The sequence below is a fragment of the Dryobates pubescens genome, chromosome 16 (assembly GCF_014839835.1).
Source record: "Dryobates pubescens isolate bDryPub1 chromosome 16, bDryPub1.pri, whole genome shotgun sequence".
Lineage (NCBI taxonomy): Eukaryota > Metazoa > Chordata > Aves > Piciformes > Picidae > Dryobates > Dryobates pubescens.
Window position 1 is genome coordinate 17,251,547 of NC_071627.1, and position 71,635 is coordinate 17,323,181.

The 71,635-nt window shown below is 41.7% G+C and overlaps 2 protein-coding genes across 3 annotated transcripts in view; both read left to right on the forward strand.

Annotated features, from left to right (window-relative positions):
• The first annotated feature begins 11,283 nt into the window (after positions 1-11,283).
• On the forward strand, positions 11,284-53,325 carry CPEB4 (cytoplasmic polyadenylation element binding protein 4). Of its 2 annotated transcripts, XM_009904637.2 has the most exons (9): positions 11,284-12,415; positions 23,187-23,268; positions 41,414-41,437; positions 43,449-43,622; positions 45,905-45,994; positions 46,593-46,711; positions 48,690-48,804; positions 49,015-49,196; positions 52,591-53,325. In XM_009904637.2, the coding sequence occupies exons 1-9, from the start codon at positions 11,294-11,296 to the stop codon at positions 52,816-52,818; spliced, it is 2,136 nt and encodes a 711-aa protein (XP_009902939.1). In that variant the 5' UTR covers positions 11,284-11,293; the 3' UTR covers positions 52,819-53,325. The 2 variants fall into 2 exon arrangements, with proteins under 2 accessions (XP_009902939.1, XP_054024435.1); XM_054168460.1 differs by lacking the exon at positions 41,414-41,437.
• A 12,868-nt stretch (positions 53,326-66,193) lies between these two features.
• C16H5orf47 (chromosome 16 C5orf47 homolog) overlaps positions 66,194-71,635 on the forward strand; it is an 8,278-nt gene continuing 2,836 nt past the window's right edge. The window contains exons 1-3 of the mRNA XM_054168269.1: positions 66,194-66,641; positions 68,819-68,907; positions 70,418-70,520. Of these exons, the coding sequence (XP_054024244.1) occupies positions 66,194-66,641; positions 68,819-68,907; positions 70,418-70,520 (640 nt within the window). The remainder of the gene's footprint in view (positions 66,642-68,818; positions 68,908-70,417; positions 70,521-71,635) is intronic.

A 71,635-nucleotide genomic window follows, 5' to 3' on the forward strand; every position in this document is an offset into this window, starting at 1 on the left:
ACTGAATCAAAGCACACTTGTGGGTCACGTTCTTATCTGGTGCACTGCCACCTCAATCAAATAACGCCAGAGCTGCGCTGTGGCAATTGCTGTTGAGATCAGAATCTGCATTTAGATATTCTGTCTCTCAAGCTCTAAAAGTAGCATTATGTTTCAAGTCAAAGAGAAAAGAGAGAACAAATAGCACAATTTATTGCTGCAGATTATTTTTATGCCTGTGTGCTCCATTTAAGAGAATAATCTGTAAATGACTTATTATCAAGAAAAGTTATTTGTTTGCACTAATCAAGCCTTAAACTTGCAGGCATAATATGGAACTAATTATTTTTAACTAACTAATCAACATGTTTCATTCATAAGTTGGGATTTATCAATACAGCACATGAAAGGAGAGAACATATTATTATTTCAATTTAGATAATATGCAAAAAGCACTGTGTTTGTAATGACCTGCTTTCACTGAATATAATCAAGCTCCAAAGCTCTATTACAGGCTGGAAATAGCAGCAGCTTACTTTAATGAGATTTCTGGCTCTGGGCCCCAGCTGTTCTACGCAAGGCTCTCCCTTTGCTCTATGACCTACCAATATGTGCTGTCACCAGTAATGAGACAGGACCTATTTCCTAACATGGGGAAAAATTGGATAGCATGAGTTCATTCTACTCTGTCAGTGGAAACACACCCTCTTTCCCCTGCAAGGCAGAAGGAGGGGAACACTGAATATGCAGCATCCCCCCACCTCCCATGCCAGTGGAAATATGACATGAAACCCATAAAGTAGAGAACTCAAAGGTAAGGCCGAAACCTCTTCTTCACTTGTCCCTTTGGCACATAGAAAACCAACATTCATTAGGCACATACAGAGTATGTCTCTCCCTGGTGAAGTACCCCAGCAGAGGACTTCACATTGTCTCCAAGGAAAGGAGAAGGGGGAACAGGAGCAGTCTTAGGCTCTGAATTTTATGGATTTTGTGGAATTATGCTCATCGCAGAGCTGTGTTGGGAATGTGCCAGGAGCCAAAGAGCCACACTTAATTTGCCTAAAACAGAGCAGATTACCACTGCTCTCCTTTTTAATAATGGAGATGCAGCCTGGAGACTATAGATTCCAGCAAGCAATGCTCCAAAATGGGCCAAGCAGCACAGGTGCTGTGCTGGAGACAGCATCACACTCTGGGACTCCTGAGGGCTTGGTCCTGAGATGCTGCAGTCAGCAGTACTGTGACTACTGGGTGGAAAAAAAGAGCAACCTCATTTTGGTCCCTCTGAACTGAACTCTTAACATTGTTCTCTTGGCTTTTTGTATTGTATCCCACACTTTTCTTGAAAATGTTTGCCTAGTTAATATTTGAGGGGTTTAATGCCATTTTTATCCTTGGATTCATAAACATTTTGCACGTGAATCTGGGTTGTTTTAGGACAAGAAGCCAGTGTTTTTTCCCCCTGAATAGCACTGTTAAGTATTTCAGGAATCTAAATTCCACAAACTATTTCTGTGCCCTGAATACAAACCTCTTTGGAAAAAGCCAATGAACGTTTTAGTCAGAAAATTGGAAGGTGTGTGCTTAATGCACTTTGAAATTAAATGATTTGGTGCTTTTCAATTTGTCTCTTTGCCCTTCCCAAATACCCAAAGGCACTAGCCCACTTTGTAAATGAATAGGCTATGAAATCTTATTTTGAGAAATGAAGGTGTCACTGAGTTACAGTAAAAATTATACTTAGCACCAATGCACTTTGTAAGCCCTGACTAATTGGCCCTTGCAACAGCCCTGATGCATTCCTCCTTTATTAATAGGAATTAAATAACCAGCTATTTTATTTTTGAAGTGGGGGAAAAGACCAAAACACCTCCAAACCTCAAGAGGTTAAGGAGCTAAGTCTCCATAGCATAAACATCTTCTTTCCCATTAACTGCACTGAATGACTACTGCCTTGCAATGTCTCTTGGACAATAGGTGGGTGCCCATGGACAGGCTATCTTGGCACTCCCCAGGCTGGCTCACCCACTGTGCTCAGGCTCAGCCTCTCAAAAGGGCACGCTGGCTGTGCCCGAGGCTGTGCTTACAGTCTAACTGCATTCATGGCAGACCAGCCTATCTTCAAAGGGTTTGGGGGCAACCCTTAGCATACAGACCACCACCAGAGAGGTATCTCCCTCTTGTTTCCCTCGCTGATGCAACGCTGTGATGCAGTTGTGATCAAATTTAGGAACATTCAGCTTCAGATATCCCACCTTAGCACAGGGGTACACGAGGCTCTCTGCTAAAGCCTGCAGTGGGCAGACATGCCCCTTGTGTCCTTTTTCTCCTCCTACCATTTAAAAGATAAAATGATAAAGTTAGCTTTCAAATTTGCATTTCAACGCTCCCTACCTGTGTGCAATTCTTATTTTTTGGTCCAGCCTGAGGAAGCATTATCCTTAAATGAACAAAAAAAAGAAAAGGAAAACACATATCCAAAGGCCACACCACCAGATTTTGAAGTATGAAGACCACTGCCTGCCCAGCACTACCTATTTCCTTTTCTAAATTATTTATATATTTATTGTATTTTGACATGAGCCGTGGAAGCTGGAGGCATTTCTGCACTGCCAGGTCATCCTAAAGTACATTCCATACGTAGAATTGGGCTGGAGAATACAGTTGCATGTGGTATTGTTCATTAATATTACATAATTACGGCACACAAAATAGTTCTCTGGGCAGTGATAAGGATTTTTTCATAAAGACCTAAGACTCCCAGGCAATGGATTCCATTAAGGGGTTGCTTAACTCATCAGTGTATCTCACTGTACTGTACCTTCATCCAGCTGCAGAAAAAAATGACAAAGCCAGCTTAGCCAAATGAAGCCATTAGCATGTGTAATGTGCTTTACACAAGAGTTAAATGCTTTTCGGTGTTATAAACTCATACTTTGCTATTGCAATGACCAAGCGGAGATAGGATCTAACAAACAGCACTTGCAGCTGCATCAGCACAAAAAGGAACTGTTGGATTTTCTCTGCAGCCTAGAGAATATTTTCTGCAGTCTTTGAAAATTGCTCTGAAATAAAAATAATAATAATACTAAAAAAATATCTCTACATGTAGGCTAGTATTACCTACTGACAGCTTGCCTAAAGTTTGTAGCTCAGCCTTCCTGGAGCAATTGTTCAGGATAAAATGTTGATGCAGCTTTTCAAGTCTGTTGGTTGCCTTTATTACCATTGAACACAAGCAAGCCCCGTGTCTGCTGTGATATATTGGACCTAAAGTAATGTGGAGGAACACCTGAATAACTAATAATCCCATACATAATCCCACTGAATTGTAGTATAGCCCAATGCACCTCTCCTGAAGTCCCTGTGCTGCAAGTGTAGTGTTAATATTCACTTTTCATTTTATTTACTAAATTGTGTTAATATGCTGCAGACTGTTGTATGGCCAAGACACAACAGCCATTATCAATATCATAGTATCATAATATCAGTCAGGGTTGGAAGGGACCACAAGGATCATCTAGTTCCAACCCCTGTACCATGGGCAGGGACACTTCACACTAGATCAGGCTGGCCAGAGCCTCATCCAGCCTGATCTTAAACACCTCCAGGGACGGTGCCCAAACCACCTCCCTGGACAACCCATTCCAGGGCTTCACCACTCTCATGGTGAAGAACTTCCTCATCACATCCAGCCTGAATCTCCCCGCCTCCAGCTTCATTCCAATATAAACCTGGAGGTCTGGAAATCCCAAGAGAGCTCTTGACATTTAAGAGAAATCAGGCCTTGTTGCAGTTTTTGATGCACAAGATACAGTTGATAATATTTTTCCTACCAAAAAAAAAAAAGTCTTATCCTCTTTCTGCTGCCTTTTTCCCCCTCTTTTTTTTAAGGCAGAAGATGACTTTAAATGTACAGCAGTGAGAGTTGAATCCTCAGTTTCCCTACCAACAGTGTGAGATAGGTGCATCGCTCTGATCTTTCTGTAATCAGCAGTGTGTGCAGTGTTACTGTTTGAAGGTTGTGTGTTGAGTCACCGAGGGTTCACCTTTCTTTCCAGATGACACTGTGACAGCTGCAATCAGCAGATGCATGGGAGCTGACAGTCCTTTGATTTTAAAAAAAGAGGGTTGCTGGCAAGGCATTTTCCATAAGGAGTTCCTTCTAAGCTTTCTAAGTCATTTCACTTCTTAGCTCAATAGGACCTTGATTTGATAACACTCAGGGTATATCACAAACCACACATCTGCTCTGTGGAGTCTCCCAGGATGAAGAGTGTGTCAGAGCTGGAGAGGCTGCTTCTTGGAGATTCCATTTTCTTTTCAGCATTAGTTTATCCGTGAACCAGTTCTACTGAAGTATCATTAATGATTCCACATCTTGTGGGTCATATGACCTTACCAAGGCTATGCAGTTCACACATCTGACAATATTGTTTTGTTCCGCCCTGAAGGCTTTCCACTATGCTGTGTTGCACTGGGTAAGGCTGAATGAGTGCTGCACCAGACACAAGCAAAACACAGATCTCAAGACTATTTCTGATTGAGTAAAACTGAGCAAACTGATTTTTCTACACCAGTTCAGCCATCCTCAATTTGTCCTGTGACCTGAGTCACTGTCAAGCACTTATTGGGTGATGTGTTGTGGTGAGACTGTTAGAATAAATGCAGGCTAAGAATTCTAATCCTCAGAGGAGAGCAGTATGTTCCCACTTGTGATTTAGTCTCATGGTGAAGAGGTTGTCAAGGGGTTTGTGATCCAGGAGATTGATTCTGGAAGGAGCCTGCTTAGTGCACAGTGCCATTGGCAGTCATCAGCTAAAGCTGCCTAATGATGTCAGCTGGAGTGGCCGGGGAATCCTCTGCTCTAAGGTAGGCAGAAGAGTTAAATTGCTTCCAGAAATGAATCCCTTAGATGCTGATAGTGATTAGTGGAAGGTACCATAATGACTAAAAGTACTTCAAGTGTCATTCAGTCTGAAACCCCTTTCAGCTGAAATATGTTAGATACATCACGACTAAGCTGCAGCTACCAGTTCAGCGGATGTGGCAGCAAATCTGGGCACTGAATCTCACATCGCTGCATGGGAGCAACTGCCACTGACCACACTCTCCCCTTTTCTTCCCATTGCAAACACTCTTAGATATTTATTGTTGAGGTAAAAGGAAAATTAGGATTCCATTTCTAAATTAATTAGATTCACATTATTTTGTTACCCAAGGGTTTGATTCTTTTTTTCATTATTGTTTGGATCTTTGTTTCAAGATTTGTCCAAAAGTTAGGATCATGGCATAAGCTACAGGAAGCATCATTGTGTCACTTGCTGCATGACAAAGGGTTAATTACACTGTACAGAGACTTCAGCTTATGGCTTGAGTGATTTAAAAAAAATCCTCCTTGTACCATTAGTGATCTGTTGAATTGGTGCAATAAGAAAGGCTTCAGGAATGCTTGCCACTGCTTTAGTGTGTCATAATGAAAAGCAACATCTTAATCACTCCATGGAAACTAGCTTGGGTTTGCAGTGTTAAACAGCTGGGAAAGGAAGAGTCTCTTTTGTAAAAGAAAGTGGCAAATGAAATTCTATTGCTATTAAAAGCAGTCACATTTAAAATGTAGTAGATTTGATTCGTTTCTGCAAAAAATATGTGGATAATAATAATAATAATAATAATCCTACTGTCTTTCAAGCATTCCAAATAAAGCTCACATGCATTATTTGATGCTTCCTTTATGTTATCCAGCCATAAAAATGGCAGCTTCCTCATAGGTTGTTAAATGCACTTATTTATAGACACTATTAACTTTCCTCAGTGATTTATTTTTCTTTGCAACTGATGCAGTGACCACAATCCCTGTATATTATTCAGGCATTTTTTTTTTTTCCTCAAAGAGACTGAATAAAATGACACAAATCTTGCTGGGCAGCTGATACCATCAAAATGTCAGCCACTAAGAAACCTCCCATGATTTCAGTAAACTGTGTTTGTCAAGCAAAGTGATTAAAGTCAGATTTTGGAAGTTCTGATCATATCACTATAGTTGGTCTGCATCTACCCTAATGCATTGCAAGGGTGTGCCTGAAATTAAATTAAGGCCATCTACTCAGTCTTTCCCAAACTATTCATGTAATAGCAACCTAATGCTGCAGCCAGGATCATAGCTTCTTGACAGAAGTTCTTGTTAACCCTGAATCTGATGATGATAATAGTAACAGTATGACTAGAAAAATACAGGTGAAAATAATACTTAGTATCAGATGGCCTCACACAAGTTGCAAACAATAAACAAAAGAGGAAGTTATAACCCAGGAATTACATGATCACAAATGATGTTTTTGCCATAGAATCATCAAATCATAGAATCAATAAGGTTGGAAAAGACCTCAAAGATCAAGTCCAACCTATTACCCAGCACCTCATGACTACTAAACCATGGCTTCAAGTGCCACGTCCAATCCCTTTTTGAACACCTCCAGGGACAGTGACTCCACCACCTCCCTGGGCAGCACATTCCAATGGCCAACAACTCTTTCTGTGAAGAACTTTCTCCTCACCTCAAGCCTAAACTTCCTGTGGTGCAGTTTGAGACTGTGTCCTCTTGTTCTGGTGCTGGTTGCTTGGGAGAAGAGACCAACCCCCTCCTGGCTACAACCTCCCTTCAGGTAGTTGTAGACAGCAATAAGGTCTCCCTTGAGCCTTCTCTTCTCCAGGCTAAATGATCCCAGCTCCCTCAGCCTCTCCTCATAGGGCTTGTGCTCAAGGCCTCTCACCATGTGTTAATAAGTCCATTTTCACACATGGAAACAAGGTATATACAGCTGTGAAGAAAAAAAGAAAGTTTATTTAATATTATAATTGAGAAATACTAGATTTGGTAGAAGTATCTCTATCACCCAAACTTAGAGTCAGGTGACTGAGTAGGCTGGAAAGAGTCTTGGAAGAAGTTGTGGACACTGCACTACTAAAGGAAAATTATTCAGGAAATGTTTCCTTTTCCACTTGATTTTTCTACTGGTGCATCTACAAATAGTAGCTATTGTAATGTCATTATTTTATACGACTTAATTTTGAACCATATTTTTCTTTGCACATTTTAATGTGTAGATGTACATCTACACCTAGATCCCAGAAGTGAACTGTTTGATGAAATGGAACTGTAGAAGACTAAGTTATTGACGCTTGGCCTTGAATAATCAACGTGCTTGGCCAGAATAAACTTTAAAGCATGTATCAATTGTGGACCTATGGCTATGCCTGTAACTGCATATACAAAAAAAAAAAGCCCCAATGAGATGTGCAATATATGGTGTTATCCATCTGGTAAGTGCTGTTGAAGTAAAACTGGAATTTCACTTTGTATGGCTGGCAGCATACAACCAAGCCCACTGCTTTTATACAGATTTTCTATGTGTGATGAAGTGATACTCACTAAACAAATAAAAGCTATATAGAGCACATGCTGGATTAATATTGTATGTTGCACTACTTGCTGTACTATGCATTCACTTTCAAGCCAAAATTCCCTAAAATATATTAGAAACTAGGGCTTTTGTATTGGTTACTGGGACAGAATTTCTCCCTGGAGCAATCCTGGCCTAAGGTACCACACACTCAAGCCAGTTTTACACCAGGCTGAGGTGAAGATACGGTGCTCCAGGAAGCATTACATAAGCCACAAGAAAGTTCAAGGTATTAGAGTAATGTTACAAAGGTCCTCTCTTCCCATCGCCACTCCAGCTCTGAGAGAAGTGCTTCAGTGCAAACGCATCTCTGTAATCCCCCTCCCCATAAACACCTCTATTTATAGTGCTTAAAATGCTGTAATGACTTCATCCATCATCCTGAAATATGAGACTTGCTGGTTGTCACAGCTCAAACCTCCTGTCTTTTCAGGACAAATAGGGCTGAAAATGGGAAAAAAATCCCTCTTCAGCCCATATGATAGGTAGCAATCCCTCTTGCACTGGATGTGGAGGACCTGGCTGGCACGGTGTAAGCCTTGCAGCAGAAACCGTCCCTGAACTGATTTACTACCGATGTAAAATCATAGAATCATGTGGGTTAGAAAAGACCTTCAAGATCACCAAATCCAACCATTATCTAACTGCCAAGTCTGCTGCTGAACCACATCCCTCAGCACCAGCTCTCGTAATCTTTTAAACACCTCCAGGGTTGGGGATTCAACCATTTCCCTGAGAAGCCTATTCCAGCATTTGGTACCCCATTTAGTGAAGAATTTTTTTCTAATATCCACCCTAAACCTCCCCTGATGCCAGATGAGGCCATTTCCTTCTGTCCTGTTACTTGTTACTAGGGAGACTGACCCCAGCCTCATTCCATCCTCCTTTCAGGTAGTTGTAGAGAGAGCTACCTCAGCCTCCTTTTCTGCAGACTAAACCACCCCATTTCCCTCAGCCACTCTTCATTAAGATTTGTTATCCAGACCCTTCACCAGCTTTGTTGCCCTTCTCTGGACCTGCTCCAGCCCCTCAATGTCTTTCTGGTAGTGAGTGACCCCCAAACCAAACATAGTACTCAAGGTGTGACTTCAACAGTGCTGAGTATTTATTTGCCTCTTTCTATCTTTCACTTAATTACTTTTTTGCCCTTTTTTTTTTTTTTTTCCCCTCTAAACCAACAAGCTGTTTAGGAAAGTCTTTAAAATACCCAAGTAGTTGGGGACTTTCAGAATGAGAGTCTTGGAGAACTCCCCACATCATTCACATACTTTTAACGTGACCTTCTGCCATTGTATTGTGGTTCCCATGTTTTAAGCGCTAAAAGTCAAACAGCTCAGGTGTTGTGGTATTCTCTCCACATAAGCTGCCCTCAGAACGTTTTGTTGCGTTATTTTGATGATTTTCAGTTCCAGGGGTAAGACAGTGTGAATGTGGTGGCCCAGACCTAGGGCATTTAGGGAGGCTATGTTTCACGTACAGGGAGCTTCAGCCCTTGGGTGCCGAGAGGTGTTTCACACAGGCATCGTTTCGGGCAGGGTTCGATATTTAGATACTAGCCATAAAATTACAGCAGGGAATGTCTGTCAAGGGACACCGGCTTTAAGTACTCTCAGCCAGCTCCGCGCAGACGAGGGCGACCTGCCCTCCACAAAGATGGCTGCCAGCAAAAGGAACGGCGCTCTTCAGTCCAAGATGGTCGCTCCGCCACCATCCGTCTGACCTTTTGCCCGTACTTAAGATGCCTACCAAGCTGCGGGCTACGTGCCCAAAACAAAGGTGGCCACTCCAGCCGGGGTGTTCCCTGCCCCTACCAAACATGGCGGCGAAAAGCGGCAGCCTGCGGGCGGGACGGGGAGGGGCCTCCGCCCGGGGAGCCGGGGCCGGGGGCGGGGAGGGGGCGCGCCCGACGCCGAACCGGAAGTGCCGCGCTGCCTCCTCCAGCTGGTTGTCATTTCGTGCGGCAGCTCGGTCCTGAGGAGACGGGGCTCGGCAGCGGCCGGGTGGGGAGGAGGGAGGCACCGGCTGCGGCACCGAGGCAGGAAGCGGCGGCCGCTGGGGGGGGTGGGGGGAGGGGAAGAAAGCAGGAAAAAAAGAGGAAAAAAAAGCAAAACAAGGCGGCAGCGGAGGCTTCGCGCTGAGGACACGTCGCGGCCAGGCTCGCCGGCTACCGAAGCGCCTCCCGACTCCCCGGAGCCGGTGTCGCGGCAGCCCTCCCCCCTCGCTTTCGCCTGCGTAGCCTCCTCCCTCCTTCCACCTCCCGGCAGCAGCGTACCCCGCGGCGACCCTCCCGGTGCCCGGCCGGTTTACATGAGGGGGAAGGAAGCCTGCCTGGAGCCGAGAAGACGCGCAGCAGGGGAAGGACTGCTCCGAGGAGCCGCCACCGGACCCCGCGCCTCGGTTAGTCCGCCGGGCCCCCCCTGCCCTGCGCCCAGCGGCCGAGACCGTGTCCCGTAATCTCCGGGCGATTTGGGAGAACCGGTTAAACACCTTCCATGGGGGAGAGAGGAGCCCGGCCCCCCGCCGCCTGCACCTTCCCCTCCCTGCCGGAGTCTGCTCCTCTCCTGAGGTAAAAAAAAAACAACCCTCCTGCCTTCCCCGACACCAGGACTCTTGCGAGGGAGGGGGGACACCGCGGGGGGCACCCCTCAGAGCCGGGGCCTGGCGAGCCGAGCCTGCCCGCGCCGCCCGCCCCTGCCCCGCTGGATGCCGAGTCCCTGAGGAGGAAAAACACAGACACGCATATCCACCCGGCCTTCAGCCAGGGGCTCGCTCGTCTGCAGGGAACCCACGGATCTCGGTGGAAGGAGGCGAGCCCGGCACCAGAAACCACCCTCCCAGCAGCAGTGAGAGCAAGAAAACCTCCTTCCCCTTCCTCCTGCACAACTCGCAGTCCCCTCCCTTCCCATTTCCCGAACGCTGAATGCTGATTTCTGAGATGAAAATCTTCTTTGGACAGCCAGGACTCGTATGAAGGACACGCAAATATCGGATCATAAATAAGAAGCGAGTCTGGCGAGCTCAGAAACCCAGCCCAAAAGAAGCAGCATCAAGAATCCACCCTTCTCCCGCACAACTCACTCCCCACCCAACACACAGAGAATACTAATTTCCTGAGATAAGATCTTACCCCTTTAAACAACCGCACACACGCACACACACATACACACAGAGTGTACACTATTACTAAATATAATAGGCTAAACCCAGCAGCACGGGAAAAAGCCTCTTCTGCAACTCACTGCCCCCTTTCACCCTTCTGAATGCTGAGATCCTGAGCTAAATTTTTCCCTTACCCACAGCAAAGACTCTTTTTGAACAGGACACAAATATATATTAGATTATAGAGATGTATTAAATTATTCCAGATTTAAATCTATTTTTTGCTGCCAAGGGGTCAGGGGGACCAGACGTCATTCTATTTTATGTTTTTTCCTTCCCTCTTAACTCATTTATGGGCGAGTCGAGGCTGCTGAGGAGGAAAAAAACAGGATAGTTAGAATCTCTTTATTTCCCCAGAAGCTTTTTCTCTCACTGCTGTGCATTTCCTTTAGGAAAAAAAAAAGGAAACCTCTTATTTTGTGAACCAAAGATTTATTTTTCCCTTCCTCCTGGGCCAAAGGAAGGAAATGGACGCGAATTGACACATTTGAAAAGTTGAAGAGATCTATCTTTTGCAGAAACAAAAACCAGGCATCTTTATCCAAATCTGAAAGAAATAGTGTGGAGGGAGAAACTGGAATATCTAGCTAAAGCCAGGATACTTATCAATCCTGCCTCAGAAGAGGACAAGTTAAACACTAAACATCAACTTGTTCTTACAGGGAGGATTCAAACCTTAAATATAATAAATGGGGGATTACGGGTTTGGAGTGTTAGTGCAAAACAACACTGGAAATAAGTCAGCTTTTCCAGTCAGATTTCATCCACATCTGCAGCCTCCACACCATCATCAGAATGCAACCCCCAGCCCTGCTGCTTTTATAAATAATAACACAGCTGCCAATGGCAGTAGTGCTGGGTCAGCTTGGCTCTTTCCTGCTCCAGCTGCCCATAATATTCAGGATGAGATTCTGGGGTCAGAAAAATCTAAAACTCAGCAACAGGAAAAGCAAGAGTCTCTAGAAAAACAGCAGCTTTCCCCTGGTCAAAGTCAGGAAGCAGGCATGCTCTCTGAACCTGAGAAAACGAAAACTGAAGAGAATCAGGGCGATAATTCTTCAGAGAACGGCAATGGCAAGGAGAAAATAAGAATAGAATCGCCGGTGTTAACAGGATTTGATTATCAAGAGGCTTCGGGGCTAGGTACTTCGGCACAGCCCTTGACATCCACTGCGTCTTCTCTGACTGGTTTTAGTAACTGGTCTGCAGCTATAGCTCCTTCTTCTTCTACAATAATCAACGAAGATGCAAGTTTTTTTCACCAGGGAGGGGTCCCCACTGCCTCAGCTAATAATGGTGCTCTGCTGTTTCAGAATTTTCCACATCACGTCAGCCCTGGCTTTGGTGGTAGCTTTTCCCCCCAAATTGGACCCCTCTCTCAACACCACCCTCATCACCCTCATTTTCAGCATCATCACAATCAGCATCAACAACAGAGGAGGTCACCTGCAAGCCCTCATCCACCTCCATTCACACATAGAAATGCTGCTTTTAATCAGTTGCCTCATTTGGCTAATAATCTTAACAAGCCACCTTCTCCATGGAGCAGCTACCAAAGTCCATCGCCTACACCATCTTCATGGAGCCCTGGTGGCGGTGGATATGGTGGGTGGGGTGGGTCCCAAGGTCGCGACCACCGCAGGGGACTGAACGGAGGGATCACACCCTTGAATTCCATCTCGCCCTTAAAGAAGAATTTTGCAAGTAATCATATCCAGTTGCAGAAATATGCTCGACCCAGCTCAGCCTTTGCTCCAAAATCGTGGATGGAAGACAGTTTGAATAGAGCTGACAACATTTTTCCTTTTCAGGTGAGCATTCCCTGTTGTATCCATAACTAAACTAACACCTAAGAGCTTTAAAATGCCCTAGGAAGGGTTGGGTCTTTGAGCAGTACGGCGTGATTGTATGGCTTCTGTGCATGTAACTAATTAAAATACATGGCTAATTTGGATTGTCATCGTGTGTATTATGCTCTGAGCTGTGAATCATGTGGTGGTGGTGGTTTTTTCCTAATGGTGGCTATGTAGATTCTGGTTGCCCACCAGACAGCTGTATTGGTCATTTTTCTTCAGCTCAATACTTAGATTCAGAAACAGCTGAGGAGCAAATTCAATCACAAGTGGCAAGCCTGTCTACAAAAAGGAGTAAGGGAAAAAGTGCTGCCTGATGAAGTTTGAAAGACCTGAGGCCTTCTGAAGTATGTGAGCATGTACCACATCTGAGAAAGAGTAATAAAGGGATCTTGTTTTGGTTTAAGGATATCATATGGGCTTGTAGTGCAACATTGTTTTTGTAGCATGTTTGGAACCTTTGTTTTTTTTCTTTTTCACATGGTGCTAATCAGTGCAGTGTGCTTTGTGCAGTAATGGCAGCAAATTTTGGTTACAGGCCATTAAATCATCACCAAAAATAGATCTGGATGAGCGTCAGCTGGTGGTCTCCTGTGTTTTAATATGGCCTTATCCTGGCAGGAGCAGGTTGTCTGGTAGTTCAATCTCTTCTTCTGGGCTGACTTCTTATGAATTTGAAAGGAACTTCAGAGTGCTGAACCTAATTTGCAGTGAGAATTAAAACAGAGGGTACTCTTCACCTGACCACTAGTTAAATCCAACTTTTATGTGTGTCTCTTTTGTAAACTCCTTTAAGGTGAATCCAAACACCCAAGAGCTCTTTTACTTTCAAAGGATTGTTTTTCAAGCTCTTCAAAAGAGGGCAAAAGTAAAGATTGCAAAATGATTGCACTACTAGCCATGCTGTAAGAAGGGGGGTGACCTACTTTAAAATCATTTGAAAGATCTGTAGATAAAAAGACATGCAGTATGTTTCATAAACCACCCTAAAGAAACAGAAATATTGTTAATAATGGCATGAGATGGTTAATAATGGCATTGTGGATTCAGACACAGAACAGCTCAGTTCTCCTTTGTGAACAGTTTCTGTTTGGTTCGCAGGGCCTGCCTATGCAGCCTTCTGACAGCAGAGCAGCTGCTGGCAACAACTTTCCATTAGAGACCTTTTTTTTTCCCTGCTGCAGAGCTGCTAGCTGGTTCAGTATCAGGTAGAGCCCTTGTGAATTTAGAATGCATAGTAATAATTGATTTTAACGCCATGATTTGTAATTAATATAATGAACCTGTGTCCAGCATACCAAATGTATACAGCAAAACCATCACACGAAGGGACACAGCTGGAGTCGGTCTTTTTTCAGCTTCACTGCAGAGAGGCTTGGCTCACAGTTTAATTTGTTCTGTATCCTGACACATAACTGATGTTCATATTGACAGAATGAGATCAAGTACGTCCTTGCTGCTGTGTATAAGGCCCAGATATGTATGTAGCAATTGAAATGTGCTTGGTTTGACATCAAGGGCATTTCAGGAAATGGGCAAATTCATCCCTGACTTCTGGGTCGTGTTCCAAAAGTAAACTATCAGGCACATGTATTTTGAGCACAGTAAAGAAATAAATTTTGTGTAGCATGTTGTACCTGTTTACATAAATGCTAGGATGAAGCCCTACATGTCAAGACCAAGTCTGACACTGCTTCATGCCAAGAAAAGGGAAGCGTTGGAGTGCTTTCCAGTTTGTTACTATCACTTCTGTGAAGAAAAGGGCAGGGCAGCAAAACAGGACTTCAGCACTGCAGACCTGGAAGGATGGTGATTAATTTTGAAGCCATCTTGGCAACAGCTTTTTATAACTCTGTTTTGTGTAAAATCTTTAGCTTGTTTGATCACTGGTGTGTAGAAAGCAGACTGGATTTTTGAATTGCTGGAAAGAAAGGATGTAAAATTTGACCTTTGTCTTTTTTCTTCTTGGTTATGCTGGCTGTGTGCCTGGTGCAGAGCAGAAAGAGTTTTGCTTATCCTATATTTGTGTTTGTGCACATATATGTAGGAAGTATCCTTGATGCAATTGGACTGGACAAGGCTATTTTGTTACTGGAATCTTCTTGGATTCCTATTAATGAAATAATTGAAAGTTGTCTTTGCTGCAGCAACATAATGGAGTCATTTGATACAGCTATCCCTTTCATGTAATATTTATGTTTTGCTGCTTAAATCATTAACAAGTGTTTCTGCAATCCAGTGAAAATTAGGTTCTTTAGAAGGCAAGATGTAAACCAGCAATTGGAAATATTTGGGGATCACTTTCTTTTTGTTTTTTTTCCTCAAAGGTTGTCTCTACTCCAAAGCTTGGTGAAACACAGAGATGGAAATCTTAGGGGTAACCAAGCACAAGCACTTGTTTCCTCTTTGGAGGGGACAACATTGCATAATGTCCCCATAAGCCACTAATGGGAAGTGCTGCTCAATTCAAATACTTCTGCCCATGGCCCTTAGATGATTGTGAGGAAGTGGGCATTCCAAAGAGCACAGAAGGAAAATACTGTGGTGATCTGTTTGATAATCTTGCAATTGGACGATTACATGCTTGGTATTGAGAGCAGCACGCAAAACATTGTGCTTTTTGTTCTGCTTGAGATTCTGACTCACAACATTTCAGAAGTAGCATGTCTGCAGGAACTTCTTGTTGCACAGATGGAACTGGAAGCAAGGTCAGAGAAGACTGCTGCCAGATCTGTTAATGAAATTAAGTTCTGATATTGTGCTTTAGCCACTGGGCAGGCTTCCTCCTTCAAAGTTCTTTAGAGAAGAGAAAAGCCATTGTTCTTTGTGCATTCCTTTGAAAAGGAAATGGTCTCCAAATGAAGAAATTGTCCCTGAACTGAAAAAGAATTAAAATAAACCCCAGTCTTTTTGATACAACAGCCTTCCCTCAGAACTAGCAAGTGAAAATGCTCTGACTGCGACTATTGCACAAAGTTGCTGATTTTTGTCAGGAATTCCTTCTGCTTCTCTCCCAGCAGCCCTGAGAAACTGGGTGCTCAGTAATTGCATTTTACTGCAGCACTGCCCTCAAGATTGTTTTGGCTTTCCTTTTGCTGTGTACTTGCACTTCCTCGTGAGAGTGGAACATCCTGCCTGTTATGCAATACATAAATCTTGCTTTGATAGGCATTTCCAGGTTTCCAGATCTCGTCTTCAAATGGCGTGGTGATGTTGTTAAAATAGGTCTGTGAGGGGACAAGCCAGTTAACCAGCAGTGTCCAGTTAACCAGCAGTGTCCAGCTTTCTGTAACAATGCTTAAAAATAGTTCTGTGTTTCTTCCTGGAACCAGGCTTGATAATAACTGCCCAACTCAAAAGAATTTTCTACATGAGAGCAGTTCATTATGTCCACTTGTTCAAAAATGTTTTTTCCTTTCTTCTACAGTGGCTAGTTTCCAGGTATACCACCCCTTCCAAATCTATTGAGGGTTTGTGCCAGACAGACTTTCTCTTCCCCAGGCAGATATGGAATGTTTGAGAAAACACAAGCGTGATTACAGAAAGTGTTTTAATTCCCAGCTATACGTCATGATTTGTTTGCCCAGAGAAATGGGTTGATTTAATAAGTGCATTAAACACACTGACAGGGAGCTGGCATTAAAAAATAACCTCCTGAAAGGGTTTGCCAACCTCTCCTCCTGAAGGAATTTTTGCAAGTAAATTTCTTTACCATGCCTCCTCATTTCAGTGTTCTTTGTTTTTGAGGAACCTTTTCATAAATCACCATGGCTGGTGGCCTTACAATGAGGCAAATTGTTCTGCAGAAAGTTTGGGAGAATTGAATTTTTCTTCTAGCAATAGCAATTATTCCAAGGAATGTCAAGCTGCCATATTTTAAAGTAGAATAAATACTTGGAATTGGATTTTTTAGATGTCTGTTCACCCGTGTTTCTATAACTACATCAGCTGTGTGGTAATTAGTGTTTTGTATGCTGTTCCCCACAGCTACTGATCTGTGGAATTAGAAGTACTCTAATGTGGTGTGACATGCACAAGTTAAGTACTGTGGAAGTTAACACTGTTCTTGTTTTATAAACTCTACCACTGACGTTAATGCTTCGGCTTTGGCCCTCCTGTGTGTTTCTGACCTCGGGGTTTCTTTTTAAAGAGAGCTTTTGTTAGAAGCTATTTGAATTATGTTTGTATTTTCCTAAGATTAAAAGGAGTACTCTTATTAAGCGTTTTGCTTTGAAAAGGGCATGCTCTGCAGCTCAGCATAAAGACTGGGAGCACCAAGACGTTGTGGAAAACAATTTCTAGAAGATGCATTTAAAAAACACAAACCACCTTAATACGTGGCTAAAATAAAATCAGGCACGTTACTGGAAATTTTTATGAAGGCCTGTCATGCCAAACACTCAAACCTGAACTTTTTTTTTTCTGTTTTTGACTAAACCAGAAGTGCTCCCTCCCAAAAAAAAAAAAGAACTCCGAAGTTATGCGTCACTTAACTTTTTCTTATTGTTCCCTGGTGAAGCTGTAAAAGATGATCAGGACAGCACACAGCAACATCCTTTCAGGAAAAACCTGTTTATTCAAAGCCTTTAATTCACTGGATGCTGGACTAGGAGCTGGAATACAGCTTTTGCAGAGTGGTAGGAAGGAGGAGAAACTCACCCAGAAGCATAATCAAGTCCAAATTTGCTTCCCAATTGAAAGAAAAATGTGGAACTTGTTTTTTTTTTTTTGTACTTGCAATATTACCTCTGCCTACACACTTCACTTTGCTTGAGACACAAAGCTTTTGAAGTGGGGGGAATATGTACAAGGTTTCAGAAAGTTGAGGACAGATCGAAGGAGTTGGGGCTGTTCAGTCTGAAGAAGAGAAGGCTCCAAGGTGACCTTATTGTGGCCTTCCAGTATCTGAAGGGGGCCTACAAGAAGGCTGGGGAGGGACTCCTCAGGATATCAGGTAGTGATAGGACTAGGGGGAATGGAATGAAGCTGGAGGTGGGGAGATTCAGGCTGGATGTGAGGAGGAAGTTCTTGACCATGAGAGTGGTGAAGCCCTGGAATAGGTTGTCCAGGGAGGTGGCTGGGGCCCTGTCCCTAGAGTTGTTTAAGACCAGGCTGGATGAGGCTCTGGCCAGCCTGATCTAGTGTGAGGTGTCCTTGCCCATGGCAGGGGGGTTGGAACTAGATGATCCTTGTGGTCCCTTCCAACCCTGACTGGTACTATGTTACTAAATTGCAGTCTTCCCATGCTACATAAACAGGGTAGCAAATGGTAACTGTGAGATTTCTAATTTCCCCAAGTATTCTTGCTTGACAAGGATTTAAATGCCTACAATAAGCCCCAGTTTTACAACTACATCTGCTCCATAAATAGCCATTTATTGACAGTGATTAAGCACTTAATGCAATGGCATACATTGCATTATTATTGAAGCCTCAGAAAAGTCAGATTTTATAAGATTAGGCATGGCTTTAGCTACCAACAAGTGGTCATAACCTGCCAGGCTTCACTCTTCGCACAGTTTGTGGTTTTAGCTTTGGGAGGCCCATCATGGAAAGCACTTAGAAGAAACTCTGACATTGTGGAACCTTAATTGTTCAGGTGATGATAATGCTGCGGGTGCAAATTGAGTATAATGAATAATTAAGTTAGGTGTACATTTTTGTGCTGTGCAGGAGGATTTGGTTGTGAGATTTTGAAGTGCAAAGTATAATCTTCCTGTGCATGAAAAATTCATGTTTCATTCCTTTTTTTTTTTGTATGAGGCTATCCCAGTATACATCATCCATGCTTTGTGTCAAGTGACTTTGTTTTTGGAGTGAAATATCTTTGGACCTTAAAAAAAAATTAGTTTTTAATAGGAGCTAGAATTTAGCCATTTCCTATTTACAAGTGATTCCTTTTTTTTTTTTTTTGCAAGTCTACTGAATATAAAAGCATTTGTCTGGGTGCTAGTAGGGAAGTCACTGTAGTCACAGAGGTGAAGTGGTTTCCTTATGCTGCGTGAATCCGCTGACGAAGTTGTGACATGAAGTCCCGAGTTCTGCCATCTCTGATTTAACAATGTGATAGGATTATTATGAACACTGTACATACTTAATAAATAATTTCTAGGTAGAGAATCAGAATATTTTTTTCCTGTAGAAACAGCTGGCCATTGTGTAGTTCCAAACCATTGTATTTCCTGTTGTAGAATATTTACAGTCTCAATGGCTCTTAACCAGATCTGCTAGCTGTCACCTTTTATATATTATTGTGAAAACAATACTGCTTGTTCAAAATCATATTTAATGAATGTCTTCTGAAATCTTGGCTGACATTTGAAAAATAGTGATATATTAAGACTGCAGGTTGATTTCTTTCTATTTGGTGGGAGTTTTTTTCTGACCTTATGTTCAGCCTGATATCTTTCTGCCTCGGTTCTGTTTCCCCAAGGATAAATGTGTGTGCTCTTTGAGCCTTCTGATAAAGCAAAGTTTTAGATGTCCTAAACAGACTCATATAAAGCCAATTTCTTGTGTTTAATCTGGGGAAGTAATGTCAGGCTGCAGTTAGCTTCTTTTGTTACTGAAGTATACATACTCTGCTTTATTTTAGGGTAGTCATCACCCTTACATATTATCTTCATAAATAAAGTATACAGTAAGCAATTCAGCTCCATGGAAAACACTGTAACTGTGAATTGGGCCATTAACAACATCACCAGATTGTTATTAATTCTCTCAGCATGAAGTCTTTTGAAGAAAACATCTTTTTTTCTTTTTTTTTTCTTTCCTAAGTATGGTGTGGTTTATGTTCTTTATAACTCATAACTAACATGCATCTGAGAATAGCTCATCTTTAGTGACCGCTTAATGATTAGTTTCTTGGCTGTTACAGCTTTTGTTTTGGTGTTGTGGAATATTAAATGTATAGTTGCACATTTCTTCAGCAGTGTGGGCACTACCACTGAGCTATCATCAGTCTTTGTTAGGTATATTATATATATATATTTCAGATACATGTTTCTGACAAAACATGCTGCCGTCTCTGAAGTTAAGACAGACAGAATGTGTGCTCCCATTTTCAAGGCAGTCTCACCGTAAAGGGCCTTTAAATGGTGTTAGAATTCTCACCAACTGCCAACCATGACTTTTTTTAGTAGTGGGATTCTTTCAGGATCAGGGCAAGTGACTTAGTGGAGCTCTGTTACAGTAGGCACTGGGCAAACCTCTGAACCATCTGGGCATAGCATTTTGGCTGGTCTCTATTTAGGGCATACACGACTGACATATTTTCATTGCCTGGATGTATACCAAGCTCTTGGATTTCTCTGCATTTCCAGAGAGGTGGACTGATGCATTAATTTCAGGAATATATTATTACTCTTACATTGAATTTGTGTCTCTCAGTGCTGTGTTTAATGTGGTTTGCTGTCTTCTAACTGCTAAGCAGGGACATGGAGGAGCAAACTGTTTCAAACGACCCAGGAATAAGACTGATCTTAATGGTGTGGAAGTTCAGGCAATTCAGCACTGTGAATTGCTGATGATTAGACATATGCAAGGGATGGTAGGGGATCAGCATTTTGAGGCTGCTCTAGCAATCTTCCCTGTTGTTATGACAAGTTACTGGAACTACTGGAGAGCATGAGTACAAATATGGTTCACGTTTTAGGTAGTCTTCCTTTTTATATGAATGCTTCTAGCTTCAGGTAGGAGTAAGACCAACTGATGTTTTGTATTGGTGTGCAGGGTTATGTTTCAAAACCTTTGCTCTATTGTTAAACTCCTGTGGACCTCATACTGCAAAACTGTCAGGTAGCTGGTTTACTCAGAGGGGAAAAGCATAAACTCCTCACCACAGAGAGAGTCCTCAGGAGAATGTGGTGTTCCTAATGAGTTCAGCTGATGAGTTAACTTCCTTTCTTCTTCCCCCCACCTCCTTTCCTCAAATGTTTAAACTCTCAGTGCTCAATATTAAAAACCTACCATTGCAGCAAACCCCTCAGTTACTATAGCTCAACCCAGTATAACACAGATATGAGTCTGTGACAAGAGGCTATCTTCAGCCTTGTGTACTCCAGGGCATGTGCAGCACAATAAATTACTCGGCTCAAGTTGTCTTCCTTTGTGTCTTTCAGACAACTGAAATGTTAAGTACCACAAATTGAACAAAGACTTGGAACTACTGAGGTTCTGCACTTTGTGAAATAAGACTTTTATAGCTGACCATGGTTGGGTTTGAGGTTCATTCCACACAAGAGAAACACAATACACTATGAAAGCCAAAATGGAAGGAGTAGCTCCTGAGGGCTGTTAGGTTTTTAGAAACCACCTATTTTAGGCTATTTCTGTCATGCTGTGAGGACTTGTCTTCTAGCATCCATTCCCAAGTTACACAGATGTTGGATCCTGACGGGTCCAGGATGCAGACCCAAGGACTTTTGCTCAAACCTGCAAAGGTATTTTAGTGCAGCTAGAGTGTGAAATGGTTACGATCTGGTAATGTATAAACCAAAACAATAAATAGTACTAGGAAAGGAAGAAACCAGTAGGAAAGGAGTACAAGTAAACACCAGATTTAAGAGTTCAAATGCTTGTAACAATTTCTTCAAGGTACCTCAATTGCCTTGTAATATAAATGACCAAGGAAATAAATACTGAAGAGACAGAGCAGCAATGTTGTTTTTATAGCAAATTTGATAGTGGGCTAGACTGATAAAGCAAATGGTTACAAATTCTGCTCTTTCTAATGGTGCTTGAAATGCTGCATGTCCCACTAGGAATCACCTGTTCTGTGTCAGTAAGAACTTGTTCTGAAGAGAGGGAAAAAAAATCAGAAAATGTGGTTGAAAAGTATTTCTTTGTAGCAGTCAGAATGTAACTAATGGACTTGGAAATGGATCAGGACTCTAGCAGCTAGTGGATTCCTGCTCTTAAAATAGCATTAAGTGTTTAAAGTCCAGGATGATGGATCACTGATATAAAGAATGCTTCTTGGAACACTGCAATCAATACTGCTTTAGCACTTCAGCCCTGGAAGTAAAGGACATTATGACTTGATACACAACAGTCTCTGGGCAGTATTGTTTTCCACTTCACCACTGGTTTTAAAAATGATCAAAGCTGCATCTGTGTGCTTTGGAGAAATTTCAGCTTCACAGTTAGAGTTAAGGACAAAAAAATATATTCACTGCTGTAACAACAATAGTTGTAGGGAAGCAGTTTAGAGTAAACGTGTCTCTTGAATTGCTCACGTTTTGCTTGCTTGTTTGAACAGATGCTTCCCATACTTGATCTCAGCTCAGAGGTGAATCTTCTAGAAGGTGAATGAAATCAAGTATTTAGAACTGATGTTAGAGGTTTTTCTTGGACATGGGAAAATTGAATTCAAGGTGGATCAACATCATTGTATAAAATGTCCAAAGGTGTAAACAGCTGGGTAATTTGGATAGGTGAATAGTTTGGGGAAGTTTATCTATAATCTCAGTTATTCTGAATTTGCCGATTAAAATAATGCAATGCCAGGATACTTTGTATTCTCTTCTGCTACTGTAGCATCAGATTGGTACAATATGAGATTAATTGTTGTTGTTGGTAAAGCCTGAATGATACATGTGTTAAATGATGGCTTTGGTTAAAATGAAGGAGAAGTATTTGGTAAGTAATGCTTCAAATGGCTTGAGATAATTAAGGTGAGGTACCTGAGACATCTTGCCTCCCATTTGTTGAGTCCTCCTTCAATTCTTACAATGCTTGGAATACCAAACTTGTGAAGTCAGGGAATTAAAAATCAGAGTTAAATTGTCACCTAGCAAACCAGACTACTCGCAACACTACTGCTTGTGTGGAGTACTTCATAATTATGCAGACTTTGAACTGACTGTGCAGGATTAGATGGAGTTACTGGGGTGGTGGTTTAGATGAAGGAAATTCTCTGTGGTTGTTGAATTCAGGTTTTCTTAAATTAGGGCTTATTTGATGACTTTACCTTGCAATTCTGTCTCCCAGGACAGGATCTTTACCTCCTAACCATGAAATTTTGTTTAACAAAGTGAAACTGTGTAGCAAGGAATAAAACTGAAATTGTAGAATCACAGAATGGCTTAAATTGGAAGAGACCTAAGAGATCATCTACTCCAACCTCCCCACCATGGGCAGGCACCACTTACAACTAGACTTGGCTGTTCAAGGCCTCATCTAATCTGCCCTTGAACACCCCCAGGAAGGAGGCATCCACAACCTCCCTGGGCAACCTGTCCCAGAGTCTCACTACCCTCATACTGAAGAACTTCTTCCTAAGATCCAGTCTAAACCTACTCTCCCTCAGCTTAAAACCATTCCACCTTGCCCTGTTTCTTGATGCCCTTATGAAAAGTCTCTCTCCAGCCTTCCTGTAGGATCCCTTCAGGTACTAGAAGGCAATTCTAAGGTCCCCCTGGAGTCTTCTCTATATTGAACAACTCCAGCTCCCTCAGCCTATCTTATAGCGTAGGTTCCCTGGGCTCACTCCAACAGCTCTGTGTCCTCCTTATGAAATGTTGAATTGGGTTCTTAAATGATTGGTTATGGTAAATATAGATCACATTCATATTTAAGAATGTTCTGATTTTTACTATTCCTACGTCAGACTGACTTTGCACATGTTTTTGCTTAATTCTGCTGTAGTAAAGTAGATCATACTGGAAGTTTTATGTTTCAGGTGTTCTAGGCTGTGTGTTGCTTAAACTGGCTTTGTATTTGTTTGCAGGATCGCACGAGGACTTTTGACATGCATTCACTGGAGAACTCCCTAATTGATATAATGAGAGCTGAAAATGATTCACTGAAAGGTAAATTTAGAAAGAGACTATTTCCTTCAGTAAATAATTGGGAAGATGTCCTTACTCAAAATAAGAAACTCGAGTTTTGGGTAGGAAAAGTAAAGTTCCATGGTACGCCTACTGCATGTTGGTCAGCTCGGGCAGGCCTTCTTTTGTTCAGCTGTCTCTAGATGAAGCTGTTGTAACTCATGAGCACTTGAGTGGTTTGTCTTTGTACAAAACAATGTGAAACACAAACATAAGCTGATCTTTTGTGTAAGTTGCCAGTGGTGTTTTCAATAGATACAGTGTGTGCAGCCTGTAAAAATGATTGACTTCAGGAGACCTGACTTCACTCCATAGTGTTTTCCTGCTGAAGTCGTCGTTCTTTCTGTCTTGGGGGAGAATGAGGTTTAACTGTGTCATTTTGAGAAGAACACTGAGCATTTCATCACAGTATGCTTTTAGTTCTTTACCTCTCTTTTTTTTGCTGCCTTGAATTGCAGAATTCTTTGTACCATTGGGAAAGGGAAAGTGAGCTAAGCCTGATGAAAATTAGGATTTTTATGTGGGTTTTTTTTTTGGCAAAGGTAATTTTTCCTTGACAATACTCCAACATACAAAGTATTTGAAGCATTGTCTACATTTGTTTTGGTTTTGTTCTTTTTTTCTAAACCTGTTTATGGCATACCATTCGAAAGTCTGGTTTCTCATTCTTGTTCTGTATGAGTGAACCATTTCAGTTTGGTGGTTGTATAAGTAGTCAAACTCTTACACCCATTATCTAAGCATTCAGTTTTATTACCAGTCATCAGACCACTGAAAAAAAAAACAAACCTGCATTTGTGGTTTCTGAAAGTAAATTTCTTTTGTTATCAAGACTTGTGGTGTTAATGAAATCTGACTTGTTTTAATAGTGATTCATGCTCAAAAGACCAACCTTTGATAAACTGGCAACAACTTGCATTTATTGCATTCATTGTGGTCTGAAATGTTGCTTGTGTTCCACATCCACAGTACTGTGCAGCAGTTCAGGGTGATGATTAACACCAAGAAAGACACTCTCCTATTGAAATGACAGTGAGAGCTTGATGCACACAAAAGTAATGCCAAATTAATTGAAAACACAAAACCAAAACAAAATACACTCCATCCTTGTATAGTGGGAGCCAGGCTTTTAGTAATGACAAATAGTAATAGCTTTCATTTGTTTTATATGCTGTCTGGAAACATCCTGTGCCCCCAGCGTTGTACACTAACCAAGAATCAGGTGCCCTTCCTTGACTGCAGCACCTGAGATTTGCTCTGACACCTTTTATACAGGCAGAGACAACCAAAGGTTTAAGTGCTGAAATTTGGCAAGGTGACAAGCCAGGGTGACATGACTGTAGAGGAAATGAAATTTCCCTTTAAATTTGAATTGAGCAGTGTCAGGTTCATTTAGCAGCTAAACAAGGGTAGTTTTGTACAGTAGTATGAATTTTAAATGCTTTGAAAAGATTCTTTGCAATTGGAATCTGTTTGAGTGCTTGCTGTGTTTTAAGAATGGTGGAGTAACTTTGTCAGCAAAGAGTAAGTGTAGTCCTGCTTGAGCTTGATAATTCCTTCTGCAGAGTCATCTATGGTTTGTCTAAAGTTTGTGTGCATTGTATCATTCTGATTGAAGCACAGTAGTATCAGTCAGGTATTGTTCTGGGGATTATTTCTTAAGCTCTTTATAGGTTGTTCTCTTTCATGGCTAATAGGTGGAAAAATATAAAGAAAAAAATCCTCAAAATGGAGATGAAAAATTTAAGTGATCCAATGTGAAATTCTTTGTTGTGAAATCTCATTTTTCAAGGATTTCTTCAGCAAAAAACATTAGGTTGGCTTATAGTGAAATAGGCAATATACTGAATTTGACTCCTGCTTATTTGGCACAGCACACAGTAACTTGGTTGCAGGATTAGACTTCAGAAAGGATCTTTGTTCAAATCAGCATCTACTGTATTGTGATGATGCTAGAGTGATCGCCTCTAAGTAGGGTGGTATTGTTAAGGAGAGGAAACACCTTTAGTTAAACCAATGGATGCAGCTGGGGGAAAAAAAAAATATGTGACTTGTTGGTACAAAACATATTTCAAATCAAGCCTGAAGACGGGATCAAGATCACGAGTCTTTTGTGGTTTTTCTTCCCCATCTGCATCAGTTAGTGTATGATAATGTCCTACACAGATTGTGTGTCTCCTGTTTTCACTTTTGTTGTCTTTTCCATCTTTATGTAAACTGATAGGAAGGAATCTTGCATCTAGAAATCTTAAAATATGACAGATTATGGTTGTCACTTCAAATCTTGCTCGCCATTTCAGACATCTGCAGTTAAATAAGCAGATCTGTAAGAAGGGTTTTTTTGTTTTACAGCTTAAATGCATTAATCAGTGCATAATCAGTTTTTACACTCAAAGTTGGATACTCTCAGAAAGGAAAAGCTTCTGTGTTTGAGACTTCAAAAATAGCCTGGCAAGACACTAAGAAAACGTACTGCAGAGAGCAATCTCACAATGGCGTGGAAATCATTTAGATGATCTGTCTAATAGGTCTCACTGCTATCTTGTGAGTCTTTGAAAGGCTTTAATATTGACTCAGCATGAGTTTAGTGTGGAACACTAACACCACATCAAGAGAAAGAGGTATTGTGTTAAGATACACCTTCAAAACAAAGAGTATGGACATGGTAACAGACACCAGTCAGAGTTTGGACCCACTGTGTCTTGCAGATAATTTCTGTCTTTAAATGGTACGTTCAGAGCAGCAGGTTTTGAATCCTGTAATAAAATTATAAGTAGGAATTGTTCAAAATTAGGCAAAATCCATTTGCAGTGTGTCCTTCTTGACTGAGGTGGTTAGGTTGTGCTAGCCTGGGATTTGTTTAGGACAATAATAATGACGTTCTTGGGTCCTCTTGCTGTGAGAAATAGTGTTTCCTGCTTGAGGTTCAAAGGTGAATTTTAAGTATCATTGCTTTGGTACATTCAGTATTACCTTATAATGCTTTTGATGGGCATTTCACCATTCCCCCTCCTCTTTTAAAGGTGTATTTTTATCCCTGCTCAAATCCCCTTCCTTTGCTGAGCAGCTGCCATTTCAATATGTTATTTTTATCCACACGAGTGAGTGTGCAGCTTGCTACATAGCCAATGACAGCCTGCAGAAGCCTTTCCCCGGAGACTAATTGCATCTTCTTTCTAATGTATTCGGCCTTCATGAGCTAAGCCTGGGATCCAGAGACTGATTTCTGAATCTGGGTCTTCCAGATGGCAATTTGAGCATTACTGTAATAGTAGTAGATTGACTAAATATTTCCTTGTTAGGTGACACTGAAACATCTTCAAATACTTTATAACTGCAGACGGTTTTATTACTGAACTATCCTGTGGTTCAGTTCAGAGTATAAGGTTATTGCTTGGAAACTATGCAAGGTGAAATGGATGAAAGCAGCAGGCCAGTACGTGTGCTTCTACAACTGCAAAGCACTCCTGTAAAATTTGGGTGTGAATAGCTCAGTTATCTGCATGAGTGCTCTGAGTATGAAATAGTCTCTGAAGTCTAAACACACTTAGACACAACTAGGAAGGTTTTAGAAGTAGCGTAAGGTCAGGGTGTGCACACAGATACTGGGAGGCAGTCAGATAGCTCCTCCAGATTTTGGAGCTGGAAAGCCAGAGTGGTGAGACCTGGCACCATTCAGGATTTCTCTGAGCAAGCAGATATACCTAAGTATTTTTAAAACAATCATCAGACTGTTACTATTGATCTGAAAAACAATTTCAGATGCAAAGAAAGTAAACCTTATAAAGTATTCTCTGATGAAAGGGATCAAAGCGGCTTCAATGGCATTTTCTGAATATCAAGTAAGAAACTGAAGTAGGTTTTCATTTTCTAGCTGTATGGATTATGCAACGTGTTTGTATTAATTGAATTGAAAGGGCCATTTGGTTTCCTATAGGATGCAGAAAATTAATGAGAATCAGGTCAGAATCAGTCCCAATTAGGTCTAAATAACAAAGGCTATGATTCTTTTTTAGGGAAGTAGGCCTGTCTGTATACACAGGACAAAATGTGAGCTGTTTCAAAATGTGAAAGAATAAATTTTGATTTCTTAAAGTTTAAAACTGTTTTCATAGCAATGAGGAATGCTTGGGGCCAGTGGCAAAGATCAGGCTTTTTCCCCCTCCTGTTGAACTATGCAAGTTCTTATTAGTTCTTGAGTTCTGAAAATCAAAGGCTTCTGGCAAACGTGTATGTCTGTACTGATGTACTGATCTGTGCTGATGCCGCAGTCATCTTCACGCCTCTACAGCTTCTTGTACGTGAGGGAGTTTTCCCAGGGGAGCTCTGGTGGCCATACCTCAGGCTTGTGGGAGCAGCGTCAGTGGTTGATCTCCTTTGTGTACTTTGTCTTGGAACTCGTTTGCAGCTTTTCAGTGTACCCAGTTTAGGGTAGAATGCACAAAAACTTCTGCTGCACCAGGCTGGAGACAATTTTTTTTGCAGACAATAAAGGTTTACCGTAATTGTCTTTGGCAACTGTTGATGAATTTCTGTGTTGAATTTTACCTCCTGTGCGGTAACCAGGAAAGGCTAATGGGATTTGCAGACTCGAGTGCAGATTAATTAAGAGGAAAACCAGTTGTTTAACGATCTTAAAATATTGCTGAACTGGTCTAATAGCAATAAACTACAACCCATGCTGACGGAGCTGTGGCAGGGGAAATGCAGTTTAGTGTGAAAGGTATTTGAAATCTGCAGATCCCATCCCCTTTGTCAATTCACTGTTTTCACTTGGGTTGAAGTAGAAACATTGTAACTGCTACTAACAAGTAAGGACATGTGTTTGCTTGCCAAATGCAGCTAATGGTAAACATTTGGGGGCAATATTCAATGTTTTGATTCTTCAGTCTTTTGGTCAGCTGTTCCTGTCTTGACAATTGGAGTGTTTGTTGATTTAGCTCAGCCTTTCTAATATTTGGGGTTTACCAGAGCTTTTGTTTAGAATCAGCAAACAACCTACGAAGAAAAGGAAATCACCTGGGCAGCAGGAAGGAACAGAAATCTCCTGTTAATAAACACTGAGAGCAGACCAGAGAATGGATTCTGGCCTTACATAGAAGTAATCCCAGCCACGCATACGTGTATGATTTTACATTTACTGGCTATTACAGAATCACTATGTTTGCCCGTAACTTTCCACCTTTCTCATTTAAATTGACATTCGGTTTTGTGGCTTGACCTAAATGCTTCTTTGTAAGAGATGCTCAATTTGGTGAGGCTTAGAAAGGCAAAACTTGGATTTGGAAGACAAAAATCACGCCTTAAACTTGCAAAAAGTCTGAGGGCGTAAACACGGCTGATACGCAGTGTGAAATCAAGATTAAACGTTCATCATAACCAGCTTTTCTGGTGGAGACCGGTCCTGCGGGGCTCCCAGCCGCGCTGCCCGGGCCGGGCCAGCAGCATCCCCTGGCACTACCAAGTGGTGCGGGCTGGAGGGGAGCGCCTGTGGCAGCGCACAGTGGGAGTGTGTCGAGAAAGCCTTTTGAAGTGTTAGCCCACCGAAACGTAGACGAAAACACTCCAGTTTCAAAGCCAGCCCCGTTTGCCCGGCCGCTGTCTGGCTTGGAGGGGGCCCTCAGAAGGCGGGCTGTAGAAACCCCCCTGCAGTTGTTCCTGCGTGGACTATACCGAGCACTGCCGTCCTCCCCGCCGCGGCCGCTCTGCGCCTGCCGCCGCCCGCAGCGCCGGACCCCGCGCAGCCAGCGCGGGATGTGAATGAGGATCTGCAGCCCAGGTACCTTCCCTCCTACTGGGACTGCTCTGTTAGGGCAGTGCTCAGCCATAGGCGGCCGCATGCATTGCCTCGGACTTGTAGCTGTGTTTTCGGGCTGGTGGAAGTTGACAAGACTTGTGGTGGAGTTGGGAGGGGGGCGAGGAGAGCCGTGCAGAGGCTCTCCTTCGGTAGCAGGTCCCAGTGGCTTTGGAGCGTGCTTTGAGCCTCGATTGAATGGTGACCGTTTGTGTTGTGTTTCCTGAAGGCATGCTGGAGCCTGCGTGCGCCTCTCAGTTTATGTAATACCGGTATTAAACAACAATGGAGACTTTTAATATGGCTGTATTCTTAAAGTCACAGGCAGGCTCTCTCTCGCCCCCCAGAACTCAGCTTTCTGATTCCTCACCTCCAAACCCCACAGGCCCACCAGCAGTGCGAATGGCCAGGGTGGGGATTGTTTGTGTAGCATGAAAAAGAATATTGTATGGATACAGAATATTTTTGACCGTTGAAGCCTCGAAACAAGACTGTTTGCTAGGTTATCAAATGATTGGCTTCTTGTTTTGTGGCACTAGCTGCTGTAAGAAAATGGGGCTCATTTAAATAAATAAAAAGGCTTTGTATTTTATCAGGCTGCAATTGGCAGCATTTAGGCAGGTGTTAATGAACGAAGAATTTGCCTTTTCTTTGCAAAACTTGTGGACTGGAACACAGGCTGCCCTGAGGCAGCAGGAGGCTGTTATTTAGGTTAAGACTTTCAAGACTTTTCTTGATTATTCTTGGGCTCTGACGATTTAATTTTCTGTTATCACCTGCGAAAAGCCAAGACCCATTTATACTATCTCAGAAAACATTGTGCATCACCTAATAAATAATTCAGGCCATTTGCAACCGCGTACACTGATGCATATGATTTGAAAACTAAAGCAGCAGTGGTTGCTGTTGTTCGTTTTACTGTTTGCTGCAAATTCTCCTACTGCAATGAAAACTACAAAAATCTCAGGATGGAAGCAACATTTTTGCAGTCATCTGGAATACTTGGGGAAATTCTAAGCACAATCCACATTACATGCCGAAATGTAGCAGTTTAGTTTGTTTTTAACGATGGAAGAGGTGAGTTAGTGTTTACATTAAATTCCCTTGAATTTACTGATATTCTTCATTTCTGGGAAAGTAGGTTGTAGGTTATGGCACTGCTCAGAGTTTGGGGGATTTTTCAGAATGTTGACGTGTGTAGCTTTGGAACTGCATTCAGAACTTGAGTTTGACTTAAGTTAAATGCAAGGAAATAAGGAAATATGCTGTGGATTACCTAAGCTGTTACCTCTTTGACACAACAATTGCTGAGTAGTTGAAACTTTCTGATAATACCACTGTTTTTATAGGAATACAGGTCTTGATAATGCAGATGGGAAGCAACTAGATCTTTGTAGTTCAGTACTGCAGGATTTTGACATATTCAGCTGAGGATGAGCAATACCTTGATTTATGCTATCTGTCTAAAACGGAGCCATTGAGCAATAAGCCAGAGGGTATTAATGTAACCAACATTTGAGGCCAGGAAATTCCTTCCCCTGCCACCACAGAGCAGTACAAATATTCCAGCGTTTTCTGATCCTGGTCCAGCTTTGAAATCAGTGTTAGGATTCCTGTTAACTTCATTCAAGTGCAGGACCTGCTTTTTTTGTTTGTGTGTCCAATCTTGAAATAGTTCTCACAGGGCCCTTGCCACGCTGTCCCATCTCCAGAGTCTATGGAAAATTAAATGCCTTTCATACTCCTCAGATAAGATATTTCTTAGGAATCTGTGTGCTGCAAATGATGTGGCAGAGGTTTTTAGAACACGAGAAAACATTGAAATACTGCTAATAGTTTTCATGCCTAAATCAATGATCTGATCTTCAAAAGTATTACAGAGAGCAAAACTGTGCTGGATTCCATGACAGCAGCCTTGGTAATCAGATTAAAACCTTTCTAAGATTTTATTGCCCTTTTTTTATATATATTTTTTTTCATCTTTGTTAAATTAATTCCATCCCTTATTTTAGAAGTGTGTTTAATCTTTTGCCTTGTTTAATATCGCTGTCCACCAAGTGGGGGTTTTCTCTTGTTTTGTTTTTCTTTTCTGAATTCTTGCTTTGATAATCTCTGACCGTTCTGGATCATCTTCAAAGCAGCCTTTAATTTGGAGCCACGTTCAGTGAGTAAGGTCTGGTGCTTGTTTTAGAAGACAGAGAGCTAGCTGCCTCCCCTCCCAAACTGCTGAAACTACCTGGGTTTTGTCTTTTTGTCACTTTGTTCACGCTTTTCCTTGATGTTGAACTATTAGCTCTTTAAGTCTTTTGTTAGCCATGTTTTGCATATTCTCTGCCATCGTGTTTATCAGGCTAGAAATGGCATGAAAAGAGTAGAAAGAAAAAGCCTGAGGTGCTTTTCTTAAACCTGGAGATAAAGAACAAATGGGAGGTATAAATGAGAATGGGGATGAGTTTTGAGAAAAAGATAAGCAGGTGATAGATAAAGTGTAGGTGTTCAAGGGAACAAGCTCCTAGGAAAGTCATACAGAAACACTTAAGTAGTGGGTAGTCTTTGCATATGCCAAAGAGTGGCTGTGCAGCAGCCTGAATTCGATTTTTGCTAATGGCTTAAGGTATTTTGAGAAAGAATTGTGATGCTTGCAGAATTTGTATATTCAATATCTACTTACTTTAACTCAGTGTTAGGTAGAATGATGAGAACTATGTGAAAATACATCTTTCAAGTACCTTTATCCATACTTGGCTTACTGTTTGTTGTGGTGCAGATTGGTTAGCCGTGCTACTAGTTTTTTGGTGATGGGTGGTTGTTGACAGTTGGACTTCCAGGTGAGTGGAACAGTCACATGTGTGTCAAGTGTGTTTAGAGGTGTGGGCAGTGATCTTCTTTCAGCTTTGCATAGAAATCCTATTAACAAGAATCCCAGATCAGCAGTGAGACTGGCTAGGTGTGACAACAGGGCAGGTTTTGTGTTCAAAACGTGGGGGATCCTTGTGACAGATCGGATCAAATATATGAAGCAATTTATAATACATTAATAAATACCCTGTCATTCACAGTGGTGTTACATGCAAATCTTCATAATGTCATTAGTGTTAGTGCACAAATGATGAGGGAGGTGGGGATAACTTTCTGAAGGCATTCTGCAGGGCGTCTTAATTGCTCATGTGTCATTTAAAATTGCTGTAATCAGTAGTGCTGCTATCTGGTCCTATATACTGTTTTGAATCTAGGCAGAGGAAATGAAGTGGTGATTCCTGTAAACTTTTCTGTTTCTCTTCCCGTTTGGTTTGGGTGTGCAGAAGTGTGTAGTGCAGTTTTTTCACATGTGTTACTGGAAAAATTTGCCTCTTACGCTGTTTACTATAAAAATGAAGAATGGGGCAAAGCTCTGCTGTGGAGACTTAGAGTGTTTGATATTTACTTGCTTCTGTTCCTATTTCCTTATTGTTTGGGGTTGAAGCAAGAGGATGCTTTAAAAAGAAACAAAGCCCTCATGTTGCATTCCAGGCTGTCTTGTGATCATTCTTTCCACAGACAAAAATAAGTTTCTTTGAACCTATTATTGTCCTTAAGGAACTCCGGTTTTAAATCTTGCGGCGTGGAAACATCTGCCGGCGTAAATCCAGCTCTTGCAAGTCACATGCAAGAGTTACATTTCAGGTTATTCATTAAAGCATGGGCAGAATTCGTGGTGTAAGTGTGATGGTACAGGCAGATACCAGCACCTCTTGAGGTGAAATGCTACCAATAAAGGGTCTGGGACCACAGTGCATATGAAGCATGAAGGCAGATGGGAGATATGTGAAATGTTGGCATCTTTTCCATGTGTTTTTATAAGTACATTCTATAGTAGGTTCAATAAATTACTCTTACAAACACAAAATAAATTCAGGGTGGTGATTTTCAGCATATGACATCCCATTCTTTCCTCCTGTCAGAAAACACATCTTTGGGCATGTGTTTTGGAATTCACCGCAATTACCAAATTTGAAGTAGGTTCTGTGGCTGAGAACCTGATTTGCTCTTTGTTGGCAAAGCTGCCTAATGCTTTTCCTTCTCCCAGTTTGAAACCCTGCTTTTAATTTATTCTTTTATTTTGAAAGTGAATATAGTACTAGTTTGAGTGTTCAAAAGATAAATGATGCCAATTATTCCATATCATAAAGTGGAAGATGTACCGAGTGGGAAGATTGGATGTTTTTATAACTTCTGTCTGCTCTCCAGAAGTCATACATTACTATAAAAGAAAGCTCAGTGCCACCAGCAGTGGGGTGCCTGGTTTTCTGAAATACATGTATAATTCCAGTTAGCATCCAGTCTCCAGCAGAGAGATGTGCTCCATGATGCTTTTTTTTTTTGCTTTTGGTTTCTTATCTCTGACCTTGTGGGGGTTCCTGGAGGAGAGGGAAGAGTTGTATTCAAATACATACGATGTTTTAGGGGTCCACTTAAATTGATTTGCAGTAACCCAGTGTAACATAATAGGAGCTACAAAAAATTGGATACCTCGGAGATAAAGCTGTAGCTATGTGTAGGATTTATAGCAGGTTTGTTTAGGAGAAAATTTCTCTTCATTCTTCTGTTTGATACTGAAGAAAACTTCAAAGTTAGCTTTGAAGCTTCTGTGTTTTTGAAAGGAGTGAGACTGGATTTGATTTGTCACCTTTCCATAAGTAGTTAAGTGGTTGTTGAAAGGTATGAAAGATCATCCCGAGGTTCAGTTCACGTGGCACTGTTAGTCTGGCAGATCATCAGCAGTAAGGGAATAGTAACATAATGTTGGTGGCTTTTAAAGCTTTCACACAGACCCAGCCATTTTCGTAGTTAACCCCACCCCAGCTCTTTCCTTCCCCTCCCCACCCCCTGTTTCAAACTGATGCTTGAATAACATGCTGGAAGCGTGTCTAGGACTTTGTGCCTCAGTTGCCCAGTCTGTGAGTTATCTTGAGCTTCTCCACCAAGGTGGATTTGTACCACTGCTGGGCCAGACTGGCTGGGCTGAGTTGGAAGCACATGAGCTGTTCTGTATCTCTGGGTACTGCTAACGCTGGGCTTGTGCACTGCATGGGAATGAGAGCCATTAGCAGTTGGGTTGTTTCCCCCCCAAGATTATTCTTCTCTGAATATAACTGCAAAGTCTCTTCACTGAGGCAGTTTGACTTTAGGCAGATTAAAGCCCTAAACTATGGAGCTCATTGCTCAAGCCTTGGAAACAATAGCTTTGACTTTCATTGTTCCTCAGTTCCTCCCCACTCTGCCCCCCTCCGCCTCCCCCCCCCCCCCCCAAGTAATTCAACGTATGAAGTTGTCAACAATCAAACTATTAAAGTTACTATTCTGATAATCAACTTTGTGCTGTACAGTCAGGTTCTACCTTTTTACTAGGTGAACCAAAGTAATTGAACATAATTGCAGGTAAAACAATGTTTCCATCAGAAGCAGCAGCACTAAAAGGCTGTTACAGGTAGATTCTCTTCAGGCTTCTAGAAGAGAATCTGTTTGCTTTTTTTTATGTCAGTTGTGCTTTGTGACAGTGACCTGGAATTTAAAATGAAAGATTGTGTTGTCAGACTTGAACTCAAATGCTATGTGATACCACAAACTTCATTTTGTTTGTGTTCTCGACAGAAGGAATGGGTAAACACTTGTCTTCAGGCACCTGGCTTTAATTGAAATAAAGCCTAATACTTACACCTTCAATAGCACTCTTGTTTTTCAACATTTGTTTGGACATTTTGGACATAAACTAGAGCTGTATTTCTCAGTACAGGCTTTTCCTTTTTTTTTCCCCATGTGGTTCTTTAAAAATAAATTAGGAGGAAACAAATGCAGGTTTTGGCACCTTTACCACTTGATTTTGCAGTATTGATATTTCCAAAGGTGTTAATGCTTGATTTTCTTGTGTAGCCCAATGAGTCTGCTTTTCTGGTTTCATGCTGACCTTGACATTGCCAGAAGTGTGACAAATACACACTGTCCAGGTGTTTAATTTTTGTAAGATTGCCATAGATTAAGGTAACACTGTTTGACTGGTTTTAATTCTTTGAAGCTTGGCATGTTTGAAAGGCACAAGACAGGGAATCTCTCGTACCTCTTTTTAGCAGTTTATTTTTGGAAAGACTTTTTAAAACAGGGATCCCATTTGGCAGTATCATAAAGATGGCTGTGACAGTAAGATGCAAAGTTCTGACGTGCAATAAGTTCACTGTCAGTGTAGATTCGTTGAAGTTTTTGATCAATTTATTCTGTATTGACAAAATTTATCCTGGATTAGGTTATCACGTGTCTCTGCCACTCTGCCGTGCATTGGCTCCTGTTCCACAGATCATGTGCTCAGGATAATTTGACAGAAATGAGATTTTGTGCTTGAACTGGGCATAGGCACATGTCTTAGGTTAACAGTCATGAAACTGGAACCTAATCTTTTTGTCCTTAATATTTTAGAACTGAAAATCAAGGAATGCATAAAAGCTGCCTGCTGTGCAGCACTTTGTAACACTATCTGCTTTCCTGTGGAAAACATCATCCAAGACTTAAGTTGTGAGGTTCTTTTAAAGTGAAAGAAATGCCTTGGTGTTTAATAGATATGATTTTTATGGGCTTAATGTGAGAAAGTATATATGCCTCTCTGAAAATACCCTCTTTGCTCTGTGAATTGCTCCTTCATATACAGAGATAACTTAGTCAAAAGTAGGTTAAATATAAGTGTTCTTTACAATTTTAGTTTTCCTGCTTTTGCCTTAGTTATACCTGGAGGGAGGTTGTAGACAGGCAGATGTTGGTCTCTTCTCCCAGGCAGCCAGCACCAGAACAAGAGGACACAGTCTCAAGCTGTGCCAGGGGAGGTTTAGATTGGATGTTAGGAAGAAGTTCTATGCAGAGAGAGTGATTGCCCATTGGAATGGGCTGCCTGGGGAGGTGGTGGAGTGGCCATCATTGGAGGTGTTCAGGCGGAGACTTGATGGGGTGCTTGGTGCCATGGGTTAGTTGTTTAGGTGGTGTTGGATTGGTTGATGGGTTGGACGCGATGATCTTGAAGGTCTCTTCCAACCTGCTTTATTCTATGTATTCTAAATTCTTCACTTGTGAAACAGAGCTTGAGATGACCTTACAGAATGTGGTACATGCATTACATATGAAATGCACTGTGAAACATGAAGTGATGATAAAATCAAACTTCTTGAGTTATAATCAACCCTACCTGCCCTCAGGGAGTAGTAGGGGGAAAGGCAATAAAATAGTGTAGTCTGTATTTTAGTGGCCTTGTGCATGGCATGGCCACTCTTGTGACAATTACAAAATACAGTTTAGTGTGGAATTACTTAGAAATAAGGCTTTGCTGTTAGAAGGGTAAAACCAGATTTGCACTTCAGTTCTTTTCCTATAATTTAAAAATAAAACTCATGAAAGCATGAGTGTTTTCTAGACTAGATTCAAGAACAACTACCTCTCGTTTAGAAATATTCCTGAGAAACTTTGATACTTCTCTGTCTTTAAAAGTTAAGTCCCAAGAGAAACAGAAAATAGAGCAGCACCAAATTACCTCTCTGTCTTCCACTGAGGGGAAGAAAATGACTAGCAGAGTAAACAGTTTCAGTGAAAGCTTCAAGCCCTGTGTTTGGGGAGTTACCGTATTTGCCTTCCAACATAAGAAACTGGCCACCTGTGACCATCTGCAGTTAAAAGGTTTTTAATAACATGAGAAGGTTTCAATATGGTCTTAGAGAAAACCTTATTATTCCCTTATAAAAAAAGAAATTCTGAACACTTATACTTGTCTCTGCATATCTAATGTTTAATAAACAGCTGAGGATGGTGTAGTGGCTTTGTTTTCCTTTCTTCACTGCTTTCATTTGCAAGAGCTGTGGCCTGTTTCCTCAGTACTGGCTTCTTTCTTTGTGCTGCAGCTTCTTGTTTGTCACTTTGTATCCCTAAAAATCAGCAGTTAAAATCACTGCTTCATTCTTGAAAGTTAATGGAATTGGGATCAGTTTGGCAAAATCTTGTTCAGCTTGAATGCTTTTCCTTGAACTTGTGTGATTGGTGTCAAGAGTATAAGCAAATTGGTAGAAGTTCCCTGCTTTCCTGGAGCTCTCTCAGGGGTAGAGATTGTGCCTGGTGGAAGGGCATGATTGGGTCTTGCTTGTTCTCACAATCAAGTTATGTAACAAAAAAATCAGTATGAATATTTGTCCTATTTAAATTTCAAGAATACTTCTCTTGTAATTTCAGTGGTTAGTGTGCATGGAAACTTGGAACTCACTAATGAAGCTAGTCTGGTTTGATCTTTGAGAGGGAAGAGGTGAGAGCAGCGTATCAGTGACTAAAGGATTGCAGCGTGTTACTATATTGGTCTCTGCCAAGGTAAAGAACAGTCTCTGCCTTCAGGAGCTGTTGGACTAGAGATAAGAATTTGGTACAGAACTTGACAGGTATTGCATCAACCTAGCCTTTGTATGCCTTAAAACAACTGCAGCAAGGTAGTGAGAATGAAGGTATGGCTGTAATTCAACTTCAAACATTCAGCTGCCCTGTTCATTGCAGGGTTTTACAATGTTTGTAATATTACCTACAGATGCTTGTGTAATTCTCCTAGTTGTACCATGGCCTTTAGAGTTGGTATGCCATGCAAGGCTGAGACAGATCTTGTTTCCTGGTACTTTTCCTTTAAACAGTCTGCTCTTGAGCTCACCTTTTAATGTAAATTTTCTGCAGTTAATGGCCCCAAATGCACCTGAAATTGCTACCATCCTGTAGACTGGGAGGCGGCAAGAAGCATTAAAGAGTGCCAGCTGCTCAGTTTGGACACACACTTATTGCAGGACAAGCTTATAGTAAGTTTGGCTGATTTAGGACTCCTGCATGCATTTTTTCATGCATCTTCAGCAGAATATCTTTGTCTCTGAGAACTGTGTACTTCAGACGAATTAACATCTGTGATTATGCACAACACACTGACAGTCTTTATAGTGCTTCCTATAGAGAGAAGAGAACTCAACACATTTAATTGGAGGTACATTAGGCACAAAAGGTATGATTTAAAAGAAAAAATCAAAAGGAAGACAGAGAGGGATATGGTCAGGAGCCATTAAGGGTCTCAAATGAAGAGAAGACACAAAATTGGAGTGGGTTGTATGCTCATTAATTCCTTGCAGCAGATTTTTGCAGAAGATCTTTGGCTTTCTGCATGGCTTTATTTCCTACCTAAAAAGGAGCGTGGCAGGGAATTGAAGCAGCTCCTAAGAGCGTTTTAAATGTCAAACCGATTTTATTGGGAAAATATTCTGCATAGGTTATTAGTTTGCCATTGAACTTGTTGCATAAACACTTTCTATTTTCTAGGTTTTGTAACATAACTCTTGCTTAAATATCTTGTGAGATTAGTCATGTCTCCTAGGCCCCTTAGGCAATTATCTGAAATATTGAAGAAATGGGGAAAGGAAAAAATAGGTTTGAGGAATCCAACCCAAAGGTTGCAGTTGTCTCATTTGTCAGCAGGGGTTAGGCAGGTATCCTGATGACCAGAAGTAAATCTTTTTCTCTGGTTGGTAACAGTTACATTAAAGCTTCATTTGCATTGCAGCTTAGTTTAGGCACAGGCATAGCAAAGATTTCTCTTCTTACGAAATTGTGGACGTCAGAGACAGAATTGGTAAATCACAGTTAGCTGTCCTCCTGGCCTGCCAAAAGAACATTCTTTAGTTTCAGTGTTGTGGGTTACATTGTGAGAGATTAATTGATTAGGTGGGTTGGATTGGTTGATAGGTTGGACGCGATGATCTTGAAGGTCTCTTCCAACCTGGTTTATTCTATTCTATTCTATTCTATTAGTGGCGTGTGATGAGCTCTGAATTCAGTGAGTGGAGAAAGTATGTATCTGTGCTGTACTGGGATGGTTTATAAACTGTGGCTCCTGAGAAATGTTTTGAAATGGCAGATGTTGGTATATTGTGGTTTAGGTGAAGGAAATGCAGAAAATAGTAAGCAAAGCAAGAAGAAGAAGAAGAAGAAAAGAATCTTAATATTTGGTTCTCAAAACCTTTTCAGTAGTACTTGGCACTGGAAATCATTTTCTAGCTGGTGGCTGAGTTTTTTGTTTTTTCTGTTTGTGTTCTCTGTACTGGTAAAGGAGAAAAATCCAATTGCCTTGAGTGACACAGGTGGCGAAGCAGTGAGGAGTCTGCTGACCTAAATTGTGGTCACACATCCATGGTGGGAATTGTATCTGTGCTGCGTGCTTTGTTGCCAAGAATGGGTGTAGCAAGTGAAGGGGTTTGTGTGGTTTTGTGAGCAATTTAGAAACCACAAGCAAGGGGTTTATAGCTTTATAGGCAGAGCTGGCTATGAAAGTGCTCAGCGTTTTCTAAACCAGGCAGGGGCTTCTGAGCTTTTGTCAGAAACGCAGTAAGATTGCTGATTGCTTCCCATGAAAGACAAATTCCATAAAACTCTCTTGCTCTGAGGACTACATGAGCATGCATCAAGAATAGTGTGGCCAGCCGGAGCAGGGAAGTCATTGTGCCCCTGTACTCTGCACTGGTTAGGCCAGACCTTGAGCACTGTGTCCAGTTCTGGGCCCCTCAGTTTAAGAAGGACATTGAGACTCTTGAATGTGTCCAGAGAAGGGCAACGAGGCTGGGGAGAGGCCTCGAGCACAAGCCCTACGAGGAGAGGCTGAAGGAGCTGGGATTGTTTAGCCTGGAGAAGAGGAGGCTCAGGGGAGACCTTACTGCTCTCTACAACTACCTGAAGGGTGGTTGTAGCCAGGAGGAGGTTGGTCTCTTCTCCCAGGCAACCAGCACCAGAACAAGAGGACACAGTCTCAAGCTGCACCAGGGGAAGTTTAGGCTGGAGGTGAGGGGAAAGTTCTTCACTGAGAGAGTCATTCACCATTGGAACGAGCTGCCCAGGGAGGTGGTGGAGTCGCCGTCCCTGGAGGTGTTCAAGAGGGGATTGGATGTGGCACTTGGTGCTATGGTTTAGTCATGAGGTCCGTGGTGACGGGTTGGACTTGATGATCTTTGAGGTCTCTTCCAACCTTGGTGATTCTGTGATCTTGGGTTTCTAAATGCAGAATTGCCATGGGAAAATGATACTTGTGAAGACCCTCAGCCTTTAACACCAGAGGTTAAGCTTCAAGCTGAAGAAGACTAGGGCTTTATTATTTTGTATTCCTGTTGTTGGTTTTGAGTACCTCTATCAGCAACAGATCAGAGAAGTAAAATGATGCTACAAATGTTACATAACCATGAGGTAAATTGGATTGATACAATTTTTATTTTGAAAGAGGAAATTGCTCCTGTTTTGTTGTGGCTTGCAAATATTTGACTACCTAAATGAATTGTCAGCCTCAATTTTGAATGAGGAAGCAAAATAAAATGCATGAAGTGCTCAGAGTTTCTCACAGGACTTGCCAGGAGAATCCAAGTTTTGAAAACAGTTGGCCTGCTTTCAGATACAGATTTTAATGAGATTAAAAGAGAAGGAATGTGCAAGTTTGATTAGGAAGTTTGGTCATATACTGGCAATGGGTCGTAGAAGCCAGCACAGAAAGGTGTATTTTTTTTTTAGTGGTAGAATTGATTTGTTTTGGAAATGAAAAGTAGGAAGCAGGGAGTAACTGTCAGATAATTACAGTGAAGTGTAACAAGTTAGTATGAGAGAATCTATATCCTGCAGTACACAGACTGCAGGAGGTCTGAAAGGCAATTTCAGTGGCCCAGACATTTTCTCCTTGACAAGAAGTATTTCAGCTGGTTATTTGCCAGGAACAATTTAACTAAGGATTTTGTGGCTTGTGCAAAGTTTTTATAGCAACCTAATTTCAAAACTGAAATTAACACAGTACTCCTCCACTTCCTGTTGTGCTAGGGCTTTCCCTGCATTTGGGATGAAGGTTGGTGTTAGATAATGCTTGGGCAGCGCAAGGTGGAGAGCATGGTGTGGTGCAGAATGTGTCAGGAGACCTGGTGCATAAGGAGACATCCATATACCTCCAGGCATACACCCAGCAAAGGATTAAGGAATGGATTTGAAAATGAATGTGCAAATTAAGAGCTAAAATTGTTTTCAAAAAGTCTGTTCTAGTATCCATGTGTACTTTGTCAGCAACGTGTCATCGAGAGATGACAGAGGTGGTGCAAGGAAGGCGTGGTGGTGGGGGTGGTGGGGGAGGTCAGCTTGTGAACACCATTTTAAATGACCTGCAGTACAAAAAAAAAAAAAGAAAGCCTTGAGAGTCACTGAGTTAGCATAAAGGCAATAAAAGAAGGTCTTTTGGTCCTTATAACAATGATTGAAAGGCTGTTTTCTTTCTCATTTAACATGCAGCAAGGACATATGGGAGAAGGCGAGGTAACAATATTCCTATTTAATTTTCTAATGTTGACAATGTCTCATGGGAGAAATAGCATTAAGTTGTTACTAGAGGGCAAACTCCAACAATTAAGATTATGAAGGATCAGTTTCACATAAGTTTACATAGTCTGCATGCCATAAATAAACATTTCAACAGAATTAGGTAGTACTCCACAGTAGTCCTGCTTGAGTCTGAAGTGATCACAATCCTTTCAGTGGCCATCATCTATATGATTTATTACACTGGAGGGCTGTCTCTGTTGCTGTGTTTGTGTGTATGTTATGAATGCCAATGCTGGATAAGTGTTTTGGTTTTTTATTTTTGTTCTTATGGGGGTGCTGATGGATTTCTTGACGCAGGATAGACTATAGTGAATATGTGTCCTGGCCTGCTAGGTTAAAGAACTAGATCCTGCAAGCATGCACGTTGAATTACCTTACAGCAGTGGGAATGCTGAGGAGCCTGAAAAAGGTTTTTAGATATGGAGAATTGTTCCATCCAACAACACCTGCAGGACTGGAGTCTTAAGTGGGGAAACAAATGACATCAGTTCCTTAGGGGAAAATAAAGTAACATTTAGGTCTATGCAACAATATTTTTTATCATAGTAGGAAGCAGGTTTGCCTAGCTATAAAAACAGGTCTGATTGCAGCTCACTTTAAAGGTGTACAAAGATTCTTGGGATTTCAGATCAAGCAAGCTGGCCACACCTTCCATTTTTATTCATATAAGTTCTATGGATTGTGGATTTTATTGTTGGGTTTTTTTCCCCTTCAACTTGCTAGCTGCTTGATTTTTGCATGGAAAATATCTGGATATTTGAACTGGTCAAACGTTCTGTTTTCAAGATGTTTGCTTGTTTAAAAATCAATTTCTTTCAAAGGAAGGAAGCATGAACAGGATAAATTAACCTTACCAGTGCATTACTGTGGTGGATCATAATGAATTCTAATAAAGCTGACACAGTATATCCCATCTCAGGCAAAAGGCAATGCATCTAAAACTTGTAGCACACTTCCTTTATTTGCTTACTTTCCCTATGTCTACTTATTTGTCCCTAAAATGGTCCTTAAATGAGTAGAAGTCTATGCTGTTTGTTGTCAAGATATCAAATACTATAACTAAAGGGTTAATTAATGGAAGAGATCAGCTTGTGTGCTCTATTTCTGAAATTATGCAGTTGCATTTATAAATCAAAATCTTATTTAAAAGTAATGAATATTATTAAGGAAATACATGATAAAGATTATCCTAAAAGAATATTGGGCTGTGAGGGGAAGCATGCTTACAACATTTTCTCTTGAAGCGAGTCCGTTAACGAAACTCTGTTGTAACATCTGACTAAACTTGCTCCTACCTAGAAGTGACACAGTATTGTCTAGTTTTCAAATTTCATTTGCAGTAAGATACAGTGGGTCTTCCTGTTTCTACCAGGGTATTTTTGTGGGTGCTCTGTGCTCTATCTTGATACCAGTTAATTTCCATGTGCAATATATTTAGCTGCTAGAGTTTTTGGTTTTCCTATCGGCACCGTGAAATTGTAGCTACTCTCTGTAGGAAGCTGTTCACTGGAAAGTGAAATATATATGGCATAGATCTTAGTGATGTCTGGCATTGGGGAAGTCCCGGGGGGGAAAAAAAAGGGAAAAAAGTTTATATTCTCTTCTGGGTTTGTGCCTTTTAAAAAGAAACCTAATTGGAAACACAAAATACTCTGGGAAATGGTCAACCTGAACATCCATTAGAAGCACTGTTTTGCTTCAGATTTTCATTAGCTGTAGTACAGTTACAGAGAAGCTGGCATAATATTCTCTGCATTTGAGTTACTGAGTGATATTGAAAACTGTAAGGGTCATATGAAATTGAGAATATAACTGCTCATTAGAAGGAAGATTGGAAACAGTTCTTCTGCCAGTGCAGCAATGAGGGCACGTTTTAATATTTAAACAGTGTATGCTTTGTTCTGTTAGTATGGCTTTTTCCCTTTCTTTTTTAACCCCTCCTCAGGTCAGTCTTCACTGTTTCCAATGGAGGACGGGTTCTTGGATGATGGACGTGGGGATCAGACGCTTCACAGTGGTTTAGGATCACCTCACTGCTTCTCTCACCAGAATGGAGAACGTGTGGAGCGGTATTCCCGTAAGGTCTTTGTCGGCGGACTGCCACCAGATATTGATGAAGGTACACCCCAAAAATGTTATCCAGAAAAACTCCTTCTGGCTTAGTGAGAAACCTGTGGTGGGAAACCTTTTGTCTGTTAGCTAATGAATGATTGGTTTCCATTCTCCAGGTAAAGGCGTTGATATGTAAATGACTCTTTGCATATTACTGCTCTGAGCCCATGGCAAACATGAGATAATTCCAGAGGCTGTAGCATTTTCTGCCATTGAGGAACAAAATCATGTGTCCACATATTTTACTGACTTCTACGGTACAAAAAGTATTTTAAAAGGACAGTGGTTCAAAAATAATCAAGAAAATATCACATATTGAGACTCATAAATACCCTACAATAGTTTCATAGGCACCAGAAGGCAGTAGCAGGAAAGGCATTGCTGGTAGTTTTATAAAGTTTGTATAATACAGTAAGTCAGCTGCCTGTGTGTAGTTCTCTGTAGCAGTCTTCAGCAGTGGGTATGTCCTCAGGCAGCTTCTAACCTGTGCATGGTGAAGACTCAGACAGTTGTGACTCTGTGCTGGTTGCATTCAGTGAGGAACCAGGAATTTGTGGTGGATCCATCATACAGAACGCTGCAGTTCCCTCAAGGCGGGGAAGTCATGCACAACTGTTTTAAAGCTTCACTTCACCAGAGCTTTTTATTCTGTATTTATGGGCATGCTGGGATAGGTGTTTGTAATGGGTTGGGGCAAACCCCCTCCCCACCACGCGCAGAAATAACGACTCAGACAAACTGATTGCAAAAGTAGTGGAGAGTTTAAATAGAGAACAGTGAGTGTGCACAAAAGGAAACATAGTGACAAGAAAGAAACCAAAGTAAACCCAGAAAAGACCCCAAACCCCACCTGAGGGTGCATCCAAAACCCCCAGGGCTCCTCCTTCCCCCCCCTACTATTAGGCTGGTCTCAGCTGGCCAGATATGAGACTGCCAATCCCCCAGTGGCCTTGGGCCCAATCAGGCCCATGGCCGGGAGGTTTCTCCCCCAGTTACCAAGTCTCGGAGAGGGAAGGAAAGAGGAGGTGCCAGGCCCCACCGCAAAATTTATAGTGGTGCAAGGGATTATGGTAGAAATACCTAATTTCCTGCGTCCACCCACTGGGCTGGACTTCTGGACACAGGAAACACCCCTGTAGCAGAGGGCACCCAGCCCAAACTACTACAGGGTTAGAAGAAGGGTTAGAAGAACTGCAGCAAAACTAAGTCTGAAAAGTACTTTTTTTTCCTTAATCACACTTTTTTTTGTGTGTCAGGAAGAGTGATTGTAATGCACTGCAGTGTGTACCACTGTGAAGTGACAACCTGATTTCCATGTCAAACATAAGAACTACTTTATCAGTAAAAGGTCAAATACACCATGGTGTTTACAAGCAGAAAAAGGATCTTCAACGTCTATTTCATTGTTGGGGGTTTTGTTTACTTTTTAACTTTGTTGACTTTGTGGGTTTAAAATAACATAAACAGAATGCCCCTGAGCAGTGTGTCAGTTGAGATGATGGTCCAGTGATGTGAAGTTCAGGTTTATTGTTTCATTTTTTTAGTGAAAAGCTCATATCCAGAGAGCTTTAACTAGCAATGGTTCAAGTGTGTTTGTAGAGAAGAAAAAGGAGTAATCACTCAACTTCAAGAACAGAATTGCAGCTGGAAGACTTCTGTGGGACTGACACATGCAAATTTATACCAGTAATTTGATGTAGAAAGCAGAATTGAAATGGATGCAAGAATTGCTTCTTGATCTAACAATATGTTCTTGCCATCTCTCCTATAAAATCGTGCAACTGTGCCCTGCAAGTTTACTCTGTTATTTTGAGGTCAAGCTCAGGAAGTGTTTGCACATGTGGCACTGGCATGTGATAGAAACAGGCATGGCTGGGTCTTTCATATTTTTTTTTCACTCTTTTGCTGCAGTTACAGGGCATATTGGCAAGGTTGATTGCTGCGTAGCAAGTTAGCAAATTGTCCCTGACCTCTTTGTGGGAGGATAGTTGTAGCTGGATAATGATGGCTGCATAGGTGCAGTGACTCCATTTCTGTGAATTAGTGGGTTATGAGCTTTTACTGATAATCAGAAGAAGAGCTTGATCTTTGACCTTGCTTGTTTTGTGTGTTCTGACTAGTCATAAAGATTCCCCATCAGCTAGTAAGCATTGCTATGAGCTGCTGAACCTTTAGAGTCACAGAATGTTTATTTATAGGGTGAAGCTACCTGAAATCATTGTTCTTTAATACAATTTCATTCAATTTGTTATAGTTGCTATTTATGCCTTTTCCCTTCTTTCTTTACAGATGAGATCACTGCTAGTTTTCGTCGCTTTGGACCTTTGATTGTAGACTGGCCTCACAAGGCAGAGAGCAAATCTTATTTTCCTCCTAAGGGTAAATACCTGCTTACTAATAACATAAGAGCAGTTTAGAAATTTTTTTGTTGATTAAACTCCATTTTGGACAAGATTTCTGTGACGGTGACCCAGTGTTCAGGGGTTAAAAAGCTGACTCCTTGGGATTGTTATTAACTGGTGGGATGAAGAATGCGACTTTGTTCTGCGTTAAAAGAATTCTTCCTTAACTTCCTATTTTTAGTTGATATGTTCTTTTCTCCATGTGTTGTTCCTAAATTTTGTATTAAAAGTCATGGCTAGTCCTCTTTGAAGGGACTAAATGCCCTCCATGGAAGCTGGGAATGATTTATGCCTTGTATTAACAACCATCCTGGCAGGTTTGTCACCACAGCTGTGGCTTTTATTCAATTCATACTCCTGGCTTAGCCTTTCAGAAGTGAGAGTGTGTGCTGATCAGCAAGCTCCCTGCTTTCTTGCATGTCTCTGCAGTGAACTTGCAGGAGGCTGGGTTTAAAAAATGTGAGTTTATCCCTTACTGTGTGGTAGCACATGGAGCAAAGCGTAATTCTGGGTTAAATAATTATTCTATAAGCAAAGAGACAAATTAAGTTCTGTGTTTGTTTGCTCTTCTGCAGGATATGCATTTTTGCTATTTCAAGATGAAAGCTCTGTACAGGCACTGATTGATGCATGTATTGAAGAAGATGGAAAGCTCTATCTTTGTGTTTCCAGCCCCACTATCAAAGACAAACCGGTGGGTAGAATTGTCAGGGCCTGCACAATTCCTGTATGATAACCTGAAGTTCTTCTCTTCAGGTGCCTTTTCCCCCTTATTTATATTTTCTGAGTGCTAATGTTTAAATTACTTAAAGGCATCAAAACAGGCTCTCAAACACCAACTTACTTATACATAGAATACATAGAATAAACCAGGTTGGAAGAGACCTTCAAGATCATCGCGTCCAACCCATCAACCAATCAAACACCACCCAAACAACTAACCCACGGCACCAAGCACCCCATCAAGTCTCCTCCTGAAAACCTCCAGTGATGGCGACTCCACCACCTCCCCAGGCAGCCCATTCCAATGTGCAATCACTCTTTCTGTATAGAACTTTTTCCTAACATCTAGCCTGAACCTCCCCTGGCGCAGCCTGAGACTGTGTCCTCTTGTTCTGGTACTGGCTGCCTGGGAGAAGAGACCAACATCCGTCTGTCTACAACCTCCCTTCAGGTAGTTGTAGAGAGTAATAAGGTCACCCCTGAGTCTCCTCTTCTCCAGGCTAAGCAACCCCAGCTCCCTCAGCCTCTCCTCGTAGGGCTTATGCTCCAAACCCCTCACCAACTTTGTTGCTCTTCTCTGGACTCGTTCCAGCAAGTCAACATCCTTCCTAAACTGAGGGGCCCAGAACTGGACACAGGACTCGAGGTGCGGCCTAACCAGTGCAGTGTACAGGGGCAGAATGACCTCCCTGCTCCTGCTGGCCACACTGTTCCTGATGCAGGCCAGGATGCCATTGGCCCTCTTAGCTGCCTGGGCACACTGCAGGCTCATGTTCAGTCTACCATCAACCACTAGACATGGTGAAGTTTATTTAGTCTAGTTACAATTAGTATTTTTGTTAGAAAAAGGTTTGCTAAATGTCACCATTGCTGATACAATAAATATACTTCCAGACAGCTATTGTTCACTTTCTGTTGATTTAAGTGTAGAATTCATGTTGTCTGACTGTTGCATGTAGCGTGTTTTGACAGAAACAAATTAAATCCAAACCCCCATGTGTCATCAAATAATAGAATGGCCTAGGTTGGAAGTTACCTTAGAGATCATCTACTCCAGCCTCCCCACCATGGGCAGGGACCACTTAACAACTAGACTTGGCTGCTTAAGGCCTCATGCAGCCTGGCTTTGAACACCTTCAGGAAGGAGGGTGGACAGGCCTATGTATTCCAGAGTCTCACCACCCTCATACTGAAGAACTTCCTAAGATCTGAACCTACTCTCCCTCAGCTTAAAACCATTCCCCCTTGTCCTGTCTCTAGACATCCTTATGAAGAGTCCCTCTCCAGCCTTCCTGTAGGCTTCCTTCAGGTACAGGAAGGCAGCTATAAGGTCCCCCCCCCAGAGTCTTCTCTCGAGGCTGAACAACCCCACATCTCTCAGTCTGTCCTCACAGCAGAGGTGTATTTGACATTGAACTGTAAATTATTAATACAGGTCATTTAGGGGCTGATGGAAGCCTGTTAATAGGTGGAGAGACTTCTGCTCTATTCCTGTACTTCACATTTGGCCAGCTGTGGGCAAATAGAAAGCAGGCAGGTTTGCATAGTAAATAAACACAACTGGGTGCACTGGAGCCTGTCACATTGAGATAACGCTAGTCTGGTGCTCACACTTGCCTGGAACAACACGAATGGTGTAGATATGTATGCAGCAGAGGGGGTCAGACAGCACAGTTCAGGCACGATTAAGTAAATGTGTAAGTAGAGGGTGAGTTTTTTCCCTGAAATTTGGGTGACAAGGAAGTGGTGAAATTTATTGTGGTCAAGTGGTCTGTCTGAACAGAGCTTGCTGCTATTTCATTTTGAGAAATGGTTGATGAACAACTGGAAAATGAGTTAGGAAGTACAGCTGCTTAAGCAGTTTTCGTCTTTATAGGACACTGTTCTCATTTCTGTTACTGAGATCCTTTGAACTGTGCATTGTTAAAAACATGGCGTTTTGTCCACAGGTTCAGATCCGGCCTTGGAACCTTAGTGATAGTGATTTTGTTATGGATGGTTCACAGCCTCTTGACCCACGAAAAACCATTTTTGTTGGTGGTGTTCCTCGGCCTTTACGAGCAGGTACGCCGCGTGTTCTGCAGCACTGGGCATGTTGAATGTACAGTCTGGTTTGGGGAGCAATGGGGCAAATGAGTTCCTTCAGCAAGGGAAGTGTTGAGTGTTGTTAACACTTGTGGTGGGGGGCATGAATACGAACGGGCCGGTGGATTTGATGCTCTCAGCCGAAATTCCCGAGTGCACATCGCTGTTTCATTTTCCCTTCTGGTTTAGTGGAACTTGCAATGATAATGGATCGGCTGTATGGAGGGGTGTGCTATGCTGGAATTGACACAGACCCTGAGCTGAAGTACCCAAAAGGAGCTGGGCGGGTTGCGTTTTCTAATCAACAGAGTTACATAGCTGCTATCAGTGCTCGCTTTGTTCAGCTGCAGCATGGAGAGATAGATAAACGGGTAAGGTCTTCAAGCCTATTCTATTTTTGTTCAGTGCTTTCTCTAGAAATGCTTTTCCATGTAAATGCGTGTCATTGTGAAGACTGTAAATGTTACACCAGATTAATTGCATATTTAGGGCTAGATTGTGCCACTTAGATACAACACGGAATAAAAATGAAGGAGAGGTACAGAGCTGTTGCTTCTGGAACGTGGGAGGCAACTGTGAAGCAGACTTTCTCAAACTGCTTTGCATAATGGGAAGCATGTCAGCTGCCTTGCCCTTTTATAAGAATATTGCACTCATCGTATACTCCCACTGCAAGTATTTGCACTTGTAGTGTTTGTACAATCTCAGGGAGTAAGGTGTGTGCCAAAGACTAAGCCATTCTTACTCCTTTCTACCTCTTTTGAGAGAATGGGCAGAATTTGGCCCTAGTGTGTTACACATAGTGTTCTGGGTGTTTCCAAAGGGCATCGCAGTAATGCATTGTGAGCTTGTTAGCATGCATTACAGCCTCACAGTCACCTTCCACAGCTTATGTAAAGGCTGTGTCTACTTATTTTAGACCTTTATTATTATCAATTGAAGGAATATGCCAAATGGATCTGCAGTTCTCTTGCCCTCTGTCCTCTTCATCTATCTAAAATGTGACTTTGCCAGTTACAGTGATCTGCAGGCTACAGTTTTGAGAATCTTGAATCCTTAGATCTACTCTTCTGATTCATACTTTGTCTCTGAATTTTTCTTACTTGACAGTCATTATTGATCTGAATTTTATAGTTACTGCAGAGGAAAAATCTCCAGACTTAGCTGATTATCATTTCACTTCTTTTGTGGCTATGAAGCTTGGGTAGAAGAATTGTAACAACAGTTTGACTGTGGGCCTGCAAATTGGAATGTCTTTGTTCTAATCTTGGCTCTCAAATAAGTTCTGCATGGCTTTGAACAAATAATTTGGGCCGCCCTTGTGCAACTTCTGCTTGCATAAGCAGACACTTGGGTGAATAGGTCCATTGAAACTGGTGGGACTACAAATTTGAGTAAGTACTTGTGAACTCTAGCAATGATTTTGCAATCTATTTCCTTTTCCATCTCCCACTCCTCATTTCCCCATTTTGTGTGTAGTTCAGAAGAAATGAAGGGAGTCAAGTGCTCAGGGGATTCATTATTTAGAGGGCTGGGGCATATGAGAGACAGAAAAGTACAACAGTGGCAAGACTACCTTTCATTAATAAGGTACTATTTATTAATGCTTATAATAAAGTATTTCTGTAAAAATAGAAATGAAATTAGTAATAAGAATGGATTTCCTGTAAATGTTGGCAAGGAGGTGCTGCTAAAGGGTGTGCCCTTCAAAGAGAATGCAAATTAACTGCTCAGCAGCCCGCAGCACTCCTCACTGCAGAGCTTCAGCTGAGTGCTGCCACCCTAAGTGTGCCAGATGAAGTAGCTTTAATTTAAGCTGCTCTGTAGCTGGGAAACCTCACTCTGGTCAGCACAGCGAACAAGTGCAGGCCACATTTGGCACAGGCACTTCAGCACACACTAAATAAATGTGCTGAGGACTCTGACTAATATCTGTGGGTTGCAGACTTGCACAAAACCCAGTGCTGCAGTAGCAGGCTACAGCAGGCAGAGGGATAATTAATTACCTGTGCTGCAGTTTGGCCTCTGAATATGGCTGAGTAGGCATAATGCTGCAGGAGAATGGCCGTGTTAAGGAGGCCCACATGGCAGATTTGTAGGTTTTCTTCTTGGCACTTGTGGAAGACAGTGCTCACTGAAGACTCAGCCTCAAACTACACAGCGAACTAGGTGGCGTTAGGAATATTTTTATGCTCTTTTACAAATTCATCCTTTAAATAGCATGGAGGGGTGTTAAAGAAACAGAACTCTGAAAGTGGAAGAGGAGAAAAACAGGATAAAAAACCAAAGGCTCCTTTACTGTGTTCAAGTAGTTTATATGCAGCGTTAGTACAAATGACATCAAACTACTGCAGTGCCCTGTCTGGGCTGTGATAAAGTTGTGTGAGTTTAAAAGCACAGGAGCTTGTGAATGGTCTTATTTGAATGAGCTGGTGTGGCTGTGAGGCTTGTGAGATACAGACAGGAACATCCCTAAGCCAGATGCAGAGATAACAGGTTAAGAGTAGAGATAACAGGTTAAGAGTAGAGATAACAGGTTAAGAGTAGAGATAACAGGTTAAGAGTAGAGATAACAGGTTAAGAGTAGAGATAACAGGTTAGAAGTAGAGACACCAGTTGGAAATGTTTGTGAAAACATTTAATTTAAATGAACTTGAAAGAAAGCTCACAAACACTTCTAGAACAGGACCTGTACTTGTACTTTTTGTATGTGAAGCTTTGTGTTGTGCTTCTGATGTCCCATGGACCTTTGATAGCTCAGCTGAGCAAAGGAATGGAGGTGATTGCTAGTTTTGAGGTGAATCTGAACCTTTGGGGATGGCAGTGCTGCATTTATGATTTAAACATGTAGACATGTCTAAACAAGTTGCACTGTAGCCAGCTTCTATACTGGGAACACCAAGCTTTGCTTTGCTGTCACAGAGAAAATGCTCTGGAGTGCTGCGAGCAGGGTTTTGTAGCCCACAGTACAGCAGGCTAGGTCTTGGTATGCAAATGCCTAGATGAAAAGCTAGCAGCCTATGATGTTGCATTGTAGATGTATCTTTGGAGCACCAGCTGGTAAGTTCCTGTGAGTCATTATCAGTTAAGAACTGGAAGACGTTTTTCTTCTCCTTTTTGTTTGCTGTACTCAATTACTGCTCGTCATCTGGCCCTTAATGCCAACAGCGTAGGTGGCCATCAGTCCTGTCTAAAGCCTCTCTTTTGATCCTGACAAGATTAGGTGTATTTTCTTTTGCTGAGAGGAAGAAGCCACAGAAAAAGAACACAGAAATGTGCTGCTTATTAAGATATAGATGAAATCTTTTAAGGTTGGAAATACAGACACTGAAATTTGCAGACCACGTGCATATTTAATGTGCAGTTCCAGTGTTGTGTAAACAGTTTACATTCCTACCTGAAAGGGTATCACCATACATAAAAATAACTCCCCAGAAGTCTTCAGGGTTTGGATGTGAATCTATATGTCTCTTCTGTAACAATAGGTTGATTGGTTCTTTCTGTCAATCCGTGACAGCACAGTGATGGTCAGCATGGGTTTTTTTTGGGGGGGGGTTAAGGCTCAAGGACGGTGGGGCCAGGATTGTTCTCAAGTGCCTGTAGTTCTGAGTGTGATTGTTTAGTGGTGATGATTCTGTGTAATGAGGGGGAAAATTCTTGTTCCTTTCTAGTCCTGCTAGAACACAGATAGTAAATAGTGTGGAACTGCTGTTACCGATGTTGTTGCTACGAATTGTAAACTTTCTTCTCGTTTTCTGAACGCAGGTGGAAGTTAAGCCATATGTCTTGGATGATCAGCTTTGTGATGAATGTCAGGGGGCCCGTTGCGGTGGAAAATTTGCTCCATTTTTCTGTGCTAATGTTACCTGTCTGCAGTATTACTGTGAATATTGCTGGGCTGCTATCCATTCACGCGCTGGCAGGGAATTCCACAAGCCCCTGGTGAAGGAGGGAGGAGATCGCCCAAGACATATTTCATTCCGCTGGAACTAAATGATCACTGCAGTGCTCATATGCAGGCCTCAAATTAAGTGCACTCTTCTGTTATCCTGATCGTCCCTACCCTTCCCCCCCTGACCCACCCCCCTTTCTCTTATTCAAGATAGCATGTCCTTTTGTAGTAGTCTGTAATTTAACAATAGAATAATGAAAGAATGACCTATAATATGGATATTTTGTAGACTCTTGTCATTGAAAACTGTATTGGGAACTCCTTTTCGTATCGATAACACGTTGCGAGTGAGTTGCATTCTCTTGTCTTTACTACCGAGAGAACACTTAATTTCGTGCAACATTTTCTTAGAGGAGAGAAAAAAATATTAAGAGAATTGAAACAATAGAGTATTTTGGTTTTTTAATTAAATTATTGTTAATAAAGAACATAAGAATACTTTTATTAAAATAACCATGTAACAATAACACTATCAGTCTGTTCTGACACTTTTCCCCCCTGCCCAGGGAAGCCTGTTTTTTGCCTCTCTTTTTTTTTTTCCTTTCGGATTTTTTCGGCAACAGATGAAGTTACCATTTACCTACCAACAGGAAAGAGCATGTTTAAAGCAACAAAAATGCATGAGCAAAGTTGAAGCAGCATTATAATAATGAACTTTAAAAACAAACAAACAATATCTGTTAAGGGTTTTGAGGCTGAAATTGTAGCTCGAGATGGATCTGACCGTGCCTCTGACTTACCACCCACATCCAAATTACTAATGAGATAGGCAGAGCTTACTATATTTTCATCAAAATGATTACATTTTAAGAATTCCTGAATGTAAAAGTTGAGTAAAGTTACTACTGAGGGAGGAGTGCACTTTTGTTTTTCTTTTCCTTTTTTTTTTTTTTAATTTTATTTTATTTTAAATTAAGAGAACTCAATTGTCTGGTTACAGCCCTAGAAATCCTACCAAAGCTAGAGTAATAACAACTAGTTGACTGGCATTTCCTCTCCTGAAGGATAAATATAGAGATTTTATTTTTTGATGGCTATATATAACTCTATATCCTAATATACTAACATTCGTCACAGGCCAGCCTTTGCTCTCCATTTTGACGTGAAAAAGTAGAGAACCTAAAGATACCTCAAGGATATCACTGATTTTTACTGAAGTTTTGATATTCCATTGTGTCACATGAACTAAAATTGGCTGCTTATTCGTTTCCCATCTTGGATGTAAAGTTAGTTTTAAATACCCTCTAACTTAGTTGCAGCAGAAGGCATGAGCCTTCTGTAGTTTCCAAGTCTCGTTTTGCACTATTTTTCTGAATCTGTGCGTGAAATGGTGCAAGTTGTGCATATGCCTTTCTTACTCTTCCTGTAGAAAAAAATCCCAGCTGAGATTCCACCTCTTTCAGAACTTAATATGGAGAAATAAAGAAACACAGGGATTTGAAGTGCCAACATTGCTAAGTTAATGCCTGCTTTATTGTAAAGAAGTCCTACCTTGAGAAGCATTAACACAGTACATGTTAATTGAATGATGAAGAGTGGGTGCAGGGGTTTAGTTTGAAAGAGTTGAATGAAGGAGTAGTTCTGAAAATTATTTTTATTACTTTGAACTAATGCCCTGGCCAACTTCTCAACAGATTATTTAGCAGTGTGCAAACAATCAAATGTAGTGGCAGTCTTCTGAACTGCCCAAGTGGCATCTGGTTCCATCCTAGATTCTCTCAAACCAAAGACTTGCCTCAGCACTGCTCGGAAAACACCTGCTCCGTTAAAAGCCTTCATCGGCCCCCCCTCATCCCCTTCCCCGAGCCCAGATTATCTTTATGAGAAGCAGTTTTTATTTTCAATACAGGCTTTAATGAACTATTACCTTACCAAGTTCCAAAGGTCAAAATGGAGACATTTGCTGTCTACTAGTCAAGTATAGAAAGGGAGCTGCTTTTAATGAAATCCCTGAAAATATTGACAACAGTAATGCAAATGCAGAGTGCTCTTGTGTAGATTGTCAGGGACTTTTTTTTTTCTCTGAAGTACATAATTATAGTTGGAATGTTCCTTTAATTTTTTTTAATGCTTGTAGGTGGCTTGGGGTGTGCTATTGTGCCGATCCTACCCAGTAAACAGGTGAGATGGGTTACCATTACGAGAAATAACACTGTTTGAGAACTAGCTTTGAATAATAATTTTCCCTTTGTACATGACCTGCTGAATTTCGGTACAGTGTTTTGTAGCTAACTTATTTTGTCATGCACATAATGTATATTTGTTATGCACTACTTTTGTATATCTTGTTTTTCCAACAGTGAGCATTTTTAGGCACACTTTTCACTGACGGGATATCTCTTTATGCAATACCTCAATTTTTCATATTGCAAAGAGTAGCTTTTTGTACTTTTATTACTGAGAGATCTTCATATACTTCATTTTTTAATATAAATAATTTTAATAAATTTTATTTTCTTATATTCTGCTTTTTATACATTTCAGTGCTCTGCATACATTTTGAATTATGGATGTCGTGCACTGGCAATGCTATTTTAGAATCTGCAGAGAAAAGAAAGCATGTTGCTTAAACATCTTAGCCCAGCACCAGGTATTTGGTGTACATATAATTTAAGAAAATAGTCTATGTAAAGTTGAGAATTAAAGAAGAAAAGCATGAAAGTGACAAATGACACTTGTCTTTAGACCCATGAAATTTAAATGCATAAATATAGTGTAGAAATTGAAAAGTCAAGAGACATCAAGAAAAAAAAAATTGTCTACCGCTTCTTACTGAGTTTTTAAAAGATGATACACAGACGCGGAACGTTTTTGGTGAATGTTTAGCCATTTTTAATCTTAATACAAACAATTGATGTTAGGTGTTTGATGCAGAAATGTGTCTGCTCTTTTAAATTATATTTAAAGAGTAAAAGAGAGCCTGCTAGGTGGCAGGCATGTAATGTTAGTATGCATGACTAATGTAAGAAATCGTTATTCTACTAATATTCACTTGTGATTGTGTGACAAGCGTGTTTACAGATTATTTGGTTACACTTCGATTTACAGGGCATAAACAATTATAGACATTACTCTGTACTTAAATGGTGATTACATGTCCTTCTGGTTACGTGGCACTCGTAGTTGGGGTTACCGTGTAGCTCCAAAGACAGTGCGCACGTGGTCGGGGTTACCAGTCTTAGGGTTCTCACTTCGATTTGCAAAGGGGTTTAATGAGCATGTAGTTTTATCACACTAGCATGGCACTGGCCATGTATTTACAATGTAGTTACAGAGTAATTACATGGTTATTTTTGCAATGTAAAATAAAGTGTTTCTGATTATTTTATATGTAAAGGAACCCCACTGCCCCGTGCTTTTTTGGTATCTAGTCTCTTACTTCTCCATACACAGACCTCTGCAGAATGCAAATTTAAACCTTGCAGCGAATGAATTTAGCGTTTTATAAGGATGCTGTTGGAAAGACTTGATAATTCACCCCTTTTGTTTTTTGAAGAGTTAAAGCCTTCTGTTAAAAGGTGATTTAAAACTTGAATGTGATGAATTGTGGCAAGTTAACTTCAAGTTATGTGCAATACCTATTTCAGACTTCTGGAAGATCTTTGCAGTGTAATTCTTTGTTTTTAATTGCAGACATTTAAAAATGTCATTTTCTACTGTTCTAGTAAATCCTCTTTCTTGCTGGTGTTTCTAAAGAAAAGAATCAGAAATCAATCTTTCTACTAATGTAAATTTGAGATTATTTTTTAAAAAAAAAAAAAGAAACAAATGGAATAAAAGGTTTGGGTCATTTGCTTTATTTTATTATCTTATTTTAAAGCTACTGTGATAGCGTTGTAAGAATTGGGACAATATTGTATTCAACTGTTTTATTTTTTATATTTTTAAATTTTAAAGTATAATTAGTTTTTATAATTTTCATCAGATTTTTTTGTTATATTTTTTGGAAGTGAAACTTTTAGCAAGTGGGTGTGTCTAGTTTTTACTAATCCCTAATATGTTTGTTTTCGGTTGGTTGTTGTTTTTTTCCGTTCCCCGCCCCCCCCCCCCCCCCCAATGTATTGCTCATATTATCAGAAGGAAAAGTTATTTAAGTATGTCAGTTAATTGTACTACTTGGCTGAATTTCCATATAGTTTTTACTGTGTATGGGGAGGTTGTAGTATTTATTATAGCATTTTAAATAAGGGTAATTCATTTTTTTATTAAAGTCATTTTCACGTTTAAGTTCATATTTTTGTATGTTCTACTCTAAGTTATATAACACAAGTTACTTTTTTTAAAGAGTTCATTTGTTGAAGTGCTAGTGAAAATTAATGTTATTAAATAGTTTGCAAATGACTATTTATACCAGTATGCATATAATTTTTAAATATTTGTAATGTGAGATGTTGAATGAATAAAACTTTTAACTCAGTGTTTCTTCTTAACCTTATTTTAAGCTGGCTGTAGCGGCGGGTTTCACAGAACCGCGGAATGTTAGGGGTTGGAAGGGACCTCCAGGGATCGTCGAGTCCAACCCCTCCTCCTGCCAGAGCAGGATCACCCAGTGCAGGCCATGCAGGAACGCATCCAGGCAGGTTTTGAAAGTCTCCTGAGGAGACTCCACAACCTCTCTGGGCAGCCTGTTCCAGTGCTCCATCACCCTCGCTGTAAAGTTGTCTCCTTATACTGAGGTGGAACTTCCTGTGCTCTGGCTTGTACCCATTGTTCCTTGCCCTATCACTGGGCATCACCAAAAGGAGATTATCACCTTCATCCTGACACCCACCCCTCAGGTACTTACAGACGTTGATAAGATGCCCTCTCAGCCTTCTCAAGACTAAACAGCCCCAGTTCTCTCAGTCTTTCTTCATAGGAGCAATGTTCAAGCTCTCCACTGGACTTTCTCCAGCAGATCCCTGTGTGTTTTGAACTGGGGAGTCCAAAACTGGACACAGTATTCCAGGTTTTATTTTGTGGCTAAAGCACATGGGGCTCAGGGAAGTGATTTTGACAGCGTATGGCACATGTCTGGCTATATGATGTGTAAAGTGCATTAGGCTAAGTTCAGCTGTCCTGTTCAAAACATGGTTTTGTAAGAGGGGGGTGAGAGCAGGTACAGCCACCTGAGAGACGCCAAGTACCACAAGTACTGCATTAATATGATGCAAAATCAATGTGCCGTGCTGCAGGAATGGAAAGGATGATGTCTAAACTGCTCTCTGTTGAATCAGGCTGTAAGAGGAACCCTTTTTGCTGCCTGTGTCCAGCTGTAGTCATTAGGGAGTATTGAATGCTAACTGCTTGATTTAATGATTTTGTGAATTTGGTGCTTGCTGAGTGTTCATCAGAAGCTGTGTGTAGCTTTGGAAAAGCCTTCCAGCAGTCTCAGCACTGTCATTGCTGGTTTTTTTCCACAGCCATAAATGTATCAGCCTAGACAAAGAACTGTAGCTGCATCCCTTGTTTCTACTTAGTGCTCTCTGCAGCTAATTCGCAGGGACAGAGATGGAAACCAATACACAGCTGTGAAATCAAGCTAAGTGGGCAGGTGCCATGTTCAGCGAGAAAAATGCCACTGAGGCACATGTAATGCATCATGGAAGTCAGAAACCACTGTGCAGCTGGGACAAAAAGATAACTAGACTAAGGGCAGAGTAGAGCCAAGCATGGTGTGGAGAGGCAAGGATACTTTTTTAATTGTCTCCTGGATGTGATCTGATACTAACAGCCTAGCATTTTAGAGAGCTTGCTAGTGTTGGTCTTTGATTTAAAATACCTAAACTCAAAATGTCTTAAAAAGTCAGGTGAAGTGTTTACAACTATTCACCCTTCAAGGACAGCAGGAACTGCACAAAGAAGATTCAAGAGTATTGCATTCATAGTAGGGAGGCATTCCCCAGACTTCGTTGGTTTTCTTACTTGGATCCAAAGGGCTGAGCTTCAGTCAAGTGTATTTCTGGAAGTAGCTCTGCTGCGTGGAGCCTTGAGTTGGAACACACACATGCACCATGTGAGGAAATGCTGCTGCTCTAAATACAGTACTGCAGTAGAAGCAGACTGTGCTCATTGCACTGGCAGCACTTTGCTGTTGGTGTCTGAGCCACTAATCCCTTGTGCCATCATCTCAGGAATGGTGTTGCAAATGTTAAATAGATGTTGAGTGTCTCTTTTCGGTGGGTGCTGCAGGAAATGCAGATCTTGCAGAACTGAGCTATAATGGGATTAGTTCTGCAAGATGCTAATGACTTCAATTCCTACTGCCTTCAGATGAGGCAAACTTAGAAGCTTAATACCATTAGAAAGTAGTTTTTAACAAGAATCAAATGTTTCACTGGTGACACTGTGCAGACACTTCCAATTCCTTAAAATGACTTTAAAACTAAAACAAAAAAATGCTGGTTCACTGTGGATCAAAAATACAGAGGCTAAAGATGAGTTGTTTGCCCAGTGAGCAAGGAATTCCTCAGTGCTGCATTTTGTGCCAACCAAACAGCACCAGAAAGTATTGACCAGCTTTTAGCATGTGACTTGGCTGGTGAGGGAAACATTGTCTGTATTGGGATTGGTAGGAAGTAGTTATAGCTCAGCCTCTCCCAATGTGATAACAAGCTCTTCACATTGTTTTCAAGTGCAAATGGTCTTTCTCAAAAGCATTTGCTTATTTGTGCTTTCTCTGATAATGTTTTTTAACAAGTAGGATAGACTTGAAATTTGGTCCTGGAATACAGGCAGGGGATTAATTCTTTTGATGCCATGGTGGTGGAATTGGTGATGTCCTTCAGAAACAAGACACTTCCTGACTGATCTCAATTCAAAATGCTGTAAACTTAGAGGTGTCTGTCAGGATACACTATCTGATTTACAGTTGGGGATGTGTATAGTCAGTCTAAAATTTCCTATATGAAGATTGCAAAATACTTTGTGGAATGTTTAATTAATGAAATTTTATTACATGAGCAGAGACTAAGAAATTCAACTCAATAAGGTGAAATGGCAAAAGTCTAGAGGGTTGTAAACTGAGAAGGCGGCTCTGAGGTGACCTTATTGTGGCCTTCCAGTATCTGAAGGGGGCCTACAAAAAGGCTGGGGAGGGACTTCTCAGGATATCAGGTAGTGATAGGACTAGGGGGAATGGAATGAAGCTGGAGGTGGGGAGATTCAGACTGGATGTGAGGAAGAAGTTCTTCACAGTGAGAGTGGTGAACCCTGGAATGGGTTGTCCAGGAAGGTGGTTGAGGCCCCATCCCTGAAGGTGCTGAAGACCAGGCTGGATGAGGCTCTGGCCAGCCTGATCTAGTGCGAGGTGTCCCTGCCCATGGCAGGGGGGGTTGGAACTAGATGATCCTTGTGGTCCCTTCCAACCCTGACTGATTCTATGATTCTAAAATTAATCACTCTTGGTAGTGATGGCTTTGCCTGATTCTGAAATGCTAAGTAAATTTCTAGGAAAGATGATATAACAATTCCCTTTTGGGTTTCACTTTGTCCTGAGACTATAAATAAATAAGTGCTCCAGGCAGGCTCCAGAAGATGGAGGTGTGCCTGCTGGGTGGAATTTCAGAATTTCCACAGTACATGAATCTCAAGTATTTCAGCACAGACTGCCCATCAAGCGCAGTCAGCCCCCAGCTCTCTCTTGGGTGCTGCTTTCCCTAAATGAACTGCATTCCACATCAGTGAAGAAACTCCATTTGGGTGGAGATGGATATAATCCATCTAGTACAGATTTAAAGGCTAAGGTGTATTTTAGGGAGAATCTCTTAGCTGTCAAGTTGTTGCTGGACAGTTTCTACTGTCTGTCCTAATTCTCCAGCTGCTGTTTATTCGGCGCCATGAAAGCCTGCTTAGCCACAGTCCAAAATGCACATTGCTTGCCTACAGGAAATCTAAGACAAATAATAGCCTCAGAAAGGATAGATGAGGAAAAAACATTGACATCTCTTCCTCTGTGTAAAATAAGCTGATTCAGTCTGTCAGTATGAAAAACAGCCTCTGGGATAAGAATATACTTGCAGCTGTCTTTGCAGTCATAGAAATCGAAGGGGGCAGGGGGGGTGAATCACTGCTCTAAATACATTACTGAGCTCCCCATTTTAGATGGGAAAAATGACTTTCTAGAACTTGATGCTCTGATTAATGCTCTCAGCTATCATCTGTTTTCATGACACATGAACTATAATTTGCTGACTTTTTGCAGGGCTTGTCAGAAAGGCAATTTGATGCTAAATCCTAGCACAGTGGAATGTATCTATCGCCAAGGGAAGCTCCATCAATCGCCTTGTTTGTGGAGCCTGGGAGACCACAGTGTGGTACTATTCTGTTGAGGTTCCTTCAGAATATTTGCTAGTCAGGAGTTCTGAGTTCTCCTTGTATATATAAGTCACAGAAATAGGTAAGATTTGTGTTTGATTGTGTTTTTCTTTCTGAAATACATATTTTTGTTTTTGAATCATGGAAGCTGAGATTAAATCCTCTGTGAACACCGTGCAGGTAAAGGGTAACTGTGAGAACAGGTTTTTGCTGTTGCATTAACCTTAAAGTTTAAAATGGACTTAGTTTTATTCCTCTCAGCTATATGGAAGGGGGTGTTTTTTGTTCCAAAACACTATAGCAAGATGAGTTGCTGTGTTCTTCATTTGCATGAAGAACGCTGATTTTACTGAAATAGCAGATTGGTAGTGTAGATGGAACTGACACATATTGTGTGCCTTAGTAACTCTTAACACAGTTGTGTAATCTCTGGCAATTCACAGACAGAGCAATGTGTTTCAACAAAATAAAACAGTCTCTGCCAACCTTCTTCAACCCAACATCTGAGAAAATGTTTGCTCAATCTAAATCACCAGCTCATAGTGCTGCTGACTCATCAACCAGGATCAGTTTGCCTGGTGATTCTCTATGCCTTGCTATGCATCTGAAAGCATTAAGCTGACAGTTTAGCAAAGGATCATTTTTCAAGACAGTGCTTGTCACTTTCAAGCAGATGCCCAGTGCTGGTTTGTGAATGGAGTACATGCATGCCAAGTGTTTCTGAATTTTCTTGCAGTGAGTTAAATGCAATTTCTTAGGTTTTGGGGGAACATTCTCATTGTGAGCAGCAGGCAGTAGCCCTCAGCTTTGCTTCAGCAGGCCAGCTGCTCACAGGCAGATGTTGCTGTGTACACACTGGCAGAATCAACTCAGCTCTTCAATCAGCAGCAAGAAGATTTGCTCAAGCGTTGCTTTTACAGGGGTATGTCTTTGGAGGAATGTGATGGCAGAACAAAGCACTGACTGCTTCCATTTCCTCTGCAGAGCTAGCAATCCTTGGAGATTGAAGCCCTGCTCTCTTCCTTTTCTGGCAGCACCCTTCTGTCTCTGGGGGTAGCGAGGGAGTGAATGCTCAGTATCTGGAGCAGTTCTGCAAAGACCATAGTACCATTACAAAGTGGGCTTACTGCTGAGGAATGAGTGTGTTCAGTGGTATTTATATTGTAGTTAAACAGGACTGTCTCATACAAGCAGACAGATGTATTGGTGATTATATTAGCCTGCAGGCACACTTCAGCCTGAGACCATGATAGATTTCAGAAGAAAGGCTAAGAAAATGTGAGCCTGGACAGATGGGCTTGGAAGACCAACATTACCATGGAATCTGAGGATGATTTAGTGATTTGGGCTTTTCATCCTGTACTGAACCAGTATTGTTCCAGGATGTGAGAGAATGGTGTCTGGAGGTTTGCCACAGGTAGGACTAGACTTCCTTATCTGTGTGCTTACACAGGGTCCTAACTGCACATTCCCTGAAACAGCAGTAGTAACATTTAATATCACAATCCCTGCAGCCTAAAATATGGTAAGGTTTTACTGTCTCAGATTTGGAAACAAAGGGTGTCATCATTAAATACCAATAACTTCCACACCTGTGTGGAAAAATTAACTCAGAAAATGAAGTCCTTGCTTGCCTTTTGCTGTATCCTTTTGACTACCAGCTTTTTTGTGCTGATAAATGGTTTAATTCTGGTGTTACCTTCAGTGCTTATTTTGCCTCTATGATTTCCCCCTATAGCTTTATTTCAGATTGGCAATCCTACTTAAATACTGTAACACAAAGGGTTTCAGTCTCACCAACTTGGTGTTTGGTTATTGAGTCTATGGATGCTGGTGATTTGACAGTCTCAAGGGGAGGCTCAGGCTTTTACATAACAAACTTAGCCTGTAGTCTACTAAATATTTTTCTGTGCAGCATGGAGAAACAGGAAAATATGTCTTTCCTTATGGCTGATGTGGATGAAGTGATTCCCCCATGCATGGTTTGAGAAGCAATCTGAGCTATGTGGGTGCATTACTATGAAATGCAGGTGTGTTAAAATGGCAGCTGGCCATTTTATCTCTGTGCTGCACTTTGTTATTGCTTACATAATTAACTGTGAGTTCCAGTGTAAATGATGAAATTTTACAAGTAAGCAAAAGCTGAAGGCATAATTTGTTGCTTCCATTTACCAGAAGTGGTGAGGTTTGTTTTATAATGATTCCTACTTACACTAATAAATGGTCCCCAGTGTATTCTGTAAAGTAACCACATTCTAAGAAAATGCCTCACTCCAGTGACTCTTACTAAATATTCTGTGACAACAAAGGAGAAACAGTAATTGTTTGTGCTACTGCTGAGGGTATAATTAATAAGGTTTGACTGTAGCATTTAGAATTAGCATACTTTCCACATGGAAATCCCTGTTAACAGTGTTCAGATGCACATTCCAGATGTATTCACAATTTGCAGTTGATCAAGATAATGTAATAGTTAACAAGCGAGCTGCCTTGCCCGAATTATGTAGAATCCTGTGAGTACTTGAACTCCATTGCAAAGAATCCTCATAGAAAAAAATAAAGTCTCCAACAGCAGAAGTTTCCTTTTTGCAGGGAATCACTAGAGAATCAGGGAATCATTAAATTAGCATGCAGCAGTGTTCTGTTGGCTTCTTCCTTCCTTCTCCTTGGCATGAGCAGCAGGCATGCCATGACCAAAAACTACCTTCGTTTAAAATGATAGTCAGTAGATGATGATGCATACTTGGCCTAACTAAAACCAAAACAACAGAACTTAGGAAACAATGCAAGTGGTGAGCTGAAGAAGCAAACATTTGAATACAAACCACATGCCAGGATGAGGTGCAGGCGGAAAAGCTAGAATCTGGTCTATATTTAACTAGACAGCTGAAGCTGTGATGAAAAGCTGAGATGTTTGTCCAAAGTGATAAATACAGAGACAGTGGCTAGCTGGTAGTCAGTTCACACATGTGGAAAGGAGGATGAAGAGCAGTGTGCCACTAAAATAGCTGAATTTTCTAGTTCTGCAGATTGCTCATAGATTTTAGGTGACATTGATTTTTGTCAGTAGCAGTAGATCCTAAAAGGCATCTGAAGTGAATTTGCATTTGAAATTGAAGTCCTGGCAATGCACTGATGGGAAACATGGACAAAATGTGCCACACAAGGCATTTGTATTAGTAGGATGGAAGCATATTCCATAAATACAGATGCTGAGAAAGCCACTGATTTGGCAGCTGCAATGCCCTGACAGGGCTATAGGAAGGAAGCAGCCTGCCAGTTGGCAAAGGCAGCTCCTGGTCTGGAAGATGCAGCAGCAAGTGTTCATGCACAGCGCAAGGACAGTCATGGAAAGAAAATGGTGCTCTTCAGGCTTGTGTGTGTGTTTTCTGTTTGTTTTGGGGGGCTGTTGTTTTGGTGGGGTTTGGTTGGTGTTTTTTGTTTGGTTTGTGGTGTGGGCTGAGACTCCTGTAGTTCAACAAAGGACGTACTTCTTTACCAGGGCTCATGATTAATGGACATGATGAAATTTGCACTCTAGGATCAGTTTCTAATGATGCTATTTGGTTGCCTCTCTCTGGATTTAACATTCCCAAATTGCACTTTCTGGCTGCTCCCTCGCCAGGCCAAGTTGTTAGCTCAGGGTAGGAGGAGGGAGTCTCCGGTCTTTGTGTTTTGGGTTTGTGGGTTTTGGTTTGGTTTTTTGTGAGATCACAGCTGATACAAATCGGTGGTTGTATCAAGCCTGTGACCTCCTTTTTACCCTCTGCCCTTTGGAGCCCGCTGTGGATGCTCCCTTACCATTGGAAAATAAATTTTACTTTGGCAAGCGGTCAGGCTGTGCCTCTGGAAGTTTTTTCCGTCTTTTTCAACTGGAAGCACCAAATGCCTTTTTCTGACAGTGCATGAAATAGCTGGAAATCCTGGGATACTCCTCAGAAGAGTGCCGTGTTTTTTTCCTGCGTCCTCATGTCAGGCAGGAGCGGGACACAGGCTTGTTCGGAAGGTAAGGGTGCCACCTCGTGGGGTCCCTCTGCACAGCACCCTGGCCTGCCGAGGAGACAAGGTGACAGCAGCCCTGAAGACAGTGACTGAGTACTTTGAGCCTCCTCAGATGCCGGGGAAAGACTCTTGTTTGCTCTGTGCTCTTTTCAGATCTATTTGCAAGGACGACACGTTACCAGTGCCATTCATATGGCAGCTGCAGCTAAAACTGTTAGAAAAAGAGTTCATAGAGTTTAGTCTTTCTAATTTGCAATGCTTTCTCCCCTCTGAGCAGCTAAGGGTGCTGAAACTCTGGAAGTAATATGGTTTCACAGAATTTCAGTGCCAAAGAAAGAAATCAGCGGGACTTGTGCTCTTAAATGGTTTGAGACATCCTACTTGTTATTGTCTATGTCTCATAAATGCGCTGCTGCAGTGGGACAGGTCTGCAGATCGCCTTCATAGAGTCATAGAATCAATAAGGTTGGAAAAGTCCTCAAAGATCATCAGGTTCAACCTTCATGGGAAGGACAGCTGGCTGCCATGGGATCCTGTCACTATCAGACAAGGCACACGTGAGCCTGCTGTTGCTCGAAGGACAAAATGACAACAGGTATTTATTTAATGCTTCATAAATGTTGTTCTGCAGGTGGCTGGAGCCACCCCTCCTGCACTTGCTGATAAGCTGTTTGCAGTTCACTGGTGTGAAAATTCATTACATCAGTGCAGGACCTGCAGAGAAACTGCTTGTTCCTCCTTCTGGAGATTGCAGCAGAGGCAGACAATACATCACTGCCTTCAGCCCGGGGTCCCTGCATCACTTTATCAATAACTTCAGTGGAATACATCAGGATATGACTTCAGGCAGCAGGCTTTCTGCTAGGCCCTAACTAATGCTGGCTAAAAGCAACCTGGTCGAGCAGGTTACTGGAGAGAGAGGGAGAGAGAGAGCGGGAGGGAGAGAGAAGGAGAGGGAGAGAGAGAGGGCGAGTGAGGGCAAGTGAGCGAGTGCCTGAGGCTGGGAAGGTACCAGGCCTGCTCCTACTCTCTGCTCTGCACTGAGCTCACTGTTCCTTCCTGCTCCCTTTGTCACTGTCTAGCTGGGACACTCAAATGGGACGAGGGCGGTCAAGGAGCATGAGGCAGGAGGGGTGCTCTGTAGGCCCCCCCACACCACGCCTGCCCAGAGGACGGGGCCGATGGCGCTCTGCATCCCCCAGCACAGCAGCCAGGCCGCCCACCCCTAGAGCCCCTGCCTCCCCTCAGGGCCTTGCCTCAACCAGGCCTCTCCTCCGTCCTACTACACCACAGATGGCAGAGGCGGGGAAGCCACCCATGCAGCTTGTTTATGTCAACTGCTTTGGCTCCCACCGCTGTGGGCCCATTCTCCGCTACAGCAGGGGCTGCCGACAGGCTGAGGTGGGCCAGGCTAAGCCCACGCTTTCCTGGCCAAGCCCCACAGGGAAGGCTAGGAGGCAGAAGAAGACCACCCTGGTGCCCAGAGATGTGGCCATCCCTGCCACCTCGGGCAGGGCACAGGAGGTGGGGAGCTGTGACCTGATGAGGCATGTCAGCAGCTGTCACGGTAAGTGTCACTGACCTCTGTGACCTGGGCACTGGAGAGCACAGGGCTGAGTCCCTGCCCTGTCTTCCGCTTCTGTCGGGAAACCATTTCCCTGCAGTGTGCTGATGATCCTGGCCCACTGGGGGCTTCCCTCTCAGTCAGGCTGTCCATGTTGAGGGCTGAAGGTAGCATAACTGGGGTTTACTTAATGTGCCCCTGTACAGTCAGACTGTGGATTTGGGCAGGAGGTGGAAGATGATCTTAAACTTAGGAATGAAAAATGCAATCTTTTTGCCCTGATTTCTTAAGCTGCTGAGCTTACAGCATCCCCATCCTGTAAGGTGAGTTGGCTGTCTGCAGTGCCTGTCCTTTCTTGTGATAGCAATAAGGCAAAAAATAGCCTACATCCAACAGGGCTGCTTTGTTATGGAGTGGCTGGAGAGCTGCCAAACAGAAAGAGACCTGGGGGTACTGATTGACAGCTGGCCGAACATGAGCCAACAGTGTGCCCAGGTGGCTAAGAAGGTGAATGGCATCCTGGCCTGTATCAGGAATGGTGTGGCCAGCAGGAGCAGGGAAGTCATTCTGCCCCTGTACTCTGCACTGGTTAGGCCACACCTTGAGTCCTGTGTCCAGTTCTGGGCCCCTCAGTTTAAGAAGGACATTGAGACTCTTGAACGTGTCCAGAGAAGGGCAACGAGGCTGGGGAGAGGCCTCAAGCACAAGCCCTATGAGGAGAAGAGAAGGCTCAGGGGAGACCTTACTGCTGTTTACAACTACCTGAAGGGTGGTTGTAGCCAGGAGGGGGGTGGTCTCTTCTCCCAGGCAACCAGTACCAGAACAAGAGGACACAGTCTCAAGCTGTGCCAGGGGAAGTTTAGGCTTGCGGTGAGGAGAAAGATCTTCACAGAGAGAGTTGTTAGCCATTGGAATGTGCTGCCCAGGGAGGTGGTGGAGTCGCCATCCCTGGAGGTGTTCAAGAGGGGATTGGACGTGGCACTTGGTGCCATGGTTTAGTACTCATGAGGTTTTGGGTGACAGGTTGGACCTGATGATCTTTGAGGTCTTTTCCAACCTTGTCAATTGTATGATTCTATTACATGCTGAACTTGTGGCTCTTTCCTGCCTCTTCTGTAGAGATTCCTGCCCAACCAGAGACCCACCATGTTGCTGGCTCCCTCATTGCTGTGACAACTCAAAGATATTTCTTAATTTGCTTTCTTTGTGACTGTGACCAAAGAAAGTTGGGATGGGCATGGGTGTGGTTGCCTTCTTTTATAAAAGCAAACAAAAAAGATTAGGCAGTTTTCAACTGGTTGTGATCTGTTATAAAACATAGCTCTGCTACACAGGAAAAAATGCAATGAAAATGGTGAACGTGCACTGGCTTCTGGAGAAGAAGCCTGGGAGTAAGCTGGAAATGAAGGGTGTAACCAATAGGGTGGTCTTGAATTCTACTAACTTTTTGTTTTTGAGATATTTTAAGTTTCTTGTATTTTTCCTTCCCTTTAAAGCTGTTTTTCCAAAGAGGCGGTCTGTGGCTATCAGTAGCTCAAAGCCTTGCTCCGGAGATGTAGCTGCCTTAGAAACCTGGTGTTGGGGCTGTGGTTGCCTGGAGCATGCTGGCTTGCCTGAAGCCTTGCTGCATGCAGGAAGGGTTAGGCATGCATCTGTGACCACCTTCAACAGCCCCACAAGGGTTGACCTTTTGCTCATGCCCTGCCTGTCCAACAGCTCCTTGGAAAGCTCCTGTCCTCAACCCCCTAGGAACTCACCTAGACCTTTCCTCTTTGTGACTGTCTTGAGTCCAAAAGATCAAGTTGCCCTTCTTGATTAGTTTTTTTTAGTGCTAGCAGAGGTGATTTGTCTGGTTGCTTGCATCAGTCTACTCACCTCCTCCTTAAGCTCAGGCAGAATTTTAGTAGCTGCCATAGCAAGGGGAAAAACTGGGAATTAAAAGCTGGTTTGTATTGCTCAGAAACCTATTGTCTTGATTTTTGGCTGCCATACGGTTTTGAGATCCATTTTGTGGAGTTTGCCCCATAGTTATGAGAGAGGAAGTAAGCAAAGCAATAGTCAGTATGATGATATCCTGTAACCTGCTGGGACCAAAAGTAAGTATCCCTCTGGAAGACCTACAGCTTCCTCAGGAATATATTGTAAACACTTGGAATATGCTTTCTAAACTCTCTTCCTAGGTGACCTTCGAGAGGCTAAAGCTGACACCTTTGACTTTCCCTTCCCTTCAAGAAATGTTGATAAAGTAATTAAACGAAAGAAGCAAAAGGTATTAAAAGTGGGAGCTGAATTAGCTGCCTTTGCATTTGAGAGAATTACTTCCTGCTTGTTCTGTGTATGTCTGTGAGAATGTGTGAGGGAGACTGAATTGAATTGGTAGTCTGTTACCGAAAACCTTACTTACAGAAAAGAAAAATGGTATTATTTTCCCTCTCTGGAGGCTTTAAAGTCCTGGCTCTCATTCAATAAAGCACTTAAGTGTGTGCTTACCTTGAAAAATGAGGATATGGTGTTGACTTAAAGCCTGTACTGGAATGGTTTGTGGGATTGTGGCCAGGGTGCTGCACACCTTGCTGGGTGAAACCCAGCAGGGAAAAAGCTCTGCAGCTCCTCTTCCTCTTGTATTTTAAGCAAAGAAAACCTACAGGTTACAAATAAGCAAAGACACCAATCAGAGGTATTAACAGCATACTGCTGGCAATCCAAAAATCACTTTCTGTTTCACAAATGCATTTCTGTTCCTGTTCAGTAGTTCAACAAATACTTGAAATTTTAAAAGGCACAGTTGATAAGACAGTAACTCATTATGAGATTTTGGTAATGTGTGAAGCACAAGTAATCAGCTAGTCTGCAATATAGTAATGTCACAGATACTTGATTTAAAACCAGCAAAATACTACTGACTTCAGAGGAACAGCTAATAACATACTACAGTATTGCTCTTCCAGTACATTAAATAGTCTTCCAGAAGAATGAGGACTATGTATTATGTTTTAGCAATAATTGTCCATGAGAAAGAAATTACCTTAAGATTTAAACTAGTTTCACGGATGGGGTCCAGCAAAAGTCATAATGGTAGCATGTTAACAGCCACTTACAGTTGCTAGGCTGCCTCTCTCTCTGAATGCCTTTGTCAAAGGTTCCAATTCAATATTTCCAGCACACAGGCTTGAAATGTCGCCACTCTAGGTGGAACCTTATTCCTCTAAAATAAAGGTCATCAAGATCTTTATACCAGATTCATATAGATTTTGACATGAAATAGACAAGGCTGTTGCTGTTCTGCAGTTTGAGCATGGGGTCTGAATTGTGTGGCTGTTGAAAGATTTGGAAAGATTGCATGAGAGAGATTTTGTTCCTTGAAAAAAAATAAGCAATCTTAGCTTTCCCTCCCGTTTTGGATGACTTTGAAGAGAGCTTAATGGCTTTACACACTTTCATATGCTGTTCTTATCTAGAAGGGCACTTCACAAGTCCTGGATAAACAACAGTTCTAGGAGGATGAATGTGAATGAAGGAGGGTATCTCATGTGGGAAAACATGGAGTAATTTATATATATATATATTTATATATATTACTTTTAAATAGAGTTGATTCTTCCTATTTTATATCCCACACATATGTCCCTCCTCTACATCTCCCCCCTTCAAAATCCTCACAAAAACCATCTGGACTTCACAGTCATGCTGTAGAATTCAACATTCTGCATTACAGATGTTTTACTGCAAACTTCTTATATGCTTCAGTGAAAAAAAAAAAGTTCCATTTAATTTTTCAGTCCAAAGTCTGGTTTAAGGTCTGGAAAGTCATTTCAAAAATGACTGAAGAAAATGAGAAGTTCAGAAGACGCCTCTTGGCTTGCAGTCAGCTTAATGGAGAAGGTAGGCACTGAACTGATGATGTTTGATATTACTAGAGGAAGCAAATTATTAATGCAAGTGCTTGGACATAAGGTCCCTGAGTTTAAGGTTAATTCAACTGTTTGGGTAGTAAGTTTTTAAACTCACAAATGATGGAATTCCTGACATACTTTAAACAGTTGTAGCTGTATTTGAGAATGCCTTGTGTAAGAGACTTCTGTGTATGCAGTAAGGAGGAAGGGTGGCAAAAGTGTTTGCTGCAGTCTGACATGAACACCATGAACACAAAAATACCTGCAAGCTTTTCTGAACACATGAAATATGTCTTTCACAGAGCAATCTAAGACAGTACTTGTTTGAATAATAACATTTTTTGTGGTTCATGTAGAAAAATAGTGGTTGGCTTCATGCAGACAATAAGTAAATTAGATGTTCCCCAAAGGTAGCTGTAATACAATTTAACATAACCATCAAACATGTTCTCACACTGTGCCCTGAATACAGCTATTTCATTACTGGAAAATGACTCAGGAATTAAAACTGGTGCTCTGCATCAAGCCAACTTCAATTAGAGACATTGTAGTTGCTGCACAATTTAAGATAATACAGTGCATGCTTACAAATGTAATTGGAATTTCCAGCCTCACAGCCTGATGAGTTTTTAGGCAATGGAGGCTGCTAATCCATGAAGAGTTACCAGACAAGGTAAAAAATAGCATCTTCCACACAGAACTTCTGCTTAGGTTATATTTGAGTGGATGGAAGTTTTCCACATACGGGCATGTTAGGGTAGGTACCAAAATGTATGCCCGTTGTTGCCTGCATTCTCTTTTTGTACCATGTTGTGTTGCACTGATTATTTTCTTGGCATGCATGTGCACATCTATTCCCTCAAAAATTTTCTTCATGAGGAAAAAAAGACACAAGTGCGATTCTGGTTCAAAACAGAAATCTGCCTACCCCAGTGAATGTGTCCTCTTACCTATAGCTGATGTTCTTGGGGTAGTAGGAGAAACTCCACAATGTGCTGCAACAATATATTCCACAATTAGTCTGCATCATTTGGAAAAGCACATCTTCTGTTTGCCTTAAAGCCAGCTCCTGATTAATTCTGGTATTATGAGATGCTGAGTATT

What these genes read in the sequence shown, in the direction of transcription:
- CPEB4 (XM_009904637.2), top strand. Translation starts at nt 11,294, where the DNA reads ATGGGGGATTACGGGTTTGGAGTGTTAGTGCAAAACAACACTGGAAAT. An exon ending in GACATATGGGAGAAGGCGAG is followed by an intron (nt 41,438 to 43,448) that starts GTAACAATATTC and finishes ACCCCTCCTCAG; the next exon opens with GTCAGTCTTCACTGTTTCCA. An exon ending in ATGGAGAGATAGATAAACGG is followed by an intron (nt 49,197 to 52,590) that starts GTAAGGTCTTCA and finishes TTCTGAACGCAG; the next exon opens with GTGGAAGTTAAGCCATATGT.